The sequence below is a fragment of the Zophobas morio genome, unplaced genomic scaffold (genome assembly GCF_036711695.1).
Source record: "Zophobas morio isolate AGI-343-1 ecotype UQ-CSIRO unplaced genomic scaffold, CSIRO_AGI_Zmor_V1 ptg000100l, whole genome shotgun sequence".
Classification (NCBI taxonomy): Eukaryota; Metazoa; Arthropoda; class Insecta; order Coleoptera; family Tenebrionidae; genus Zophobas; species Zophobas morio.
The window spans coordinates 89,796-161,884 of record NW_026972205.1 but is presented as its reverse complement, the minus strand read 5'-3'; the positions used below and the strand labels follow the sequence as shown (position 1 = coordinate 161,884).

Here is a 72,089-nt window from a genome sequence, read left to right as displayed (position 1 = left end):
ATAAGTAATGTTAACTGTAGTTACCAGATATCTGATTAATATATATACATGCTTCGGAATATTTTATTTTTATTAGTTAATTATGCAAAGTGTTTTTCAGTTGATTTTACAAAATGGCATGTTAAATCGAAAATTAACGTTTGTGACAGGGCAACAGCAAAAAACATTTAAAAACATACATATCGAGTATTATATAGCTCTATTTTATATTTATTATTTATGTTTGTGTTGCAAGTAAATAGTATATTCATAAACAAAAGATGCTGAGTCTTAAAAAAAGAAATTTCTTCCCTGTCTTAAATCTTGCACAACCGAGATGACGCCAATAGTGAGTTGCTCTTAATTTTTTTTTTCATATTATATTTCCTGTAATTATATTTATTTATAATTTTATTTTTATATGTCCATAACGACCTGCGCTTTATAAAACAGAACAAAAGACTTAATGCACATAGTTTATGATCAGAATTAAAAAATGTTCGATCTAACAGGTAATACGAATTAAGACTAGTAATGAGACATTATTTTTTAACCTCTGCCTATGCGTCACTGCCAAAAAGGAACAATTATACATATACAGAATTTTGAAATGAGCTCGAAAAAAAAATGATATATTTCATTATTTTATTAATTCTAATGCAAAATATGTTGATCGGCAACAAAAGCAACAAAAAGAAAAAAATCGAAATTAAAAAACTAATCTATTTCAAGGTCAGCGATATCGTTCTTAAATAAAAATGAATTAAATAATTTCTTCACTTTCATCGTAAGGAAAATAAATAATACTTTGAATACGAAACAATAATTGATCATCGAGTTTTGTGTATTGACTTTCGCACTCAGTTTAGATTTTTCCAATGTAATCTTGGGCTCTAAAATAAACTGGTAATGTATAATGTATAATTATACTTGAGTATTTTCGTGGTTGATCTTTAAATTATTATTTATTCAAAAAATTCACTTAATTTCATATCCAATATGTAGCTAACTGAAAACTGATAATAAAGCAGCAGATATGACGAAATAGTGTAGACTTTTTTTAATGTCGGTAATAGAGTGTATGTATAATAACTAGAGAGCGGAAAATATGCAGCAAAATTTTGGGAAATATGATCATATGACATGCACCAAATTTATGCAAATATGCAATAACTTTCTTAATATATGCAGAGATATGCAATTGCATATGCTCCAAAAATAAAAAAAAGCGTAATAACCGAACTAAATTTATTTACAAATTGCAAAAACACCTCACCTTTTATTACAAAAAATACATAAATCACATTGCAAAGTGTTTAATTAGATCTCACTGACAAATAAATGACATTTTTTAAGATAATATTCTTATACTCAAAAATAAATATTTGTAAACAGAACGAATTAAAAAATAGTAGTAATCGACTATTTAATTACTATTTTGGTAACAATTTATTTTTAAATATTTTTCGAAATATTCTAACAAAAATTTTTCCGGTGATTCTAAAGTATGTATTTGTAAATAGAAAAACTGCGTACTGCGTCCACAGATGTAAAAATACTTATCGGATTAGAGCAGTCACAACAAAACACAGTTCCTTCTTGAAGAATAAGTTCAGGAAAAGGTTTAATTCATAAATTAATTTGAGTTATCTACACATTGACACACATCTCTATCGCTTTAAATACTTAAATGCAAACTCACGATGAAAAATAATAGGATAACGTCCCTTCGACCATCATAAAACACCATTAATACAACGAACAAAAATATTGAAATGAACGGTATTTCCAAAAGTAATTAGGACCCGAATTTACCTGGAAGGATGGCTTAACACCCGGTGGTTCCTCGAAACTACTATAAAACCCAAACCTTTCCCAGTTATTTGAAGCTCAGGACAATATTTGCAATATTATTAATGAAATTTCGTTTTTATAGAAAAATGCCGATCGAATGGCATTTTTTTTTTCAAAGTAGCACAAAAATTGATAAAAATGCAAAATATGGACCCGTTACGTGAAATATGCAGCAGAAGGTAAATATATGCAAATATGCAATTTTTTTATAGCTGTTACTTAGTTTATATCGTGGATTTCAAGCCGATTGACTCAGTCCGATCCGATTGAAACTAATGGTATAAACGCCGCAGATCGAATGTTGAAGCGGATTGACTATCAAAATTCGATCCGACAAACTAGTCGGATCGAATCGAACCGATCGGATCTAAGACGGATTCAAATGCTTGAAGATGCGATGTAAACGGGCTTGAACTTTTATAGGTTTATTATTTATGTTGACCACTTCACAGATAAAAAAAAAAATAATGTTACACTATTATCTTTCTCCAAACGTCAAACTCAAACCAATTTCAAACTACAAATCAGTAGATCGAACGGACTGTTTTCCGTAATATAAACGCCCGTAGATTAAAGTGAGTTTGACAATTTCGATCGTCTCGAAATTCGATCGGATCGAAATCTACGATATAAACAAACTATGTATTCATTTTTAATTAGCATGATTCGTTCACATATTAAATATCAAGACTTATATGCACAAAATAACGGATATGCAAATTTCGTAAAATCCGCTCTCTAATAATAATCAATACATCGGGTATGTTTCTGTTGTTGTCTTCGTTGGACACCACTGTATTTACAGTATCTAAGCAGGTATACGTTTCCGCCCCTAAAATCCCACGTGCGGCATCCTTTGCCCACGTAAATACAGTACCTGGAATGAAAACAGAAACAGAAATAGTTTTACAACACCTTATCAAAATTTAAAAAAACCACTATGGTATTATTTGAAATTTATTGTTAAAGATTATATGGTCAATTAGATGTGGGTCGTCGTATTCTTTAAAAAGTGACCTTCGTCAGTGAGTTCGTAATGCTTAATTAATAATTATATTCAGAGCGAAAAATACAACGGCTTTATTAAAAATATACCAGAGACAAGTTTTTTTCATTGTAATAATTTCTAAGAATTATTTCTGTAAACTTGTTCACTTGAAATGTTATTTTGTAAGTACCTACTTGGCAAATTATAAATAGAACATCTGTAAGGTGACCAGATTTCAAAAGTCCGAAATCGGAACATTAGTTTCCATTTCCATCGTAATTTGATATATAACTGCTTTGAAAATTTTTAGTTGTAATATACTAACAGTACTGACATATGCTGACATTTAAAACAGTGCTGACAACCATACCGATACAAGTTTTGTTCCCAATTTTTCACAAAATAAAATTACTATTCATGAAAATTAGTGATTTATCCGAGGATTTATTTTTATTCTTATCAGATTTATATAGAAATCGGAACATTCACGGAACGAATGTTTTAATCGGAACATTTATTAGACGAAATTTGAAATAGGAATTATTAGAGTATTGAAATCGATACAGTTCCCATCACATCGGCAAGTCTGGTCACCTTAAACATCTGGGGTAATATAGGGAAGACCCAACGACACAAACAAAGCCATAAAAATTCTTTGCCCATTGTCCCTGAAACGAGACAAGGTTTTGAAGAGTTCATTCGTCGAATTTTGATTTTATAAAGACGTTTATAAAGCGATGATAGGTAGCAAAAAAACTAGAGAGTGGTTAATTTTGATTTTATTAAATTTATTTTATCTAATGAAAAAATAACGCTCAACTTCTGCATTTACTATCCACCAGATGTTTGGGGGGTGCAGTCGGACCTTTGTTGGTTTGGTTTGTCTATGAGTCGGACGATCTCTTTTTTCCGCATTTATGGTTATTGCACTTCACACTCACAGTGAAGCTGTCGAATTCCATTTAGCCATTTCGTTTACAACCACCGAACCTTTCTCGTGAATCCGTAACTCACTTAATTTTTAATGCAGTTTTGTGAAATTGTGCCATTCAGCGTGGGTTGAATTTACACTAGGTAAGTTAATATAATTCTAATGAAGTAATCATTTTAATTTTTACATGCTTCTGTTGTTTTTGATAACTGTACGTAAATAACAACAACAGTTTTTTCAGACAAACTGGAAATACCACCATTAATCACTGAAGATACTCCCGCTGATTTTGAAGAACTTACGGTGATTGTTTTTGAGAGTGAGGCGCTTTGCCATAACATGTTGCAAAGGTATGTTACTGCAATTTTTTATGAACTAGGTGCTAATGAACATAATTTTACTCTAGACTTGAAACAAATACAAAAAATATGTGCGAAATAAAAGAAATTCTAAAGGAAACGAGTGAACAAATCTCCAATATGAAAACGTCATCAAATGTGACAAATCAAAGTAATAGAAGATATGCCGCCAAGACCACAAGTAACCAAATTTTGAGGAATTAGAAGATTATCTCTGCCTACTACAACAAGCAGGTTTCTTTGTAAGTTAAAAAAATACAATTAGTCCAGTCAAATTAGCGATCAACCTCGGAATGAGAGATAATAAGCTGAATTTTCGTATATACCTTCATTTTAGCGTTCTAAAAGTTGTCTCAAAAGTCTCATAAAATCTCGTGTCTGCGTCGTAAATTATTCAAGGTCAAAGGTCAAGAAAAACATTATTTTGCGATTATCTCGGTTTCTATTGCTCTAATGATGTTAACACCTATTATCATAATTGTAGAGCACAAAATTTGGGACAAATTTTATTTGAAACATTTTTTGATACACTTAATTGTTTTTGAGATAGAGGGCAGTGGGCGCGCAGCGTTCATCAATACATACTGTAATGCAATCAACCGTGAATATCTGTGAATACTACCTTGAATTTTGAAAAATTTGTATTATTTATCAGTTAATACATTGCATTTAATAACATTTTGCATATTTTCAATACATTTATTTAATGATACTTACCTACTTTGTGTAATTAAAAACTCTTTAAATGACATTTATTGTAGGTATATCTTAGGTTAGATTATTGTATATCTTAAAGTTATATTAATTTTTTCAAAGTAAATTTTAAGGAAGTAAAACGAGTTAATATATTTTAATTTTATCTTTATTCAGCAGCTGTACATTTCTTACGATTGAAATTGAATTGCAGTGAAAATCTATAAATTTTTAATAATTTAAAGAACAAAAGTATCAATTTTCTTCTTCTTTACCGTCATCTTCTGGACGTTCGGGAATTTCTGTTTCATCTTCGTCATCTTCGGTGCCCTGAATTGTTGTTTCCAGACCTTCCAGTTATAATCATGATAGAAAAATAAGTATTTAAAAACTTACACATTTTAAAGATATAAATAAATTGAGATATACAATAAATATTTCATTAAATGAGTTTTTAATTACACAAAGTAGGTAAGTATTAGTCTATGAATATATTGAAAATATGTAAAATGTTATTAAATACAATGTATTAATTGATTAATAATACAAATTATTCAAAATTCAAGGTAGTATTCACAGATATTCACGGTTGATTGCATTACAGTACGTATGGACGAGCGCTGCGCGCTCACTGTCCTCTATCTCAAAAACGATTGAGCGCATGAAAAAATATTTCAAATCAAATTTGTTCCAAATTTTGTGCTCTACAATTATGATAATAATTGTTAACATCATTGGAGCAATAGAAACTGAGATAATTGCAAAAAACTGTTTATCTTGACCTTTGACCTTGAATAACTTACGACGCAGACACGAGATTTTATGAGACTTTTGAGACAACTTTTAGAACGCCAAAATTAAGGCGTATACAAAAATTCAGCTTATTGTCTCTCATTCCGAGGTTGATCCCTTTTTTATGCTAAAATGACTGGACTAAATATATTTATATGTACTTACATATAACATAATTTTCGATATTATATACAGGTAGATGCCTGTAATACTATAACACTTTTTAGTCACCTACTAAACATGACACATTTCGCTTAACACGTTACATACATAGTGGGTTGCAGAAAAGTCTTATAGTGAAGCACCCTGTATGTTATACATACGCGGTGACTTCCAAATAGATTCGGAAAAAAAAACCTTTAATTGTCACACGGATTCAAAGTAATTAAATTGCTGCTCCAGTTTCGAGAAACAAATACGGAACATCTTGTTAAATGTAAATCATGCGGCAATGATTTATTCAGTTTCCATTGTGACTAAATTTTTTCTTTATTTTTGCTGTGTGTTGCTTAGATGAAAACAAATGGCACTGAATGATATTTTTTCCCCTGAATTAGGACTAGATAAAAGAAATTACTTAAAATTTTCTCTACTTCGTGATGTTGTGGTTTTATTTTCCGAACTTATTTCAGAGTCACTCGATATATACACATAAAAATATTTTCTTCTTTTCTTATTTCAGGAACTGCTATCGTCCCAGACAGGTGGTAATGGGAAAAAGAACAATGTGGGGGGTATATTAAAAAAAAAAAAAAAATTCAGTGAATTTGCTGTAGCTTGTTTGTTCGGTAGGAAAATTCCAAAGTGGCTGGGACAAAAACAATGAATATTATGAAAGGTATTTTTTTTTTGCAATAAATATAATTATTACAATTTTTATTTTTGAAGAAATTACAATGAAAACCCATTCCGCAATAGAAAAAGAAGTAGAACAACGCTGCTCAGAGTGGCTAGGGCATTCTAGTCAACGCCTGAAGAAAGAAAAAACAACGACAGTTTATAGTTTCTGTGTCTTTTTTTAAGTGTAAATTATATTGTATTATTTTCGAATTAGGAAATCATATATATATTTATTTATTTATATTATGAATTTATATTAATTTTTATATTTTATTACTTATTACATATTATATTTTTTCAAACATTGAATAAAATAATAATTTACTGTAAGCTCTAAATTTTACTCTCCATATCCATATCCCTAAATGGTAACTAGATTTTCTGAAATGCCTATTCATATCGCATAGATCATGTTAATAAAATATACTGAGAGTCATATGTTTACGATGTTGCGATATATACGTAACGTCTCTGTCCATTTAATACGTTATATTGGCGTTTAAAATAAAACGTAACAGATACATCAAAATGTAGAGAATCTAGCGACATACTAACACAACGTTATGATGATGTACCAGCGAGCACGTCTCTAGTCTGAAACAGTGTGGATGTCACCAGTATGTTACAAGCATGGGTCACTGTTGATTACATTACATAGCACAGGGAAAGCAAATGTACGCAGTTTGGGATGTAACAGCTAACAAGATCGTAGACAGAGTTAAGTGGCATTAACATCGTTACGACGTAACTGTGTTTACTGGGTTGTATGAATTTATCAACCGTTTTAAACAGAAAATTAGCATTTTACAAGAACCAATTTCCTAGTGTGTTCTTTCAAATTCATTTGATGTTAATGAGGTCACAGAAGTAAAAATTGCGGCTCCGAAAATTAATATCCACAACACAGTGCCATTTTAGCATTTATGGTGCGTAATTCAGAAGTACTGTGTATTTGATTTTCGTCAATTGAAGTTCAAAATGTAAATGTGACAAATAAGTACATTGTTAAAACTATAGATACAGTCATGAACAGAAACTGACAAATTTTAAATTTACATTAATTTTACACTGATGTTCAATTTAGTCAACTTTATCATGCAGAAGTACATCAGTATATGTGATTTACGTCAACTAACAGTTCAGAATGTAAATTTGGCATGTATATCGTATAAAAATTGTGTATACAGTTTGGCGTCATGAATCGAAATTCGCAAATTTTCAATGTATGTTATCATTTAATAAAAATTTTAAAGTATTGATAAATTTAGTAAAATTCATAATTCAGAAGTGACAGTTCAAAATGTAAATTTGATAAATGTATTCTCAAAATTGTAGATACAGTTTGGCATCATGAATTGAAAATGCCAAATCTTCAATACAGGTTATGTGTGCAAAATAAATTTAAAAATACTAGAGGAGTATCAATTTTTTTCAAATTCGTGATTTGGAAGTAATGTGTATGTGACTTCCGTCAATTGACAATTAAAAATATAAATATGTCTAATATATTCTGAAAATTGGAGATAGAGGTATTTGGTATTATTTTTGGCGCCATGAATCGTAATTAATAAATATCAAATTAATTTATTACCAATTTCTTTGTTTTTTTTTTGTTTCAATTTTCACAGAATCCTCTCTAAACATTGAGGTTTTAAGGATACCTACTATGAATATCATTATTTTCTTAGTTAGGACTGTGATTCTTTCACACAGGTTTAGCTGAAAAAAATGTTAAAGGATTAAAATATTTAGGTAAATCATCAAAGCGAAAATTTGAATGTTTACATAATCATCTCAAAATGCATAAGCTACAGTTTGCCTTCATGGATCGAAACTGCCAAATTTTTAATTTGTTCTAATATTTTAAAAAAATAATTAGAAGGACTGATAATTTTGTTAAATCTGGGATTTGGAGGTACCTACATATTATACAACTGCCTTTTTTAACGATGGCCTTAGGGATTTACGTGCTAAAAACTTTGGTTTATGTTAATTAGTTTTCTAGTAAAATTTGGCAGAATCTTAGACAAGTAATTTATAAATCAGCTTAGTACATTTCATTACATACAGCAAAATAATTACGAAATTTCAGCAAAAATGAATGCATTAAATTCGCCACAAATTCACGAAGTAGTTTCTTCACGTATGTAACTAAACTAATTAATGTTCTTTTTTTGTTATAATTCTGTAATTATTTTGTTCTGTACACTAAAATGAACTGAAGTCGATTTATAAAATACTAGTTCAACATTCAGCAAAATTTCACTTGAAAATTACGGCTACAAAACTTACTTAACACGACCCACAATTTTTTTTAATACAAATCACTGTAGTCTGCTTTAAAAAAGGCACTGTACATGTGATTTCAACAAACTGACTACTTACTGAAAATTTTGCGCAAATATCAGATATTCCTAAAATTGTAAAGACAGTTGTTGGGCATCACGTATCGAAACGAAGAGTACGAATCTTTTCATTTAACTGATTTATTTTTTTGTAAAAATTGAGCCTACCAATTGAGAAACCAGTGATATTTTATAATTTTGCCGGATCGTGCCAAATTGTTAAAAATTTAACTTCATCTTTTAAATATCTACTTATAATTGTTTTTTCCATTTTTTACTCACAATTCGTTTTTAAAGCCAACCTAATGATTCTCTATTAAGAATTATACCTAATAGATGAATTGATAATACTGCAAGGTTGTAGTTGATTTCAATTTCGCTCGTTTTTATGACGCATGCACTATGCAATAATATGCATTTCTCTGTCTAAATTCCGCTGTTTTGTGTCGCAATAACACCTTCGTTTCCCGCGTAAAATATTATTTGGACTACAATACGGTGGCTAAGTTCGTGGTCCATTATTGGGTTTATACTCTGTTTATAGTGTGCTGTTTAATTAATTTGTTACAAGATTGTGTGATTCGTGACGGCATCGGCAGTTTCTTCAAGTAAGTTGATTTCATTTAGTGTCGGTACTGATAGAGAATTTACGATATCCTAACCAAAACAAAACAAAAGCCGCCTAATTTTGCTTTTGCAGTAAAATCACAGGTCGTTCACAAGTACATATATGGCAATTTTGATTAAATGAAACTCTTGTCCTTAAAATACTTTTTTCTGCTTTATTTCTTATTCTGCTCATCCGGTATCCAGTGGCGTGGTTAATTTCAGAACGCATTAATTTTTATATATTTTTTAATTAGTAATTTTTTAACGGTTCACTGTACTAATGCTTCGTGATATGTTATCTTACGTAAATATACAGGGTGATTTTTTTGAACCTGAAACTTTCAAATATCTAGAAAAATAAACACTCCAAAAAAATGTCCATAATCAAAATTTAATTATGCCCCGGGGGAAATACATTAGTGGTAAATTTAGCCCCCCGCTTCCTCTCCTTATAGGTGGGGGAGGGGTTTCGAAACTTTAAACAGGGACTGCTGTTTGTTATTGCAGATTCGGAGTCTACGGCAAAAAATACATATGATTTGTTTGAAAAATTTTTTTTTCGATTCGTGGTAGATGGCGCTGAATCGACGAAATTCAAACTTTCTCGATTTCTGCCACTGAGAACCTATGCATACGATTTTGCAATACATTGGCACTAAAAAATACAACATTTTATGGAAATACTCGAAATTCGTCTTCAAAAAAGTTGTACCTTTACCCGTAGATTTCGATTCTGTAATAAAAACTGGTAGTTCCTATTTAACATTTTTTTGTAGAGTACTTATTTTCCGAAATATTTGAAACTTTCAGGTTAAAAAATTACTCTGTATAGTAAACGTCTTCTTATTAGTACGGTATTTTAAGATTTATTTGTGAATGTATGGTACTTCATAAAAAGTCTAAATCTATTTAATAACCTTTCCAAATAGATCATTTAAATATTTGTCCAGTTTGATTACATTTTAAATGTATTGTTGAAAATGAATGTTTATTAATAATTTTAATTCTCCTTTTTAGCCGTGGTATTATGTGTATAAGGTTTGCCCTTATTCGTTACTCCAATGGGGTATTCGATGTATGCGACGAAAAAATTATTAAGAAAAACCAGAGAAGAATAGAGAGAGGATCAAGTAAAGCATTTTACAATGTTAAGGTTATATGTATTGATGGTAAGTATGAAAATCGAATTTACGTAACCACCTATAGTTAAAAATTTAAATTAAAGTAACGTTTCTATCTTTGACTTTCAAGCAATAATACTTAATTTATTCAACTGGTCTAGTGCAATGATTGCAGGGTTATAAAAGTTACCTAGTGTTAAGTCTTATATTCTTGATGCATTACATCCGTATCCTGATATATATAAATAGGGCTGTATTTTCATGAGTGACAGTGGTTGTGAGCTTCGATCCCGAGTAGGTAAAAAGGCAAGGACGTATTATTTCAAACTGAGTAAAATTTCAAGCAGAAAAATTTTCATGATAACGAAATGACTTTATTAATTATAAACACGTCGCTACATGTTTAAATAAAAATTAATTAAACATAAAATTATTATAACAACGCCCAGTATAATTTCATTATATATTATTATTACTTGTGCTTATAAACTTGCAAAAATAAAAATCTGCACAAATGAATATTTTTTTAACTGTTGCTGTCAGAACTATTTACAGAATTACTGTCACTTATTTCGCTGTCAGAATCGCTGCTTCCGGTATTTGCAGTGATAATAACATTTTATTGTTGTTTTTTTTTAATGGATTTCTCCACCTTTTAAACGTGCAGCATACACACCTGATGTGTTTCATAACGAGAAGGGAAAACCGTTTCGTACAATTTTAAATTTAATGTGAAATTTTAGATATATGATCCATCTAACCCTTTGAGAGTACGGAATGCCTAGCTGCTGCTGATATATTAGAAGACTTGAAACAACAACTAAATAAAGAAAAAAAACTACTAATTGGTAAGAACGAAATAATTTTATTTCTCCAGCCTGAACTAGTGAAGTAATGAAATAGGGTCCATTTGACAAATGACTGCTTTTATGTTTTCTCGACGTTTCATGACCTCTGAGGCATAAAAAAGGTCCCACGTTTCCGTCTGTCTGTCGTCTTCGTCGATTTTTATTAGACTCGTCGAGCCATATTATAGGTACACGTTGAAATTATTTTTCGCATTTTTGACTTTATTTTTGAATCCACATGCTTGCCACGTAGACATAGCGTAATCGTATTAGGTATTTAATGTATAATGTGGGTGTGATTTTAAAAATATGCAATTTTTAGAAATAATGTGTCTTTATGTAAAAATTACTCTTTTAATTTAAGTAGGGCATGCTGATATTTCAAGCAATAGAACAAAAAATAATGTGGAATATCTATCTAGCACACAGGCTCAAAGTGGATTACATTCACTTTTTTTAAACAGGTTATCATCACTTTTAAACAAAAGCGATGTTTGACTGAAAACATTTCATTAGTTAATGAAAGTGGCAACACAGAATTATTTATAAAAATTAGTATAAAAAAAACACTAACAAATTTTCTTTTGAAAAGTAGTACATACTAATGTTTTGTGCTCAATTTTGCTTATTAAAAATATTTGTACCCCTAATTCTAACACTTCAACGATCTTAGTGTATAATATGTTTAATTGTGTGCGCAGTCATTTGGAATGGAGATAATCTTCGCGTTGTAAAAATTATTCTTTACTATTTCATTCTCTGTGATTCCAAATAAAATAAAGCCCTTTACCAACGGTCGAAGATTATTTTGCCACAACTTCACTCGCCCGTGAAGTACTGTCGAACAAATACGGCTTCTTCAAAATTTAATTTGCAAATTTTATTTCTTTATGATAACCGCTATAAATTAAATCTAAAATATGTGTGAACTGTTACAGTACAGGTAAAGGAGCATATTGTGCGTGTGTTTTAAGTGAGTTTGTCCATCACAAAATGTTTGTGATAACGTCATCAACGTTTTAGGAAACATACGTATATCAATTTGAATAGGTGCAATCTAATATTAATAATAACGGTGCTGTATACTCAAATTTTCGAGAACATAAAGTGAGTCGTTCTTACTGTGATCAATAAAATAAATTCCCTCATTTATAAATTTTTTTAAGCCAGCGTTTATAAGTAATTCTAAAAGCTATTAATGCATTGCTAAATCACAAAAATAGAGGCATAGGATATTGCGCATTTTAGATAAGATTTATTTGACAAAATTTTGAAATGTCATCAATTTTTTGGGAGGGGGTAAATGGATAAGTTTAATATTGATTACCGATTTATATTGCTTCCGATAAACGTAATACGTTTGTAACATTTTAGATCGTACGGTTTTGCAGTTTCAAAGTTCAATTACAAAATGTTATAAGATTTTGTTTGTGGAGGAGTATGTTATTTTATAAATTTTAAAGATGACGTAATCCTATTGTTGGTGGAGATGATTAGACAAATTTTGGTTAGCGCTGTACCCTCTACATCATAAATTAACTATGTGCTAAGAATATTATGTTAAACGTGATATTTTTAACAAACATACAAAATTTGACAACAATCGGTCTAGTAGTTTCGGACATTTTCTATCTCATAAAACTCTTCATAGAAGACAGACAGGCAGACGGAAACGTGGACCACTCGTACTCAGGTGTCATGAAACGTCGAGAAAAGTTCAAAGTAACAAGTCGATCAATGGAGGCAATTAATGCACTAAATAATACAATGTAAAATATGTTTGTCATTATTGTTTTATTTCAGTATCCGAACGTCTAGCAACAAAAAATTATGGAACAAACTCACGCTATTCGTGCAAGCAGAAGTTTTGCATTTTTTGCAAAACTCTCAAAACTAATTTAGCACGTCATTTTGAAATTTGTCACTCAGAAGAGGCAGAAGTAAGAAAATTCTTAAGTTTCAATAAAGGTTAGTTATCAAGTTAGTTGGAATGTGTAATTAAGTAAGTTTAAATTGCAGGTAGTCCTGAACGTTGCGAAATTATAGCAAATCTACGAAAAAGTGGCAATTATAATTACAACAAGAGCAATAAAGAGAATCCCATTCTTATCAGACGAGTGCAAAAAGGTTCACTAGACTCTTTACCATGCCCTAATTGCAAAGGGTTTTATTCACAGATAACACTATCTCGTCATTATGCCTACTGCTGCAAAGATCTGAAAGATAAAAATGCTAGTAGATCTGTTTTAAGAGCTGCTCGTGCCATGGTTAGTAAAATTCATCCGGCGGCATGTTTGCAACTAAAAGAGAAAATTTTGCCGCCAATGAAACAGAATATAATATTGGATACTGTCAAAAAAGATATGCTGTTAATTTTGATTGGCAATTATTTAGTCCCCAAATATAGAGAACACCAGGAGTATATGATACGGAACAAATTGAGGTTTCTAGCGACATATTTTTTAACTGTGAAAAAAATTGATAATAGCATTGACGAATTTCATAAGTTGTTCTACCCTCAACATTTTGATTTGGCACTTGAAGCAGTAAAACAGATGGGAGAAATTGATAATAATTCATCAGTGTACAGTAAATCAACATCCGCATTGACCATAACACATTATCTAAAAATTTGTTGTAATATTTTGCAAAGTCATTATATTCGAGGAGGAGACGATGGAAACGAAAAAGCTGTTAAAAGATTTTTTAAACTCCTGAAAACAGAAGTTCCTGGTAAAATAAATAAACCAGCCCATAGAGATCTGTGTGAAATGAAAAGAAAAAAAATGATGACGAAAAGAAGTATCATTCCAACGACAAAAAATGTTGAAAATTTTAAAATTTACATTTTAAAAAATGCAGCAAAAACTTACAAGACTCATGACTGAAGAATTTTCTTTTACACACTGGAAGACTTTAGCGGAACTCACACTGATGTGTATCAGTGTTTATAATAGAAAACGAGCTGGTGAAGCCCAAAGAATACTTGTGGAGGATTTTCGAAATATACAGACTTTGCGTGATACAGTACTCCCAGAACTGCTCAACAATTTAGGTGACAATAGAATAAAGAAGTTGATTGCACATACAAATTAATGATCAGAGGAAAACTTCACAGAACGGTGGCAGTTATAATTCCCCATTATATAAAGAAATATTTAACATTTATTAATGACTATAGAAGTCAGGCTGGAGTATCGGACGATAACCCTTATATCTTTGGCTTGCCGGGGAAAATGGTAGGACAGCGATACAGAACTTTAGAAACGTGTCGAATAATTAGAAAGTATACAGCTATGGCAAAATTACAAAATCCATGTTCTATAAGAACAACCCTTCTACGAAAACAGTTTGCAACAAAGACCTCAACAATGAACCTTCAGGATCATCAAAAAGAAACCGTCGTTAATTTTATGGGTCATCAACGAAATATACACGACGAGTATTACAGGCAGCAGATAGTTGTAGGTGATTTAATGATAAAGAAAATCTTAGATCAAGAAAGCCAAATGACCATGGACGAAATTTGTGAAAGAAATGAAGACAAAACTATTGATCCAGGTATTTTTGGAAAAGAAATAGGCATTTTGTTATAACACTTATGTTTTTTTTTTTTTTAGATATAGAACGACCTCTTGTCACAAATTGTTCTGTTAGGACTTGCACTGAAGGTAATCACTTAATACTAAATTCACAAAATATTGCTAAGTTTTTTAATAAAGAACTTAGGAGAGAACTTTTTAATTCCTGAGCATACGCTGGGGTTCATTCTGATGGCTGATTTTATTTTCTCGATGTTTTATTTTTGTTCAAGACGAAAAAGTTTCTGGCTCGTTTCTGGCTGTCTATCAGCGACTTTATTAGGTAAGTGATCTCCAAAACTACCAGAAAGATTGTTGTGTAGATGATATTTTAGCAACCAAACTTTATTCTTTTATTCCCACCAACAATTTGAAGACATTCACATTTTTGGGAAAAAATCACTATTGTGTAACAATATAACTTTAAAGCTGCAATTCCTAATGCTTCTGAAATCTTGCAAAGATTGTAAAATTATCATAGCCAAGATAAGTTGTTAATCAAAATGTATCTGCTTATCCCCTTTCAAAGAATTGATGACGTACTTTCATAATTTTGACAAATAAATCCTATCTCAAACATGCAAAATATTATGAATCTATACTTTCACAGGCTCTTGTAAAAATTATGAATGCCTTGGTAAACTACTTACAAGTGTAGTGATATCTGACAAGAACGCACGTGTTATATGTGCTGTCTGCGATTCGGCCGAAGACGACACTAAGGCCTTAATTACGTGCTCTGTGTGTACCAAAAGCTTCCACCCCCGCTGCGTTAATGTGAATCTACGAGGTTTCCATAAGAAGAAGAACTGGATATGTAACACCGCTGTTTGCCGTGAAACCTCCGAAGATTCCGAGGATATGGAATTCAAAAGTGACATTTTCCTGGACGCAGATGACAAAGTAGTAGATTATAAACTTTTCCATTACATTTTGAAACAGAAAGATGAGTTAATCCTCGAATTAAGAGGTGTTATCAAATTAATGAAGAGTCACATTGACCTACTACACTATAAAAACCCTGAAAACACCGACAAGAAGGTCGGTAAGAAACCTGATAACGATATCGCCAACAGCGCTGAAGGCGAACCATCAAGAGAGACAGCAGCTATGGTCGACACGATTGAACACATAAAAACGAGAAGCGACACTACAATCAAAACAAACTCGAAATTGCCAAAATCGACCTTAAACAACACAAAAAAGGACGCTAAACATCATCAGACCCAAGATACGTGAACGACTTCCCGGAAATGATCTGTGAACTACTTGAAAACAAACACGAAGAAAACCACGCCAGATTCAAAGTAACCATTAATTTTGAAAACCTCGAAAAAATTAACAAACCGGAATATTGGCCAAGCGGAGTTTTAATATCAAGATATTTTCACCCAAGGAAGCCACCGCAGCACCACAAATGACCTCGATAACAAGTGAGAGGAAACGTAGCAAATTGTCCCAGGAACGTTTAACAACTGACAATTGGTTGAATATTTTCTACATTAACATTCAGTCATTGAGATGTTAAATTAACGCAATAGAATTATTTTTTCTAGACAACCCTTTTGACATTATCTGTTTTAGCGAACACTGGCTGAAGATGGAGCAAATGGAGATTCTAACAATACTCAAATATAAGGTCGCTGGTAGTTTTTGCCGTAGCAACGGATATGGAGGATGCGCGATATTGGTAAATACTAGCATAAGATACTCGGTTGTAAATTTAACATCGGTTTGTAAAGAAAGAGTTTTGGAAGCAGCCGGAATATACTTAGTCGGCAAGGGGGTTTATATCATTACCATTTACCGACCGACAAAATGTAATTTTGAAGAATTTTTATACTTATTTAACAACCTTCTTTTAAAGTTGGGCGATAAGGACGCAATAATAATAGGCGATTTTAATATTACGTTTAATTCACCAGATCATAAGGTAATGACTTTCCTAGATCTTATTCACAGTTACCAAATGAGAGTTCTAGTTAAGGAAAACACGAGAAAGCTAAACTGCATTGACAACATTATAACTAATATAAATACACCATACAGAACTAAAATTATTGAGACTAGACTAGTATTTAAAGTCTCTGGACAAAGTAAACTACCTCAAAAAGAAAAATATAGAACACGTACTCAAAAGCTCGCCCAACTTACCTGGGGACGCGTGGAAAATAAGTAATACCAGCAGAAATAGTAATAAAAATAATAATTGTTCTGAGGTACTCAATGCGGAGGATTTTAATAGCCACTTTGTTAATGTTGTTCATGACTTAAAAGTAAAAATGGCGAATGACCCGGAAATTCTAGCGGACCTAGCTGACACACAAACAAATAAACATTGCCCTACAAAGTTCACTTTTAAAGAAATAAGTTTTAATGAACTTAGAGATGCAGTAACTAAAATAAAAAACAAAAATAGTAGGGACTTGGATGAACTTAACATTATCATGGTTAAATATATAATAAACTTAATAATTTCGCCGTTGACAAAACTAATAAATCTGAGTATAAAGCATGCATTTTTTCCACAATGTTTAAAATATTCCAAACTACTCCCAGTTCATAAAAAAAACAGTGGGGACAGCTACAGTAATTACCGCCCAATTTCAATAATCCTAACATTATCAAAAATTTTAGAAAAACTTTTACACAAACAACTAACGGAATTTGCCTATAGCAAGGATTTGTTATGTTCTTCACAATTTGGGTTTAGGGCTAAGAGATCGACAACTTTGGCGATTCAGGAATTGATAACGTATATATCTGAAGGATTTGAAGAAAAAATGTATATTGGGGTCGCGTTTTGGGATTTGTCTAGGGCATTCGATTATGTGGACCATAATTTACTGCTCAGCAAATTAATAGAAATTGGAATTACGGATCAATCTCTCACACTACTAGAAAGTTATCTATTAGATCGTTATCAAGTCACAGTATATAATTCCGCCACATCTACTCCTTGCAAGATCGCGTACGGCGTGCCTCAAGGCTCCATTTTGGGACCCTTACTTTTCCTAATATACGTAAATAATTTACCGGCAGATGTAGATGTTAAAATGATCCTATACGCGGATGATACAACTCTGCTATTAAAAGATGACGAACCAAATAAACTAGTAGACAGGCTTAACTCAGCACAAACAAATGTGGCGGATTGGTTTCTGAAAAACGGTCTCTTCTTAAACAAAGACAAAACGGCCTCAATGATCTTCTCAACAAAAACAATAACTTCAGAGAATCTTGAAAATATAAAATTCCTTGGAGTAATAGTGGATTCAAAGTTATCCTGGGACGCTCACGTTGATGCTGTTTGCCGTAAGCTCAATAAAACAATATATTTACTACGCAAGATCGGCAGACAAGTCCCAATAACTATTACTAAATTAGTTTACTATAGCCTTTTCGAAAGTCACTATGCTTATGCCATCCTAGCATGGGGACACACAGCGCATCTTTGTAGAATATTTAAGTTACAAAGAAAAGCGGTCAGAATAATACTGAACTTGAACTATCAAGCGGATGTGAGACATTTTTTTCCTGAACTAAACATACTCACGGTACCGGCATCATATGTCTACCAGTGTCTAATACATACAAAAAAATGTTTAGACAACTATACAAAAATTAGTGATAGACATCTATATAACACTCGGAGTGGTAATGGTATATACCTCATTATCTCAGAATATATAAAAGCCGCAATTCAATTAATTACTACGGCCCTAAATACTTTAACAGCTTACCTTGCAATATCGCAGCACTTCCGGAGCCACAGTTTAGGAACACTGTGAGACAAAAATTGTTAGAATCTCCACTTTACGACCTAAATATGAGATCTATAAGCCAGGTTTTTAATTAATTCTACTGATGTACAATATACTAAGGTGTAATTGTTTTGTATACGATATATGTGTATTTATGTTCTTTTATTTTGACCTTACTTAATGTCTGTGTACATTTTTAAAGTATAATAAATATTATTTTATTATTATTATTAATATTATTACAAGTATAGACTCAATATTTCGACGTTCGCAAGATTTTAGAGAATTTGGTTACAAACAATTTTGTGTTTTTTTTTTTCTAAAAATTTGGGTTTCTAAGGTTAAAAAACAATGCGGATCCAGAAAGTATACATTTAGGAGTATGTTACTTTATAAAATTTGAATAACACCTACTATACACAGTTTTAAGGGTGACGTCATCACATGGTTGGTGGCGATAATTAGATTGGTTGGCATTCCAGCATGTTTCGGAGATCATCTGTTATAATAAAAGTCGATACAGTCATGAAACGTTGAGAACACATTAAAGTAGCCATTCGTCCCATGACATGAATGATTGCGATGATTGACAAATTTTAAATTATATATTTTTAGTTGGGAATTTAACTCCTCCGCCAAGTACCAGTCAGGAACCAGTTTTTACGACTCCAAAAAGTAAAATAAAAGTTAGAAAATTTAATTATTGTAAGTATTAGTTTCATACTAAATTGAAAAGTCTTTTCTGCAGACACTTAACGAATATTGGCACCAGAAAGCGTTATGTAACAATTTTTATAACATTATAAACTTTATAATTTAACGTTTCATACGAATATATGTATTTAAACCTTTTAAAAACATTATGATGGTTCAGAAAATATTAAACAATTGATTTTACCAGGATTTTAGTTATTCCGTAAAAGGACATTGACAACATATATTCCGTAATAAATCCGATTCACTTGTAGAAATTAACTTTTAAAATTTTAGTTTCTGTATTCCTAACAGATTGCAATAATTATTCACGTAATTTTTTAAGAAAAAAAATTTGTTAAATCATAGTTCCGCTAGTTTAGGCTAATAAGACTAATAAGCTGCCTATATTTTGAATCTTAACATTTTAGCTCCATCATCCGAACCATACAGCGGTGGAAGTAGTGATGAGTGGGACCCCGGAAATGTTTCCCACATTCAAAAAACCCTTGGTCCAAGTAAGTATACAGTAATACTTATATCCTAAAAATCAGAAACTTTAATTTCTAGTGACTACAAAACGCCGTGTGTGGTTGACACCAAAAAAGTCGACAGCAAAAGTTCTGTTTAAAAACTGCATAGAAAAATTAACAGTACCTAGTCTGGCAGAATGTTCAGAAGCTATTGCTCACTCAAAAACTCTGCAAACCCGAACGGCGCAGCAAGTAAGGCAGTGGGTGCAACACTATATTAAAACCAATTACTTGAAATGTAGGTATAATGATTTTATTTATTAAAACATTTCAAATCTGAGGAAAAAATTCTAGGTGATACTGCAAAAATTCGACGTCCCTGGAGTACACCAGAAAAGCAGCTTGTTCGTAAAGCTTTTGGCACCTACATTGCGGAAAAATTGTATCCATCAGGATTTGAAATAAGCGAATTAATTAAAAAACATCCCATCCTCAGAAGGCGCTCCACAGCTTCTATAAAAAGTTTTCTGCAACATGAAAGATCAAAAATGTAATCATTGTGTTTGCTTTTATATGTACCCGTAATAAATAATTATAAATAAAGATAATAACCTAATTCAAATTCTGTTTTATGTTTTATTAGAAATAAAGTGAAAATAATGTCTTTAATTTGAAACTAAATTTTCTTAAAGTGCTATATTAGAATGCTGTACCACGAAGTACATACATAAATGAATTCAATCCCATTTCCCCCTAAGTTAGGCACCCAGTAAAACACGATCGTAGCGAATTTCCGGTGCATACAGTTTGGCTTCACGTAAGAGTGCACATAATACTTGAGGTCAAACTGTTTGTTAGACATACATATATGTATGCACGGTATGTTGTTACCTCCGAAGTATATACTAATAGCAGGGCTATGAAAGTCTCAGCTGACTCCATAAGAAATACATGGGGAGCTTACGGAACGACATAAAGAGGTCACTGGCGTCACTAAAGGTGCTCCGACCTTGAAGAACATAGTTTCTTTTTCATTTTAAGGTTTTCGGTGAACGTTTTGTCTGGTTTTGTCAACAAGAAATGTCATATTATTTACGGAATCATACGGGATGTTGGGTTATGGGGTTAAAAACAAACGTAAAATTTATTGTAACAAAGTAATAGATACTTACGACGTAGTCTTGCGATACATGTAAAAAATACTAGAAAATTCCAGGCTAAAGAGGTCAACAAACTGCAGGTTAAACGAAATAGTTTAATTTTCGATGTGTGCGTGTTTGAGCGGTCCAAGATTTATTTTTAAATTTTAGTGTGTAAAAAATTCTAACTCTAATAAAAACTGAGACGAGGTAATCAAGAGGAAAGTCTTTGCAGGGGTGGTGGAATGGTATTTTTGTATGGTTCGTTTTTTAGCCGCAAACCAGTTAACGAATACAGTGCATAAATTGGGAAAAACTCACAAAATGTATTACCCACTACCGGAGTATAAACTGCAAAATGTGCAGGTGGCATCATTAAATCGCCAAAAATCACATCTTCATTGAAAACTTTAAAATGTCACAATTAAAACAGGATGTACCACTTCGTAAGAATGTGCAAAGTTCTCACAAACTTCGCAGAAGTGGTGATGTAAGAATTTTCGTATTAATGAATATCCACAAACATACCATAAACAGTTGTGTTCTTTCAAGGTGAGTTTCCGGTAACTCACATCACTTAATGATTGTTGAAGAGACCGGAATACAGGGAAGATGTGTTGTGGAAGTTTATTTAAAAGAACACCTTGGCAAATTTTTCATTTCAAATAAAATAGTGTTTCACAGTTGGTTCTTGCACTTGTATCGAAATAATCTGTAGTAAATAGTTTCTGAAACGTTCTTTGGAATTCTATTGGTGTGGGATTTATACAATTCCCAAATTGACGCCTCACAGAGCCAAAGAAATATGTCAAACAATACTGATTTAGTTGCAGCAACCTTTTAGTGAAAATTGTAAACAAATTGTATTCTGTGAAAACTATTAAAAATAATAAGCAAAATGTTTATGTTCCTGAAGTTGTTTTTTATTTTTTTGTGAGTGATTTAAAAATATTAAGAGTGAATTAAAAATTTTGCAATTCACTTGTGGATAACAACTTATTTGTCAAACTTGTTAAGGTTTTAATAAACGCAGTTTAAAACGTCAAAATTGAATAAAAATGTTTTGCTTGAATATATTAATAATTTATAGAAAAGAAAAAAATGACCAATGTCACTAGTACATGCCAACCATTTTTATTTTTGTGTACAATTATTAGTATTATATGAATCACATACGAATGCTACGAAATATTTGAATCTTCGTGTTTCCCGGGAACGGGCTCCCAAGGTCACACCCGTTCCGCAAATATTGCTGAAGTTTCGTTACTGATCTACTGTGCTAATAGTACGTTGTCACCTCATCTACAACGTTCTGACCTCCGGTTTCGGAGGTAGAAACGTTTTGCCTTGTAAATAATTTATTAATCATCCAGCGGGCGCTAGGAGCTTGATTTTCAATTTTCGTCTGGAGGTCATAACGTGCATCCCATAGTCGCAACTTTTTATTTTAGTTTAGCTGTAGACCGTTGGCGCTGGCGTCGCTTACCTTTATACACTGCTAGTATGTTGTTACCTCCGGCATATAAACTGTACGTTCTGACCTCTGAAACTTGGCAACATCGCCGTCATACATATGTCCAACGCATGGTAGAAGGAAACATGGTATCGACTGTTACGTCCAAAGGAATCAAATTAGCGCCAAATTTAAAATACATTAATTTGCAATCACCCCGAAGACTAGACAACGTGTTGGAAAACTGTAGCCTGCAGTTTCTATCTTGTTTGATCTCATCAGTACAGCACATTCCATCAAGTTGTCTAGCATTCATTGTGTTTCGTTTATGTGCTTAAGATTTTAAACTTGCTAATTTCACTCCACTCTTTCTTGTTAATATTTATGCTCCTTGCCTAAGAATGACATTAATTTACAAATTTAAACTTTTTTTCATATCCAAAAATAAAAAAAATATTTTTTACTTCTAAATTACTTACTGATAACAAATCCAAAAATGGATACTAATCCTTATCACGTCAGGTTTTTTCAAAAATACAAAATAATGAACTTTGCTTTTACCTTCACGTTAGGTTAAATTGATTCATGTTAACACTGTGGCATAAAACATGTCTTCGAAATCGTGCAAAGTAAGTGCAAATCAGTTTTGTTACGTTTGTGGTAAAATTATAGTACCTAAAGCGGGAAGACCTGTTCAAATATGCTTAAAAAGAAGGTATCAAGGATTTTGGGACGAAAATGTGTTACTGTTGGTCTATTATAAGGAAAACTGACAGTACTGCCAATAAAAGAAACGCTAGTGTTAATCATTTTTAATTTTCAGTCATAATGTTTATAATATATACTAGGTGTTGCTTTTATTTGATACAACCCCTGTAACTACTTTATTTTTAAAGATAAACCTGTATTTCTTTGAGCAAATTTATATCCTTTTAAAAGATCTTTGTGAGACCAAGCCCACATTTTTATTATCACGTCCCGTAGAGAAATCAAAAGCAACCAATTATTCTAAAATCAATACTTGAAAAATTTTAAATAAAATATTGATGACAATCTAGTAGCTTGAAAAATTGATACTCATGTTATTTATTGACGTAGATGATCTTGTAAAATGAAACAAATTTGCTAAAAGAACTATATGTTCATATATATTTAAAAACAAAAAAATAACAAGAGTTGTATAAAAGAAGAGAAATACGGGATATGTTTATATAAATATCTCAAAAACCTGACGTGATGGATTTTTTCTGCTTTCAGATTTGATTTTCCTGAACCCAAATCCTTCAGATTCAACTATTTTTGTCTTTGGATATAAAACCTTGTAAACTAGTGTAATTGGAGTTTTCACTCTGTTGAGGCATTGTATCAGTAATAATAAGATTAGCAACCATCTAACCAGCTTTAAATTGAAACATTTATTTGTGATTATACAGTTGTTGCAGTCGTATGTAATATGGGATCGCAGAATTTAGGTTTTTGTGTAACCACTAACCAACATTAGTGCAGAGTGCACATTCTTCTCCAAAATATTGACCAGTACCAATTTACTGTTACTTTATTTGTCGAAATTACTATTGGTTCTGAAAAGAGCCGATTTGATGCCAGTTTATAGTAACCACACAAGATTTTCGATATATGGCCCTCCATTCTGGACACAGTCCGAGCCCTTCTTTTTTCTTATTCTTTTTTTATGTAGGACATTCCAAGCTCGATTTCCTCCTTTAGCCCTGATTATTGTATTTAAAATTTCAGCATCTTCGAATTCTTTCACTTACGTCATTAGGTGTTTATAAAAGTTCTATGTGTTGAACATTCTGTCACTAATGGTGTTTGAATCGTCTCAAAATCGTTTTGAAATTAGAATTCGAGTAGCTATTGTTGCTTACATCGTCTTCAAATTCGAATTTAAGTTGCTACTGTTGCTAAAAGCAACGTTTTGTGATGACGTCATTTTTACAAATACACGTATATCAACTTGGATTGATGCAGTGTAAAATACTAAAAATAACAGTATTGTATTCCCAAAATTTTCTGGGAAAATGGAGTGAGTCGTTCCTGATTTAATCAATAAAATAAATTTGACACATTCATTAATTTTTTGAGTCCCCTGTTTTAGAAAATCTAAAAAATATGAGTCCAATGATCGACCACAAATAAGAACATATTTGCACATTTTGGGTGGAATTTCTTCTACAAAATTTTGAGATGTCGTCATCAGTTTTTTGGGGGACCTAAACAGATATATTTTGATCAACAATTTACCATGCTTCAATAACTTGAAAACGGCTGCAAGATTTCAAAATATTCAGTTTTGCTATTCTTGATTTATTCAATAAAATAAATTGACTGATTCATTAATTTTTTGGAGTCACCCTCTATAAGCAAAGCTAAAAAATATGAATGCAGTGATAAATTACAATTATAGATTGATCATTTTAGATAGGATTTATTCAGCAAAATTTTGAGATGACGTCATAAATTTTTTGGAGTTGATGAACAGTAAGTAAGCCTAAAAAATATGAATGGAATTGTGTGTATCGGTGGGGATTTTAATAAGAAATAGGGACGGTCACGGTTTTCAGATTTTTATTAGATGCTTACGGGTTGAGAGCTCGAGGAAGAAAAAGGAATGGTGTTTAAAAATTGTCGACACGTAGGTTCGGTTTTGGAGAGGTGGAAGAACTTAAAGAAAGCGTTTAGAAAATTCTAGAAACTGAAAGAGAAAGTTGGACAATAGGGCAGGTAGACGAAAGATAGGATAAGAGGAAGGATAGGATTTGTACAGAAATTTATATAAATATCACATGTATTCAGGTATATTACGTGTTTTTGGAGCAACTGTTGTTCCCAAATATAGACTCATCATATTTTGGATTTTTCCGAAAGGATTTATTCGGCAACATTTTGAGCTGACGTCATCAATCTTTTGGAGGGGATAAGTAAATAATTTTGATTAAAAATTTATCATGATTATCATAACTTTATAACGTCTGCAAGATTTCAAAGCATTCCGGTTTGCAGATTCAAAATTAAATTGCAAAATGTTGCTTTATAATTTTGATTCTTTTCCCAAAAATCTGGACGTTTCGATAAAAACTCAACACGGCTTCATAAACTACATGTTATTTTATACAATTTAAAACCCATTTACTATGTACAATTGTGAAATGATATCATCACGTTATTGGTGAGGATGATTAGGCAAATTTCGGTTAGCGTTATACCATCTACATGACGTTCCTAATATAAATACAAAATTTGACAACAATTGTCCCAGTACTTTCGGAGATTATCTGTCTAATAAAAATTTGGAACGGCAGCCAAACGGACAGCCAGACACACGGAAACAGGAGACCTATTTCTTCCTACTGTAGGGGTCATGAAAGCTCGAAAAAACGTAAAAGTAGAGAGTCGGTCGACGGACTCGATTACAATTACAATTACAAAAATTATAAGACGTTTCTGTCAGTAATAGCGTTCGAAACATGTCAAAATCGCCTTAGAATTAGAATTCAGGTTGGTTTACAGCCTGCGAGTGATGAAATGTGAGTTTTTAGCAACAGTAGCATACAGTTTGAAAAGTCTAGTCTTAAATTCCAGGACTTCGAATTACTTTCACTTATAATACAGTCACAAGTATAGTAATCGAGTCTATATAGCAACTTGCTACTTGCATGTTTTCTTGACGTTTCATGACGTCTAGAGTACGAAAAATTTGGTCTCCCGGTTCCGTCTCTCTGACGCCTGACTCTCCAACGTCTGTGTCAATTTTTATTAGACTGATAATCTTCGAAATTACCGCACCAATTGTTATCAAATTTTATACTTATGTTAAGAATATCGTGTATATTGCAAAACGCTGACCAAAAGTTGATTAATCATCCCCCCACCAATGGGATGATCCAAAATTTACAATAGTATTTTTTTAATTTTATAAAATACGATATTCCTGCACTTGTGATGTATGAATTCGTACTGCGTTTTCACGCTGAACATCAAGATTTTTGGAAAAAAAAAAATTAAAATTGTATATTTTACAATGTAAGTTTTAACTTGCAACACACAATTGTTATATAATTTTGATTTTTCTTCCATAAATCTGCTCGTTTCGGGTAAAAACTCAACACGGATTCATAAACTGTACGTGTAGGACTATATTATTTTACACAGTTTAAACCTATTTCTCCTCCGTGACGATTTTTGTTAGACAGATAATCGTCTAACAAAAATCGTCACGGACGGCCGACAGACACACACACCGAAACGGGAGATCCATTTTTTCGTACTCTATGGGTTATAAAATGTCGAGAAAACGTATAAGTAGAGACTCAGCCGACGGACCCGTTTACAATACGTCCTTACGTTTGGAAAGTAAAAAGTAAAATTCGCAAAATCAAATAATTTTCAAAAAAGCTGGAGTTGATTGTACTTCAGAGGCGAGGAAAGTTCTGTCGAAATAACCTTCGATCGACTTTTTTATGCATATCTAGGATGATGTCTTGCTATTCCTATAAAAAAAATGGAATCATTTTGCAATTTTTACCAAAAATATCCAAAAAATTCAGCAATATAATTAAACACTTTCTTTGAATGATCGCACGAAATCAAGATATCTAATTTGGTGTGAAATAGCTATATACGTAAAAGAGGATAGCTTGTGTATAAACTTGACAACGCTGTTGGAGGTAACAACAAACTACGAGTACCCACTCATATACGGATATGGAGGTAAGAACGCCTCTTTTGTATATCTTATACAGGGTCATTATAAAATATTGTAGTCGAAGAAGGCCATGATTTTGGTGACATTTTGTGCCGCCTTTTTCAGTTTTGTGGAAAGGATTACACTAATATTGGAATTTTTATTTTTAGCGCCACATTAGTTGACATTAGCACCAGTGTTGCCACTTCTACCGAATTTTCGGTAGATCTACCGATTTTGGGCTCTGTCTACCGAAAAGTCTACGATATTTCAAGAATTTATTTTTAATGTATTTATAAATTTTCAATAATTTTTTTTATATAATTTTATTTCTTAATATTTTTTTCAGTATAGATTTAGTTCTGCGGATTTGTTTAGTTCCCTCTATTACGCACCAGCGTAACCACTATACATTTTTACAGATAGCGCCAAATATCTATTCTTTTTAAGCGCGTTATAATTAAAAGGGGATTTTTTTTTAATTAGTTAGACAAAATTCAGTATATCCCCGAAACAGTTCAGCACCTGAGGCAATAATTAAGGGGAATATTATAGTTTCATTGTGTTTTTATTTTTAACAAAATGTTCCTACTACCTTTAGCATGCTTACTCATAGATATATTTTTTTAAATGATCTATGTTAATATTTGTTTTTTATTTGTTTCTTTTTAATAACAAAATATTTCTACCTTCTTCATATATGATAAAAAAAAAACGTACCTATTATTTATGTGTAATACCTTTTCTATCACAAAAAACCGATCTACCGAAAAAATGCCGAAATTTACCGAAAATTATCCAAGAAATCTACCGATAGTAAGTAAAACGGCGTGGCAACGCTGATTAGCACAGACATTATTAATTCTGTCAGATGTCAATAATTTTTTCGTTTGTACTGGTACGTTTTCCCTCACTTTGTGCGTTAATTGACTTGTCTTGTTTTCATTTTTGCTGTCTTCCCCATTGTTAGAACTTTAATAAGTGTCTCAAAAAACAGTTTTTATCAAAACTACAGATCATTGTGGAATAATCTCAGGTAATGAACAGAGAGGAATAACTATGGTTAGTGTTACAAATGATTTTTTTAGTTCTTTGGCGCAATCATCATGCCTATTACCGTAATGGGGTGTTAAATGAGGATGGGGATGGAGTGTACTCTGTGGAGGCGTCTAAAAACGAGTATCTAGTGAAATGTTCTGTTGTCATTGATGAAGAATCTTTGAAGACGCTATATGGCGAATTATGGCCAGATTTAACGACACTGGTAGCATTTCTAAGTGAAAACCGACGGGGAGACCTCAAGTTAGTGAAGACGTTGTTGAAGATTTAAGGATGAGAATGGAACAAAGTCCGAATAAAGCTTTGTCAAAAATCTTTACTGTCCGGAGTACCATACAGCCCATGTCAGAAAATCGTAAAAGAGAAGTTACATATGCATCCATACAAGATTTTGTTGGTTCAGGAGCTGCAACCAGCTGATTTTCCTTGCCGCGTTGGGTATTGTAGTTGGTTTCAAGCTGATATGGACGATAACGGGATTCTCGATTTGTCGTTCTTTTCTGATGAAGCCTGGTTTCATCTGTTAGGCTATTATGTCAACTGACAGAACTTCAGAATTTGGTGTATAGAAAATACTCACGCTTTTGAAGAAACACCATCACACGCAATGAAGGTTGGTGTGTGGTTAGCTGTTTCCAGACGACGATTCATAGGCCTGATACTTTTTCAAGTAAATGAATGTGATCAATAAACAAAATTAGATGTAGAAAGTGTATGTAGGTACTGCAATAAAGTTTTTTATTTTCAGTAACTTTCATTTTTCTTTCGGTGTTAGTTGCATTTTCTTAATTTAAAACTTACTTCAACTTACTGTTTAGTAATAATTGTAATTTTACTATTAGGAAAGTTAAAAATCTTTATTAAACATTCTGTTGTTTCAAGAGATCTCATAATCATCTACAGAACTCTTAACACTATGCTCCTGAAATTTTATTGGTTTTTTCATCTTTTTTGTTATAGAAATTTTGAAAAATCTTGATATTAGGATGGCCATGTGGGCGTGTTTTGGGTAGAACCTCTTTGACATTCCTGTTATACAGATCTGGCATGTTTCAGATATCTAGAAACTGCAAAGCTGAAGGTAATGTTTGGACATAGCAGTTTTCACCTATTATAGGGATGAAGATCAAGGCTTTCAGTTGTGTTTTTTCAAGAGAAAAGCACCGGTCACAAACCATGTCTGCACCAATATTTTGACGATTCCTTACAATTTACAAACAGAACTTTCGCGGGATCACAACTTTGGCAAAATTATTTACTGCAAAAACTCATTAGGTACTCATAGTGTTCGTTAACTGTTATAAGACTTGCTCTGCCATTGTCCATTACGTGATTTTTCACAATTTTTACCTTCAGGGTACCTATAAAAATGTAATTTTTTAAATAATTACCGTGTTCATTGGTTTCGACAAACTTAACCTCACTTTTTGGATTTCATTATTTGAAAAATTATTGCTTCTTTGCAAAACAGACCAGATGATTTATTCTGTTCAACTCCAATCGACTTTCCAAGGTGTAATTCATGACAAAGCCCTTAAACGTTTTTCATAGGTGAGTTGACTACAGTATTTTATAATGACCCTGTATAAATCAGAAATAAATTTTCCAATTTGTTATTTTTTCTTTCAACTGATTGTTTCCTAGCAGTATAGACATTCAATAAACGCAACACCTTAAGTTTCGAAAACTTAATGCACAAAAAACAAACATAACCTGGAATTTAGTTACTTTTCAAGTTAATCCTTGATTGAAAAATAATCATAGTTACAATGGCACCCGTTACCAAAGCAACGACACCATTATAAAAACAAAAAATCAACACACCTTGTTTGTCAATGTTCCGAAAGTCACATTTCTTCCGTCAATTTTTTTTGTTGCTGTTACTAAGAATCAGATAATGGACCCTGAAGAAAGAAATTTGAGCTTCAACGAAACCACCAAAAAGTGGCATTGGTCTCCACCTAAGACAATAGAATACCACAGGCGTGACCACCGGGAGACGCTAGACCTGCTGAAAAAACTAATTCAGTGCCCGGGTAAGTAGCACATGCGCAGAAATATTTTACAGTTACACACGGGTTTTTCAAGCGTGAAAACGGCACTACCATTTACTAATTTGTATTTGTTCAACTTGAACTACTTGCTTAGACCTCCAAGTGGAACACATTGCTCCCCTACGACCCATGCCCAAACCCTTACCCCTAGCCCTCAACTCCCTAAAAACCGAGTCTGCTGTCGAATCCATGTTCCCGTTCGGCAGCACCCTGGACCCCAAACCCCCCAAATTCGAACTCATGGAAACCTACCTCACCCCCAACAAAAACAACAAAAAGTGGGTAAAAGCCAAACTTATCCACGTCGGCGAAGACGTCGTCCACCTCGCCGACAACCAAACCTTCAACGACATAATAACCACCAAAAAAAACATAGCCTACCCTGAACCGCCCACCCGAGTCCTAGAGGTTGGCAGCCGTGTCGTGGCTTTGAAAAAACAACTATCGACCACCGGCGAACTGTCACGAGGACGACGCAAGCACGAAAAGGGCGTGGTTATGGAATTTCCAACCAACCAGAACCTACAAAGGTCTGTCAAAGTAACGACTCGGCGCGTGTAATGTCGCGATTGGTTGTAGATATTTGGTGGTTTTCGACGACGGCGACTGGGCTTACGTGAAGCCGGATGAAGTGTGGCTTCTGTGTTATCAAAGTCCGAGGGCTTGGGACGACGTACCTGAGGAAAATAAGCACATCGTGAGGTACTTTTTACACGGGTTATATCAAGCAATAACGGACTTCGAAAAGGGTGATTTGGTCGTGTACGAAATGAGACCCAATGGTAAGTTACGTGGTATGACTAACACGTTTTTTTATGACACTTTTCAGAATACCAACATGGCGTCGTTATAAAAGTTGACGTTTCTATCTTGTACGTGTGGTTTTCTAAATATTGTAAGTGTGTGACACTTTATAAAGGTCTTGCAAGTTTTAGAGGTTGTTGACAGTTTGTTCTATTTTTAATAAATAATTTATTTTATTTGTGTTATTACGATTAAAATTAGTACATCGCCAGGAGACACTCTGTTATCACCACAGTAGATCAGTAACGAAACTTCAGCAATATTTGCGGAACGGGTACACAAAAATAAAAATGGGTGGCATGTACTAGTGACATTGGCCACTTTTTTCTTTCTTATAAATTATTAATATATTCAAGCAAAACATTTTTATTCAATTTTGACGTTTTAAACTGCGTTTATTAAATCCTTAACAAGTCTGACAAATAAGTTGTTATCCACAAGTGAATTGCAAAATTTTTATTTCACTCTTAATATTTTTAAATCACTCACAAAAAAATAAAAAACAACCTCAGGAACATGAATATTTTGCTTATTATTTTTAATAGTTTTCACAGAATACAATTTATTTACAATTTTCACTAAAAGGTTGCTGCAACTAAATCAGTATTGTTTGACATATGTATTTGTTTGGCTCTGTGAGACGTCAATTTGGGAATTGTATAAATCCCACACCAATATAATTCCAAAGTGTGTTTCGGAAACTATTTACTACAGATTATTTCGATACGAGTGCAAGAACCAACTGTGAAACACTATTTTATTTGAAATGAAAAATTTGCAAAGGTGTTCTTTTAAACAAACTTCCACAACACATCTCCCCTGTATTCCAGCCTCTTCAACAATCATTAAGTGATGTGAGTTACCGGAAACTCACCTTGAAAGAACACAACTGTTTATGGTATGTTTGTGGATACTCATTAATATGAAAATTCTTACACCACCACTTCTGCGAAGTTTGTTGTGAACTTTGCACATTCTTACGAAGTGGTACATACAGGTATATATGTATATAATCCCGGAACTTTGGCACGGTCGGCACACTATGGCAACACTGTAGTAGATCAAACGCATAAATTAGTCAGTTTCGCACATAAGGAAAATACGGCATAGTTCAGCCCCTCGACGATAGATGGCCAAACAAAATTTAATTATATTTAAAAGGCACTTTGGCATTCTTATACGTAACACAAAAGGATTTGTGTTACGTATAAGAATATTCTAAGTACGTCACCCCTAGAATTACTTTTTTAAAAAATAAAACATTTCGACACAATTGTTTGTATCTGGAAATTCAAAGTGGTTTTAGATGTTCCAATAGCCCAAGTCAAGCGGAAATTGAAACCTTTAACAAATAGAAAATACTAGGGAAGTAAAGGCATTATTTGTTGTCTTTATTTCGCATTTTGCTAACAGTGACCGGGACTAAAGTGTGTGCCAAACTACCTGTTGTATGCGTTCGGTACGCATTTAACAGGGAGTTTCGCATGACATTTATTTTCCCCCAAAATTTTAAATCAAAAAGGAAGTGATTTTTAAGAACAAAACACTCTATGTTACTCATAAGAATATTCTAAGCACGCTGATTATACTGTATTTGCTTAAAAAACTAGGAATTTCTATGGGATAGATTGTATCTGGGTGTGCTAATGGTTTTCGATGTTCCAATAGCCCAATTCAAGCGGGAATTAATATTACCTACAAGATATTCCTAATTTAAATACAAAATTTGACAACAATCGGTGGCTCGTAGATTATCTGTATCATAATTCATAAAAATCCGGGACCGCAGACAGATGTACAGACAGACGGCCAGACAGACAGAAACGGGACACCTTCGTACTGTAGGTGTCACGGAAGGTAGAGAAAACGTAAAAGTAGAGAAAACCGCTTTTTTTAGATTTACAGTTTTGTGGAAAAATACAAATCATGCGAAACTGCCTGTTAAATACGTACCGCATGCATGCAACAGGCATTTTGGCACAAACTTATTTACCTGACAGTGTCAGCAAAATGCGAAAATTATGACAATTAATGACGTTTTTAGTTTCCAAGTATGCCACTCTTGCTGAAATTTTAAATTTTCGCTTGAATTGGTCCATTACACCATTAAAAACCTCTAATTAGTTTGTCCAATAAATACGTAAATCCCTGGCAATTTAAGCAAAATGCTAAAGTAGTGAAACTTAATTTTGTTTTTACTTCCCTAATCACTTCTGTTTGCTAAAGATGTCAATTTCCGCCTGAGTGGGTCTGTTAGGACATCAGCACCCACTTAACATGTCCAGACACAATTCATAAAGTGGAAATATACTTTTTTTTTTAAACACATACTGCAGACTACTTACATTTAACTTGCTCAGAATATTCTTATGCGTAATATGAAGCCTTTTGTTGTTAAAAATCCCTTTTTTTGATGATGAAATATTATAGGAAAAAAAAACATGCGAAACTGCATGTTAAATACGTACCGTATGCATGCAACAGGCAGTTTAGCACCAAAGATACCTGTCAACGTCATCAAAATACGAAAATTATTCCAATTAATTACACCCTAACTTCCCTAGTATCTCCTGTTTGTTTAAGATGTAAATTACAGTTTGTATTAGGCTATTGAAACATTAATAAACCGATTATTACGTTCAAATACATTACTTACTGCAGAAGTTGCTTGTTTTCGAAAAAATTCAGTAAGTACTGCATTATGCGTACTGTACGCAAGCAGCAACAGTTTGACACACACGCTAAAATTTATCAAAATGTCATAGTCAGCAAAATGAGAAAATTATGACAATTAATGACGTTTTTAATTTCTAAGGGTGGGTTTTTCCATCTCTAGTTAACTTACGGTTTAACCTAACTCACAGTTAACTAGGCCTGCAGTGTTTTTCCATTTTCGTTAACTAACAGTTTAAAGTTAACTTCTAATTTCATTTAACCAGAACTCAAAGTATCAGTTAACTAATAGTTTCATATTTTGACGTTTGATTTTATAAAACAGTCATCAGTAAAATGATGGATTTCATCGATATTAACGTTTATAGCGACGATGAGGAGGTGCCTGTACGAAAACAAAGAATTTTAAGGGAACGTATAAACCATTTTGAAAAATGGGATAGAAAAGAATTTGTCGAAGTTTGTATAAATGAATAAAGACCAGCGAACAGTAAGATAAATATATTGCTAGTGACAAGTGTTAGATAAATAAGAATAATAAGAATGGAATAGTATATGACCGTGCGGTCGAGATAGTTGAATGTTAGTTACGAATTGAGAATTGAGAATTGAATGTGTACGAATGAGTTAAGAATTAAGAATGAATGCTACCCTGTGTTTCAAGGTGGGGGTGGCTCTGGCTCCCACCCTTACGGGTGGGGAGGGTTGAAACAGGTCCCCGCCAGAGGCTCTAACAGAATTCTTACAAAGATAAACGTTTGCAACTTTTTTTTTAAATTGGCGTATTTGCATTTTAAAATTTGGACCCCTTTAAATTGCCCCCAACAGTGGAATTGAATTCATCTGCAATGGTACGACAGGAATTTGCCTTCTGCTCCCATGTTACCTGGCCACTTTTTTTGCATTCAATTATATTTCTATTTTTATGAACCAATTGCCTCAAAATCCTTTCCTCTTCTTTCGTAAAGTTAGAACACCGCTTTGTTTTCTCTGTGTTACTCATTTTTGTACAAAATAATCACACCAGAAGAATTTGAATGACATTTATCACAATAAACAACAGATTTGTGAAACGTTGCCATAGATACCAAATATAAATCATAGTTAACTGTTAGTTTTCTAACCAGATTTACAAATTTGTTGGAAAAACGCATTCAAAATTAACTGCTAGTTAACTTGGAGTTAAAGTTAACTAAAAGTTACGAAACCAGAGGTTAACTACATTTTGGAAAAACCCACCCTAAGTATATCACTTTTGCTGAAATTTTAAGTTTTCGCTTGAATTGGACTTTTACACCATTAAAAACCTCTAATTAGTTTGTCCAATAAATACGTAAATCCCTGGCAACTTAAGCAAAATGCGAAAGTAATGAAACTTAATTTTGTTTTTACTTCCCTAATCACTTCTGTTTGCTAAAGATGTCAATTTCCGACTGAGTGGGTTTGTTAGGACATCAGCACCCACTTAACATGTCCAGACACAATTCATAATGTAGAAATATACTATTTTTTTAATAACAAAACATATACAGCATAATACTTACACTTAGCTTGCTCAAAATATTCTTCCGCGTAATATAAAGTCTTTTGTTGTTAAAAATTCCTTTTTTTAACGATGAAATATTTTAGGAAAAAATAAAAATCATGCGAAACTGCCTGTTAAATGCGTACCGTATGCATGCAACAGGCAGTTTGGCACCCAAGATAACTGTCAAGGTCATCAAAATACGAAAATTATTACAATTAATTTTACCCTTACTTCCCTAGTATCTCCTGTTTGTTTAAGATGTAAATTACAGTTTGTATTAGGCTATTGAAACATTAATAAACAGATTATTACGTTCAAATACATTACTTACTGCAGAAGTTGCTTGTTTTCGAAAAAATTAAGTAAGTACTGCAGTATGCGTATGGTACGCAAGCGGCAACAGTTTGACACACACGTTAAAATCTATCAAAATATCATGGTCAGCAAAATGCGAAAATTATGACAATAAATGACGTTTTTAATTTCTAAGTATATCACTTTTGCTGAAATTTTCTGTTTTCGTTTGAATTGGACCCTTACACCATTAAAAACCTCTAATTAGTTTGTCCAATAAATACGTAAATCCCTGGCAACTTAAGCAAAATGCGAAAGTGGTGAAACTTAATTTTGTTTTTACTTCCCAAACCACTTCTGTTTGCTAAAGATGTCAATTTCCGACTGAGTAGGTCTGTTAGGACATCAGCACCCACTTAACATGTCCAGACACAATTCATAATGTAGAAATATTCTTTTTTTTTAATAACAAAACATAGACTGCATAACACTTACACTTAGCTTGCTCAGAATATTCTCACGCGTAATATAAAATCTTTTGTTGTTAAAAATCCCTTTTTTTAAAGATGAATTATTTTAGGAAAATATAAAAATCATGCGAAACTGCCTGTTAAATACGTACCGTATGCATGCAACAGGCAGTTTGGCACCCAAAATACCTGTCAAGGTCATCAAAATACGAAAATAATTACAATTAATTACACCCTTACTTCCCTAGTATCTCCTGTTTGTTTAAGATGTAAACTCCAGTTTTTATTAGGCTTTTGAAACATTAATAAACCGATTATTTCGTTCAGATACATTATTTACTGCAGAAGTTGCTTGTTTTCGAAAAAATTAAGTAAGTACTGCATATTGCGTACTGCACGCAAGCAGCAATATTCTAACCATTTTTGACACACACGTTAAAATCTATCAAAATATCATAGTCAGCAAAATGCGAAAATTATGACAATTAATGACGTTTTTAGATTCCAAGTATGTCACTCTTGCTGAAATTTTAAATTTTCGTTTGAATTGGACAATTACACCATTAAAAACCTCTAATTAATTTGTCCTATAAATACGTAAATCCCTAGCAACTTAAGCAAAATGCTGAAGTAGTGAAACTTAATTTTGTTTTTACTTCCCTAATCACTTCTGTTTGCTAAAGATGTCAATTTCCGACTGAGTAGGTCTGTTAGGACATCAGCACCCACTTAACATATCCAGACACAATTCATAATGTAGAAATATACTTTATTTTTAATAACAAAACATATACTGCATATTACTTACACTTAGCTTGCTCAGAATATTCTTACGCGTAATATAAACTCTTTTGTTGTTAAAAATCCCTTTTTTTAGAGATGAAATATTTTAGGAAAAAATGAAAATCATGCGAAACTGCCTGTTAAATGCGTACCGTATGCATGCAACAGGCAGTTTGGCACCAAAGATACCTGTCAAGGTCATCAAAATACGAAAATTATTACAATTAATTACACCTTTACTTCCCTAGTATCTCCTGTTTGTTTAAGATGTAAATTACAGTTTGTATTAGGCTATTGAAATATTAATAAACCGATTATTACGTTCAAATACATTACTTACTGCAGAAGTTGCTTGTTTTCGAAAAAATTAAGTAAGTACTGCATTATGCGTACGTACGCAAGCAGCAACAGTTTGACACAGACGCTAAAATTTATCAAAATGTCACAGTCAGCAAAATTTTTTTTTATTTTATTTTATTTTATTCAAATGAGAAAATTATGACAATTAATGACGTTTTTAATTTCTAAGTAAATCACTTTTGCTGAAATTTTAAGTTTTCGCTTGAATTGGACTTTTACACCATTAAAAACCTCTAATTAGTTTGTCCAATAAATCCGTAAATCCCTGGCAACTTAAGCAAATTGAGAAAGTAGTGAAACTCAAGTTTGTTTTTACTTCCCTAACCACTTCTGTTTGCTAAAGATGTCAATTTCCGACTGAGTGGTTCTGTTAGGACATCAGCATCCATTTAAGATGTCCAGACACAATTCATAATGCAGAAATATTCTTTTTTTTTTAATAAAAAAACATATACTGCAAAATACTTACACTTAGTTTGCTCAGAATATTCTTACGCGTAATATAGAGTCTTTTGTTGTTAAAAATCCCTTTTTTTAACGATGAAATATTTTAGGAAAAAATAAAAATCATGCGAAACTGCCTGTTAAATGCGTACCGCATGCATGCAATAGGCAGTTTGGCACCCAAGATACCTGTCAAGGTCATTAAAATGCGAAAATTATTACAAGTAATTACACCCTTACTTCCCTAGTATCTCCTGTTTGTTTAAGATGTAAACTCCAGTTTGTATTAGGTTATTGAAACATTAATAAATCGATTTTTACGTTCAGATACATTATTTACTGCAGAAGTTGCTTGTTTTCGAAGAAATTAAGTAAGTACTGCATTATGCGTACTGTACGCAAGCAGCAACAATTTGACACACACGCTCAAATTTATCAAAATGTCACAGTCAGCAAAATGAGAAAATTTTGACAATTAATGACGTTTTTAATTTCTAAGTATATCACTTTTGCTGAAATTTTAAGTTTTCGCTTGAATTGGACTTTTACACCATTAAAAACCTCTAATTAGTTTGTCCAAGAAATACGTAAATCCCTGGCAACTTAAGCAAAATGCGAAAGTAGTGAAACTTAATTTTGTTTTTAATTCCCTAACCACTTCTGTTTGCTAAAGATGTCAATTTCCGACTGAGTGGGTCTGTTAGGACATCAGCACCCACTTAACATGTCCAGACACAATTCATAATGTAGAACTATACTTTTTTTTAAATAACAAAACATATACTGCATAATACTTACATTTAGCTTGCTCAGAATATTCTTACGCGTAATATAAAGTCTTTTGTTGTTAAAAATTCCTTTTTTTAACGATGAAATATTTTAGGAAAAAATAAAAATCATGCGAAACTGCCTGTTAAATGCGTACCGTATGCATGTAACAGGCAGTTTGGCACCAAAAATACCTGTCAAGGTCGGTCATCAAAATACGAAAATTATTACAATCAATTACACCCTTACTTCCCTAGTATCTTCTGTTTGTTTAAGATGTAAATTGCAGTTTGTATTAGGCTTTTGAAACATTAATAAACCGATTATTAGGTTCAGATACATTATTTACTGCAGAAGTTGCTTTTTTTCGAAAAAATTAAGTAAGTACTGCATTATGCGTACTGTACGCAAGTAACAACAATTTGACACACACGCTCAAATTTATCAAAATGTCACAGTCAGCAAAATGAGAAAATTTTGACAATTAATGACGTTTTTAATTTCTAAGTATATCACTTTTGCTGAAATTTTAAGTTTTCGCTTGAATTGGACTTTTACACCATTAAAAACCTCTAATTAGTTTGTCCAAGAAATACGTAAATCCCTGGCAACTTAAGCAAAATGCGAAAGTAGTGAAACTTAATTTTGTTTTTAATTCCCTAACCACTTCTGTTTGCTAAAGATGTCAATTTCCGACTGAGTAGGTCTGTTAGGACATCAGCATCCATTTAACATGTCCAGACACAATTCATAATGCAGAAATTTCCTTTTTTTTATAAAAAAACATATACAGCATAATACTTACACTTAGTTTGCTCAGAATATTCTTACGAGTAATATAAAGTCCTTTGTTGTTAAAAATCCCTTTTTTTAGAGATAAAATATTTTAGGAAAAAATAAAAATCATGCGAAACTGCCTGTTAAATGCGTACCGTATGCATGCAACAGGCAGTTTAGCACCAAAGATACCTGTCAAGGTCGGTCATCAAAATACGAAAATTATTACGATCAATTACACCCTTACTTCCCTAGTATCTTCTGTTTGTTTAAGATGTAAATTGCAGTTTGTATTAGGCTTTTGAAACATTAATAAACCGATTATTACGTTCAGATACATTATTTACTGCAGAAGTTGCTTGTTTTCGAAAAAATTAAGTAAGTACTGCATTATGCGTACTGTACGCAAGCAGCAACAGTTTGACACACACGCTAAAATTTATAAAATGTCATAGTCAGCAAAATGAGAAAATTTTGACAATTAATGACGTTTTTAAATTCTAGGTATATCACTTTTGCTGAAATTTTAAGTTTTCGCTTGAATTGGACCATTACACCATTAAAAACCTCTAAATAGTTTGCCCAATAAATACGTAAATCCATGGCAACTTAAGCTAAATACGAAAGTGGCGAAACTTAATTTTGTTTTTACTTCCTTAACCACTTCTGTTTGCTAAAGATGTGAATTTCCGACTGAGTATGTCTGTTAGGACATCAGCACCCACTTAACATGTCCAGACACAATTCATAATGTAGAAATATACTTTTTTTTAAATAACAAAACATATACTGCATAATACTTACACTTAGCTTGCTCAGAATATTCTTACGGGTAATATAAAGTCTTTTGTTGTTAAAATCCCTTTTTTTAGAGATGAAATATTTTAGGAAAAAATAAAAATCATGCGAATCTGCCTGTTAAATGCGTACCGTATGCATGCAACAGGCAGTTTGGCACCAAAGATACCTCTCAAGGTCATCAAAATACGAAAATTATTACAATTAATTACACCCTTCATTCCCTAGTATCTCCTGTTTGTTTAAGATGTAAATTGCAGTTTGTATTAGGCTTTTGAAACATTAATAAACCGATTATTACGTTCAGATACATTATTTACTGCAGAAGTTGCTTGTTTTCGAAAAAATTAAGTAAGTACTGCATTATGCGTACTGTACGCAAGCAGCAACAGTTTGACACACACGCTAAAATTTATAAAATGTCATAGTCAGCAAAATGAGAAAATTTTGACAATTAATGACATAGTCAGCAAAATGAGAAAATTTTGACAATTAATGACGTTTTTAATTTCTAAGTATATCACTTTTGCTGAAATTTTAAGTTTTCGCTTGAATTGGACCATCCCACCATTAAAAACCTCTAATTAGTTTGTCCAATAAATACGTAAATCCATGGCAACTTAAGCTAAATGCGAAAGTGGCGAAACTTAATTTTGTTTTTACTACCTTAACCACTTCTCTTTGCTAATGATGTGAATTTCCGACTAAGTAGGTCTGTTAGGACATCAGCACCCACTTAACATGTCCAGACACAATTCATAAAGTAGAAATATATTTTTTTTTAATAACAAAACATATACTGCATAATACTTACACTTAACTTGCTCAGAATATTCTTACGCGTAATATAGGGTCTTTGTTGTCAAAAATCCCTCTTTTTAACCATGAAATATTTTAGGAAAAAATAAAAATCATGCGAAACTGCCTGTTAAATGCGTGCCGTATGCATGCAACAGGCAGTTTGGCACCCAAGATACCTGTCAAGGTCATAAAAATACGAAAATTATTAGAATTAATTACACCCTTACTTCCCTAGTATCTCCTGTTTGTTTAAAATGTAAATTACAGTTTGTATTAGGCTATTGAAACATTAATAAACCGATTATTACGTTCAAATACATTATTTACTGCAGAAGAGTTGCTTGTTTTCCAAAAAATTAAGTATGTACTGCATAATGCGTACTGTACGCAAGCGGCAACAGTTTGACACACACGTTAAAATTTATCAAAATGTCATAGTGTGCAAAATGAGAAAATTATGACAATTAATGACGTTTTTAATTTCTAAGTATATCACTTTTGCTGAAATTTTAAGTTTTCGCTTGAATTGGACCATTACACCATTAAAAACCTCTAATTAGTTTGTCCAATAAATACGTAAATCCATGGCAACTTAAAACTAAATGCGAAAGTAGCGAAACTTAATTTTGTTTTTACTTCCTTAACCACTTCTGTTTGCTAATGATGTGAATTTCCGACTGAGTAGGTCTGTTAGGACATCAGCACCCACCTAACATGTCCAGACACAATTCATAATGTAGAAATATACTTTTTTTTAAATAACAAAACATATACTGCATAATATTTACACTTAGCGTGCTCAGAAGTTTTTGTTGTTAAAACTCCCTTTTTTTAGAGATGAAATATTTTAGGAAAAAATAAAAATCATGCGAAACTGCCTGTTAAATGCGTACCGTATGCATGCAACAGGCAGTTTGGCACCAAAGATACCTCTCAAGGTCATCAAAATACGAAAATTATTACAATTAATTACACCCTTCCTTCCCTAGTATCTCCTGTTTGTTTAAGATGTAAATTGCAGTATGTATTAGGCTTTTGAAATATTAATAAACCGATTATTACGTTCAGATACATTATTTACTGCAGAAGTTGCTTCTTTTCGAAAAAATTAAGTAAGTACTGCATTATGCGTACTGTACGCAAGCAGCAACAATTTGACACGCACGCTCAAATTTATCAAAATGTCACAGTCAGCAAAATGAGAAAATTTTGACAATTAATGACGTTTTTAATTTCTAAGTATATCACTTTTGCTGAAATTTTAAGTTTTCGCTTGAATTGGACTTTTACACTATTAAAAACCTCTAATTAGTTAGTCCAAGAAATACGTAAATCCCTGGCAACTTAAGCAAAATGCGAAAGTAGTGAAACTTAATTTTGTTTTTAATTACCTAACCACTTCTGTTTGCTAAAGATGTCAATTTCCGACTGAGTGGGTCTGTTAGGACATCAGCATCCATTTAACATGTCCATACACAATTCATAATGCAGAAATATTCTTTTTTTTTTAATAACAAAACATATCCAGCATAATACTTACACTTAGCTTGCTCAGAATATTCTTACGCGTAATATAAAGTCTTTTGTTGTTAAAAATCCCTTTTTTTAACGATGAAATATTTTAGGAAAAAATAAAAATCATGCGAAACTGCCTGTTAAATGCGTACCGTATGCATGTAACAGGCAGTTTGGCACCAAAGATACCTGTCAAGGTCGGTCATCAAAATACGAAAATTATTACAATCAATTACACCCTTACTTCCCTAGTATCTCCTGTTTGTTTAAGATGTAAATTGCAGTTTGTATTAGGTTATTGAAACATTAATAAACCGATTTTTACGTTCAGATACATTATTTACTGCAAAACTTGCTTGTTTTCGAAAAAATTTAGTAAGTACTGCATAATGCGTACTGTACGCAAGCAGCAACAGTTTGACACACACGTTAAAATCAACCAAATGTCCTAGTCAGCAAAATGCGAAAATTATAACAATTAATGACGTTTTTAATTTCTAAGTGTATCACATTTGCGGAAATTTTCAATTTTCGCTTGAATTGGACCATTACACCATTAAAAATCTCCAATTAGTTTGTCCAATAAATACGTAAATCCCTGGCAACTTAAGCAAAATGCGAAAGTAGGGAAACTTAATTTTGTTTTTACTTCCCTAACCACTTCTGTTTGCTAAAGATGTCAATTTCCGACTGAGTAGGTCTGTTAGGACATCAGCATCCATTTAACATGTCCAGACACAATTCATAAAGCAGAAATTTTCTTTTTTTTTTATAAAAAAAACATATACAGCATAATACTTACACTTAGTTTGCTCAGAATATTCTTACGAGTAACATAAAGTCTTTTGTTGTTAAAAATCCCTTTTTTTAGAGATGACATATTTTAGGAAAAAATAAAAATTATGCGAAACTGCCTGTTAAATGCGTACCGTATGCATGCAACAGGCAGTTTGGCACCAAAAATAGCTGTCAAGGTCGGTCATCAAAATACGAAAATTATTACAATCAATTACACCCTTACTTCCCTAGTATCTCCTGTTTGTTTAAGATGTAAATTGCAGTTTGTATTAGGCTTTTGAAACATTAATAAACCGATTATTACGTTCAGTTACATTATTTACTGCAGAAGAGTTGCTAGTTTTCGAAAAAATTAAGTATGTACTGCATAATGCGTACTGTACGCAAGCGGCAACAGTTTGACACACACGTTAAAATTTATCAAAATATCAAAGTCAGCAAAATGAGAAAATTATGACAATTAATGACGTTTTTAATTTCCAAGTATATGACTTTTGCTGAAATTTTAAGTTTTCGCTTGAATTGGACCATTGCACAATTAAAAACCTCTAAATAGTTTGTCCAATAAATACGTAAATCCATGGCAACTTAAGCTAAATGCGAAAGTAGTGAAACTTAATTTTGTTTTTACTTCCTTAACCACTTCTGTTTGCTAATGATGTGAATTTCCGACTGAGTAGGTCTGTTAGGACATCAGCACCCACTTAACATGTCCAGACACAATTCATAATGTAGAAATATACTTTTTTTTAAATAACAAAACATATACTGCATAATACTTACACTTAGCTTGCTCAGAATATTCTTACGCGTAATATAAAGTCTTTTGTTGTTAAAATCCCTTTTTTTAGAGATGAAATATTTTAGGAAAAAATAAAAATCATGCGAAACTGCCTGTTAAATGCGTACCGTATGCATGCAACAGGCAGTTTGGCACCAAAGATACCTGTCAAGGTCATCAAAATACGAAAATTATTACAATTAATTACACCCTTACTTCCCTAGTATCTCCTGTTTGTTTAAAATGTAAATTACAGTTTGTATTAGGCTATTGAAACATTAATAAACCGATTATTACGGTCAAATACATTATTTACTGCAGAAGAGTTGCTTGTTTTCGAAAAAATTAAGTATGTACTGCATAATGCGTACTGTACGCAAGCGGCAACAGTTTGACACACACGTTAAAATTTATCAAAATGTCATAGTGTGCAAAATGAGAAAATTATGACAATTAATGACGTTTTTAATTTCTAAGTATATCACTTTTGCTGAAATTTTAAGTTTTCGCTTGAATTGGACCATTACACCATTAAAAACCTCTAATTAGTTTGTCCAATAAATACGTAAATCCATGGCAACTTAAAACTAAATGCGAAAGTAGTGAAACTTAATTTTGTTTTTACTTCCTTAACCACCTCTGTTTGCTAATGATGTGAATTTCCGACTGAGTAGGTCTGTTAGGACATCAGCACCCACCTAACATGTCCAGACACAATTCATAATGTAGAAATATACTTTTTTTTAAATAACAAAACATATACTGCATAATACTTACACTTAGCTTGCTCAGAAGTTTTTGTTGTTAAAACTCCCTTTTTTTAGAGATGAAATATTTTAGTAAAAAATAAAAATCATGCGAAACTGCCTGTTAAATGCGTACCGTATGCATGCAACAGGCAGTTTAGCACCAAAGATACCTCTCAAGGTCATCAAAATACAAAAATTATTACAATTAATTACACCCTTCATTCCCTAGTATCTCCTGTTTGTTTAAGATGTAAATTGCAGTTTGTATTAGGCTTTTGAAACTGTTAGAATAAGTATTTTTCAGTGGCGGCTCGTGACTGTCTGATGTGGTGAGGCGATGATAGAAGTTTGACAATAATATTATCAATAATAAAATTAATTAAATTAATGTGATTAATGCATATTACTTGGTTTTAGTAGTTAGTAATGATAGAAGTCTTGCCTGAATACCGTTCATTTCCCAGTCAGTAGTGGGTCCTAATAATAGTAATAATAATAATAATATTAACACCCATAACACATTTAATCAACAATGTTTTTACAAGTCAAAATTTTGTTTAAACTAGCACTTTCTTGGAGGGATTCAGCAATAGTTGTGTTCCTTTCTAAATCTTTTAAGCCCATGAAATTTTTAATGTGTACTTTGGAACTTTTATGTAACTTTGCACTTCGAATGAAATTCTTTAAATCGTTATATCCCGGAGACGTCGTCCATGTGTTTTTTACATTGCCTAAGAGTAGACACGGGCAACAATATAGACTTTCAGCATAAATATTACGGCTACGGCAGAGCCGTTTATGTTTCGTACCAGGCTGGTTTAAAAGACCTGGAGTACTGATGACATTGTCGCTTATCAATGGAAGTTAACGGTTTTGACTGTTCGATATTTAGCAAAATTTACCGACGTTCTAACTCGGTTCGTCGTGAAAACGGCGTTTCAAGAAGCAACATGACAATATCGTACTCGGGATTCATTTTTCACTCACCTGTACCCTGTACCTATGAAAGAGACAAAAACACGAAACACCAACTCCTGGACTTTTATTCACGTTTATGCTAATTACCCACGCACCCTGCACCCCTTCCATTCTGTAAAATAAATTGGAAAATGGTTTAATGGGTCCGCCGAAATTGGCCGAGAAGCGTCGAAGATATCGCCTCAGTTCCGAGCGAATTCATGTATAGGAGTATAGCAGCTGAGTCATGGAAATCCGTGTCTGTGATTGGGCTTCATTGGCTCTAGTGAACCGACGCTCTGGCCGCTTCAGTTAAAGAATTCGGGGCATAAATCGTACAGTATTCAACGGAAAATGTCCGCAGAAAGTGTAAAAAATAAAAAATAATCTACAGATTTACCAATTCAACATATTTTTGTAACTAAAAATGCATTGAAAGCTCTTTTATAATTATAAATTAAGTCAATCTGTTCTTAAGATATATGCTGTGAGGCGCCGCCTCACTTGCCTCATATGACGAGCCGCCACTGGTATTTTTATTTGTGAATTTAAAGTTTGCTTGTTTTTGTTGGGAGACGAATGACGTCAGACGCTGCAAAGCGGATGCAGGTGTCTCGCTCCCTACTCTTTGTTTTATGTCGTTGGAATGTAGTCGAAGTAAGTCTCTGATTGTCGTCGCAAGAAGACGTTTCAATAAAGCTAGACAAGTTTATTCTCCTCAATTAGTTTTGGCCAATTCCAATGTATTCACAGTAGTATTCACAGAAACATTAATAAACCGATTATTACGTTCAGATACATTATTTACTGCAGAAGTTGCTTGTTTTCGAAAAAATTAAGTATGTACTTCATAATGCGTACTGTACGCAAGCGGCAACAGTTTGACACACACGTTAAAATTTATCAAAATGTCATAGTCAGCAAAATGAGAAAATTATGGCAATTAATGAAGTTGTTAATTCCTAAGTATATCATTTTTGCTGAAATTTTTTGTTTTCGTTTGAATTGGACCATTACACCATTAAAAACCTCTAATTAGTTTGTCCAATAAATACGTAAATCCATGGCAACTTAAGCTAAATGCGAAAGTGGCGAAACTTAATTTTGTTTTTACTACCTTAACCACTTCTCTTTGCTAATGATGTGAATTTCCGACTGAGTAGGTCTGTTAGGACATCAGCACCCACTTAACATGTCCAGACACAATTCATAATGTAGAAATATACTTTTTTTTAAATAACAAAACATATACTGCATAATACTTACACTTAGCTTGCTCAGAATATTCTTACGCGTAATATAAAGAAGGAAGTGTCTCCCTCGTTTCGCAAGCTTCACTCTGAAAACACTTGGGGGCGACTGTGGTGACCGAATTTAAATCAAACTTTTCGCGCTGAATTAATTGACAACGGCGCGAAATCACATTTGAATAATTTTAATTTGAAAAAAAAAAGAGTTCAATCACAAAAAGGAAATCCTTAAACATAGGCAACCAAATATGCATGGATGGTCTAATGCACGTAGCGCTTAGGAGTTAGTTTGCATGATCTTTGAGTAGGTGGCAGCACGTAGCGCTAGGGTAATTTCAGTTAGAGGGTTGGTAGAAAAACCGCATGGTAGATTCATTACGAATGTGGCTGTGTGTGTGTGACCACGTGGTAAGCGCTAGGTTTAAATTAGTTGGTTTGGTAGTTAATAAAACGGGAGGAAGCCTTTGTTTAACGACGATCAAACGTATTTTTCATAATGATGCAGTTGTCCCCAACCCGCGCGGTAAATTCTTGCGCCCTTTTAATCGAAAATTGCAGACTTCCGGTCGGACGCGAACACGTGTTGTGAATCTGTTTCTTTGTTTGTAAATTCACCAATCAAGTCAGTTTTCTTAATACTCAGCTAGAGCAAACACAATTTAACAATCAGGATTATTTAAATTAACCATTTGCTAGAAGATTTCATGAAATTCACTTAGTCAGGAAAAACACCTTATGTTTAATTACGAATAGGTCTCTGGATGCATATACGTCAGTGTTACATTATAACACTTCTAAATTCTTCACACAAGATTGCTAATAGTTCATTTACGGCAGTTAAACAAGTTCATTATACTGCGGACTGGCGGGGGGTTATGATATTTTCTCCCCTCAGGTGGTTATCATCGTTATCACGATTAATTCATCGGGGCATGTTTCGCAACGCCAGATTGATTAATTAATTAAGGCATGCCCCCAACGCTACAGAAAATTCACGTTACCGAGACGCTTTTTCCTCGCAACGATTTGGGATTTACATCACCGAGACGCTTTTTCCCTCGGAGCGATGATTGGATATTTTTGTGTTTGTTTGTTTATGTGTTTTGTTGGGGTAACCAGTTCGTAGTATTTTAAACTCTCAAAGTAAATTATTTCTGAAGTAACCAATCACTTAATGATATAATTTGGCATAATGTAAACTCTTTGTTTGAACTGTTGATAAAGTGTGGCAAATATTAATCTCCTGTAAATTATGTTAACTCTGCAATTTTTCACATCATACTATATTTCTTAATCTCACAATCTTAACCCCAGTAATTTTATTTGTTGTATAAATTTAATTGAACGTAAATTTCATGTTCTACAGTTTTAACCTCACATAATGTTTCCATTTGTACAAGTTTATTTCACACCAGATCTTTCGTCTCATAAATCCTTGCTAAGTTTTGTTTTGTAAATACTTTGTTGATGAATGTTTTCTATCATATAAATTATTTGATGTCCAACTTTAATCCCACATAAGAATTATTTGTTGTTTAAGATTTCACAAGATTGTATGGCGAATTTAAATGTTGTTTATTGCTCTTTGAAACTTTAACACTTGTTCAGTTGTTGTTAACATCAGAGTTATAAGAGATTGAATGTTTTAAAATGGAATTGAGGTTAAATGACACAGAAAACGTGGCAGAAGCGAGGTTTGGTTCCTAGTCGAGCTGGCGAGATTTATCGCGCCACCTGTACAAGTCCACAGGTTTGGATAGATTCAGGGGGCGGCCGCCGACGTTGTGAATTTCTCGATTTGGCCCAATAGTCGAGATCTTTGCGGGTTGGACGACCGTAATGGCCTAGTTCCGCAGGGCAAAGTTCGTCATGGGATATGCGTGTGGGGTAGGCTTTGCGATAGATAGAATCATCGTCGCGGAGGGAGAACAGTTCCAGACCGGTAGCTCAGACTCCGCTTATGCTACAACGCTCCAGGGGTACTTTTCTTGTGCTCCTGTTAACTGCCGTAACAAAAAAAAAAGGGAAAGGGAGATCGGCCGCCACACGCCTGTAATAACTTGTGTATTTGCATCCAGTTACTTGATTCAGTTTTTGCTTTGTTTTATTAAATTTGTGATATTCAAATATTTGCATTGATTCCAAACAGATGTACAGAATTTCCGTTTGTTCGTTTTTCGTGTGTGTATGTCTGTCAATTCGCGAGTGTTTTTCTTTCACATATCTTAAGGGGTTTGAAATGTGATAAAATGTCGTCCGGGAATAAAACCAAGGGGGTTTTTGCGCTGAGGGGTAAATCTTCGCAGCGTATTTCCCCCTGTGAGGGTGGTGCCGTTTCCCCCCCTCCAAAACAATTTTTGTCTATTATTTCTTGCGCTCTCGACAGTGTATGCACTTGTATGAAAGAACGTCTTCCCGCCATTTTTCAAAAACAAAAAAAAAAAAAAAAACACAACGTAGGTTCCTATTTGTTAGACGATCATAGCCAAGGCCAAACTTTGAATTTTTAAATTTTTTGCGGGCCTTTCAAACTGTTTTCAAGGTCAAATCTCAAGGCGGGAAGTTTGGGTTATCACAGTGTCATCATCACATTGTTGGTGGGGATGACTAGACAAAGTTTGGTTAGCGTTTTACCATCAACATGATATTCCTAATATAAGTACAAAATTTCACTCACAATAATCGGTCCAGTACTTTCGGAGATTATCTGTCTAACAAAAATCGTCACGGACGGCCGACAGACACACACACCGAAACGGGAGATCCATTTTTTCGTACTCTATGGGTTATAAAATATCGAGAAAACGTATAAGTAGAGACTCAGCCGACGGACCCGTTTACAATACGTCCTTACGTTTGGAAAGTAAAAAGTAAAATTCGCAAAATCAAATAATTTTCAAAAAAGCTGGAGTTGATTGTACTTCAGAGGCGAGGAAAGTTCTGTCGAAATAACCTTCGATCGACTTTTTTATGCATTTCTAGGATGATGTCTTGCTATTCCTATAAAAAAAATGGAATCATTTTGCAATTTTTACCAAAAATATCCAAAAAATTCAGCAATATAATTAAACACTTTCTTTGAATGATCGCACGAAATCAAGATATCTAATTTGGTGTGAAATAGCTATATACGTAAAAGAGGATAGCTTGTGTATAAACTTGACAACGCTGTTGGAGGTAACAACAAACTACGAGTACCCACTCATATACGGATATGGAGGTAAGAACGCCTCTTTTGTATATCTTATACAGGGTCATTATAAAATATTGTAGTCGAAGAAGGCCATGATTTTGGTGACATTTTGTGCCGCCTTTTTCAGTTTTGTGGAAAGGATTACACTAATATTGGAATTTTTATTTTTAGCGCCACATTAGTTGACATTAGCACCAGTGTTGCCACTTCTACCGAATTTTCGGTAGATCTACCGATTTTGGGCTCTGTCTACCGAAAAGTCTACGATAATTCAAGAATTTATTTTTAATGTATTTATAAATTTTCAATAATTTTTTTTATATAATTTTATTTCTTAATATTTTTTTCAGTATAGATTTAGTTCTGCGGATTTGTTTAGTTCCCTCTATTACGCACCAGCGTAACCACTATACATTTTTACAGATAGCGCCAAATATCTATTCTTTTTAAGCGCGTTATAATTAAAAGGGGATTTTTTTTTAATTAGTTAGACAAAATTCAGTATATCCCCGAAACAGTTCAGCACCTGAGGCAATAATTAAGGGGAATATTATAGTTTCATTGTGTTTTTATTTTTAACAAAATGTTCCTACTACCTTTAGCATGCTTACTCATAGATATATTTTTTTAAATGATCTATGTTAATATTTGTTTTTTATTTGTTTCTTTTTAATAACAAAATATTTCTACCTTCTTCATATATGATAAAAAAAAAAACGTACCTATTATTTATGTGTAATACCTTTTCTATCACAAAAAACCGATCTACCGAAAAAATGCCGAAATTTACCGAAAATTATCCAAGAAATCTACCGATAGTAAGTAAAACGGCGTGGCAACGCTGATTAGCACAGACATTATTAATTCTGTCAGATGTCAATAATTTTTTCGTTTGTACTGGTACGTTTTCCCTCACTTTGTGCGTTAATTGACTTGTCTTGTTTTCATTTTTGCTGTCTTCCCCATTGTTAGAACTTTAATAAGTGTCTCAAAAAACAGTTTTTATCAAAACTACAGATCATTGTGGAATAATCTCAGGTAATGAACAGAGAGGAATAACTATGGTTAGTGTTACAAATGATTTTTTTAGTTCTTTGGCGCAATCATCATGCCTATTACCGTAATGGGGTGTTAAATGAGGATGGGGATGGAGTGTACTCTGTGGAGGCGTCTAAAAACGAGTATCTAGTGAAATGTTCTGTTGTCATTGATGAAGAATCTTTGAAGACGCTATATGGCGAATTATGGCCAGATTTAACGACACTGGTAGCATTTCTAAGTGAAAACCGACGGGGAGACCTCAAGTTAGTGAAGACGTTGTTGAAGATTTAAGGATGAGAATGGAACAAAGTCCGAATAAAGCTTTGTCAAAAATCTTTACTGTCCGGAGTACCATACAGCCCATGTCAGAAAATCGTAAAAGAGAAGTTACATATGCATCCATACAAGATTTTGTTGGTTCAGGAGCTGCAACCAGCTGATTTTCCTTGCCGCGTTGGCTATTGTAGTTGGTTTCAAGCTGATATGGACGATAACGGGATTCTCGATTTGTCGTTCTTTTCTGATGAAGCCTGGTTTCATCTGTTAGGCTATTATGTCAACTGACAGAACTTCAGAATTTGGTGTATAGAAAATACTCACGCTTTTGAAGAAACACCATCACACGCAATGAAGGTTGGTGTGTGGTTAGCTGTTTCCAGACGACGATTCATAGGCCTGATACTTTTTCAAGTAAATGAATGTGATCAATAAACAAAATTAGATGTAGAAAGTGTATGTAGGTACTGCAATAAAGTTTTTTATTTTCAGTAACTTTCATTTTTCTTTCGGTGTTAGTTGCATTTTCTTAATTTAAAACTTACTTCAACTTACTGTTTAGTAATAATTGTAATTTTACTATTAGGAAAGTTAAAAATCTTTATTAAACATTCTGTTGTTTCAAGAGATCTCATAATCATCTACAGAACTCTTAACACTATGCTCCTGAAATTTTATTGGTTTTTTCATCTTTTTTGTTATAGAAATTTTGAAAAATCTTGATATTAGGATGGCCATGTGGGCGTGTTTTGGGTAGAACCTCTTTGACATTCCTGTTATGCAGATCTGGCATGTTTCAGATATCTAGAAACTGCAAAGCTGAAGGTAATGTTTGGACATAGCAGTTTTCACCTATTGTAGGGATGAAGATCAAGGCTTTCAGTTGTGTTTTTTCAAGAGAAAAGCACCGGTCACAAACCATGTCTGCACCAATATTTTGACGATTCCTTACAATTTACAAACAGAACTTTCGCGGGATCACAACTTTGGCAAAATTATTTACTGCAAAAACTCATTAGGTACTCATAGTGTTCGTTAACTGTTATAAGACTTGCTCTGCCATTGTCCATTACGTGATTTTTCACAATTTTTACCTTCAGGGTACCTATAAAAATGTAATTTTTTAAATAATTACCGTGTTCATTGGTTTCGACAAACTTAACCTCACTTTTTGGATTTCATTATTTGAAAAATTATTGCTTCTTTGCAAAACAGACCAGATGATTTATTCTGTTCAACTCCAATCGACTTTCCAAGGTGTAATTCATGACAAAGCCCTTAAACGTTTTTCATAGGTGAGTTGACTACAGTATTTTATAATGACCCTGTATAAATCAGAAATAAATTTTCCAATTTGTTATTTTTTCCTTCAACTGATTGTTTCCTAGCAGTATAGACATTCAATAAACGCAACACCTTAAGTTTCGAAAACTTAATGCACAAAAAACAAACATAACCTGGAATTTAGTTACTTTTCAAGTTAATCCTTGATTGAAAAATAATCATAGTTACAATGGCACCCGTTACCAAAGCAACGACACCATTATAAAAACAAAAAATCAACACACCTTGTTTGTCAATGTTCCGAAAGTCACATTTCTTCCGTCAATTTTTTTTGTTGCTGTTACTAAGAATCAGATAATGGACCCTGAAGAAAGAAATTTGAGCTTCAACGAAACCACCAAAAAGTGGCATTGGTCTCCACCTAAGACAATAGAATACCACAGGCGTGACCACCGGGAGACGCTAGACCTGCTGAAAAAACTAATTCAGTGCCCGGGTAAGTAGCACATGCGCAGAAATATTTTACAGTTACACACGGGTTTTTCAAGCGTGAAAACGGCACTACCATTTACTAATTTGTATTTGTTCAACTTGAACTACTTGCTTAGACCTCCAAGTGGAACACATTGCTCCCCTACGACCCATGCCCAAACCCTTACCCCTAGCCCTCAACTCCCTAAAAACCGAGTCTGCTGTCGAATCCATGTTCCCGTTCGGCAGCACCCTGGACCCCAAACCCCCCAAATTCGAACTCATGGAAACCTACCTCACCCCCAACAAAAACAACAAAAAGTGGGTAAAAGCCAAACTTATCCACGTCGGCGAAGACGTCGTCCACCTCGCCGACAACCAAACCTTCAACGACATAATAACCACCAAAAAAAACATAGCCTACCCTGAACCGCCCACCCGAGTCCTAGAGGTTGGCAGCCGTGTCGTGGCTTTGAAAAAACAACTATCGACCACCGGCGAACTGTCACGAGGACGACGCAAGCACGAAAAGGGCGTGGTTATGGAATTTCCAACCAACCAGAACCTACAAAGGTCTGTCAAAGTAACGACTCGGCGCGTGTAATGTCGCGATTGGTTGTAGATATTTGGTGGTTTTCGACGACGGCGACTGGGCTTACGTGAAGCCGGATGAAGTGTGGCTTCTGTGTTATCAAAGTCCGAGGGCTTGGGACGACGTACCTGAGGAAAATAAGCACATCGTGAGGTACTTTTTACACGGGTTATATCAAGCAATAACGGACTTCGAAAAGGGTGATTTGGTCGTGTACGAAATGAGACCCAATGGTAAGTTACGTGGTATGACTAACACGTTTTTTTATGACACTTTTCAGAATACCAACATGGCGTCGTTATAAAAGTTGACGTTTCTATCTTGTACGTGTGGTTTTCTAAATATTGTAAGTGTGTGACACTTTATAAAGGTCTTGCAAGTTTTAGAGGTTGTTGACAGTTTGTTCTATTTTTAATAAATAATTTATTTTATTTGTGTTATTACGATTAAAATTAGTACATCGCCAGGAGACACTCTGTTATCACCACAGTAGATCAGTAACGAAACTTCAGCAATATTTGCGGAACGGGTACACAAAAATAAAAATGGGTGGCATGTACTAGTGACATTGGCCACTTTTTTCTTTCTTATAAATTATTAATATATTCAAGCAAAACATTTTTATTCAATTTTGACGTTTTAAACTGCGTTTATTAAATCCTTAACAAGTCTGACAAATAAGTTGTTATCCACAAGTGAATTGCAAAATTTTTATTTCACTCTTAATATTTTTAAATCACTCACAAAAAAATAAAAAACAACCTCAGGAACATAAATATTTTGCTTATTATTTTTAATAGTTTTCACAGAATACAATTTATTTACAATTTTCACTAAAAGGTTGCTGCAACTAAATCAGTATTGTTTGACATATGTATTTGTTTGGCTCTGTGAGACGTCAATTTGGGAATTGTATAAATCCCACATCAATATAATTCCAAAGTGTGTTTCGGAAACTATTTACTACAGATTATTTCGATACGAGTGCAAGAACCAACTGTGAAACACTATTTTATTTGAAATGAAAAATTTGCTAAGGTGTTCTTTTAAACAAACTTCCACAACACATCTCCCCTGTATTCCAGCCTCTTCAACAATCATTAAGTGATGTGAGTTACCGGAAACTCACCTTGAAAGAACACAACTGTTTATGGTATGTTTGTGGATACTCATTAATATGAAAATTCTTACACCACCACTTCTGCGAAGTTTGTTGTGAACTTTGCACATTCTTACGAAGTGGTACATACAGGTATATATGTATATAATCCCGGAACTTTGGCACGGTCGGCACACTATGGCAACACTGTAGTAGATCAAACGCATAAATTAGTCAGTTTCGCACATAAGGAAAATACGGCATAGTTCAGCCCCTCGACGATAGATGGCCAAACAAAATTTAATTATATTTAAAAGGTACTTTGGCATTTATATTTAAAATGTTATAATTAATAAAGTTTGCGGTAAGTTTCAACAAAATTGTAAATCCAAAAAACAAAAGGATTTGTGTTACGTATAAGAATATTCTAAGTACGTCACCCCTAGAATTACTTTTTTAAAAAATAAAACATTTCGACACAATTGTTTGTATCTGGAAATTCAAAGTGGTTTTAGATGTTCCAATAGCCCAAGTCAAGCGGAAATTGAAACCTTTAACAAATAGAAAATACTAGGGAAGTAAAGGCATTATTTGTTGTCTTTATTTCGCATTTTGCTAACAGTGACCGGGACTAAAGTGTGTGCCAAACTACCTGTTGTATGCGTTCGGTACGCATTTAACAGGGAGTTTCGCATGACATTTATTTTCCCCCAAAATTTTAAATCAAAAAGGAAGTGATTTTTAAGAACAAAACACTCTATGTTACTCATAAGAATATTCTAAGCACGCTGATTATACTGTATTTGCTTAAAAAACTAGGAATTTCTATGGGATAGATTGTATCTGGGTGTGCTAATGGTTTTCGATGTTCCAATAGCCCAATTCAAGCGGGAATTAATATTACCTACAAGATATTCCTAATATAAATACAAAATTTGACAACAATCGGTGGCTCGTAGATTATCTGTATCATAATTCATAAAAATCCGGGACCGCAGACAGATGTACAGACAGACGGCCAGACAGACAGAAACGGGACACCTTCGTACTGGAGGTGTCACGGAAGGTAGAGAAAACGTAAAAGTAGAGAAAACCGCTTTTTTTAGATTTACAGTTTTGTGGAAAAATACAAATCATGCGAAACTGCCTGTTAAATACGTACCGTATGCATGCAACAGGCATTTTGGCACAAACTTATTTACCTGACAGTGTCAGCAAAATGCGAAAATTATGACAATTAATGACGTTTTTAGTTTCCAAGTATGCCACTCTTGCTGAAATTTTAAATTTTCGCTTGAATTGGTCCATTACACCATTAAAAACCTCTAATTAGTTTGTCCAATAAATACGTAAATCCCTGGCAATTTAAGCAAAATGCTAAAGTAGTGAAACTAAATTTTGTTTTTACTTCCCTAATCACTTCTGTTTGCTAAAGATGTCAATTTCCGCCTGAGTGGGTCTGTTAGGACATCAGCACCCACTTAACATGTCCAGACACAATTCATAAAGTGGAAATATACTTTTTACTTCCCGAGCGTAAGCAAAGGAAGTATTGTAATCGAGTCCGTCGGCCGACTCGCTACTTTTACGTTTTCTCGATCTTTCATGACCCCTAGAAGACGAAGAAATAGGTCTCCCATTTCCGTCTGTCTGTCCGTCTGTCCGTCTGTCCGTCTGTCCGTCTGTCCGTCTGTCCGTCTGTTGTCACGGATTTTTATTAGACAGATAATCTCCGAAAGTACTCGACCGATTGTTGTGAAATTTTGTACTTATATTAAGAATATCATGTAGATGGTAAAACGCTAACCAAAATTTGTCGAATCATCCCCACCACTAAAGCGATGACGTCACTTCAAAATTGTACATAGTAAATGGGTTTTCAATTGTATAAAATAACATAGTCCTACACATGTAGTTTACAACTCTGAATCGACTTTTCACCCGAAACGTCCAGATTTTTGGAAAAAAAATCAAAATTATAAAACAACATTTTGAAATTTAATTTTTAATCTGCTAACCAGAATGCTTTGAAATGTTGCAGATGTTTTAAGGCTATAAAGAGCATCATAAATCTTTAGTCAAAAAATATTTGCTTATCCCCTCCAAAAACTTGATGACGTCAGCTCAAAAGTTTGTGGAATAAATCATATCTAAAATGTACAAAATATGATGAGTCTGTACTTGTGAACTATCACTCCATTAATATTTTTTGGATTTGCATATACAGGGTGACTCAAAAAAATTAATGAATGCGTAAATTTATTTTATTGATTTAATCAGGAACTACAAAACCGAATGCTTTGAAATCTTGCAGATGTTTTAAGGTTATAAAGAGCATAATAAATTTTTAGTCAAAATATATTTGGTTATCTTCTACAAAAAACTGATGACGTCAGCTCAAAAGTTTTCCGAATAAATCGCATCTAAAATGTACAAAATATGATGAGTCTGTACTTGTGATTTATCATTCCATTCATATTTTTGGATTTGCATATGCAGGGTGACTGAAAAAAATTAATGAAGGCGTGAATTTATTTTATCGATTTAATCAGGAATTACAAAACCGAATGCTTTGAAATCTTGGGAATATTTTAAAGTTATTATAAGCATGGTAAACTTTTGTTCAAAATGTATTTGTTCATCCCTCCTAAAAAAATTGATGACGTCACCCTTAAATTTTCCTGAATAAATCCTATCTAAAATGCAAAAAATATGATGAGTTTGTACTTGTGATTTATCATTCCATTCATATTTTTTAGATTTTCTTAAGAGGTGGTTCAAAAAAATTAATGAAGTCAATTTATTTTATTGATTAAATTAAAGGCAACACTTATTATTAGTATTACACCCCAACCAACCCAATTTGGTAGACACAAAATTTGTTAAAGGAAAAACTCGGTTGAAACATAAGGGTAGCACGCTTATTTACATCGACTTTAACGTTACAGATCTGCATTTGTTTTATGCGGTCACTTGGTTCCGCGAATGCGAAATAGACATGTTTATAATCAACCAATTGTGAATTTCACCGTCAAGAATTAAAATAAAACCCAATGTTTTATATAATAAGCGGAAGTCGAAGCAATAAAACCGACGGTCGTTTTGTTTACAGTTTCTGTGTTTGGCTCTCACGTATGCTGTTACGCCTGTCATCTTAAATTAACAATGTTTATACATACACGATTTTTAGTTGCCTCTGATACGTAGGTATACGTGAGTAAATTGTTTCGTTATTTTATTGATTATTACAAATCAATATTCAAACGACCCAATTCATTTTCCCGAAAATTTGAGAATATAATAATTTTATTCTTAGTATTGCACTACATCTATCCCAACTGATATACGTGTCCTTGCAAAAATGTTGATGACGTCATCGCAATTTTTTTTTAAATTCCCACTACAAAAATGTAATGAGAAAAAAAACACAATAGGCATGCAGTCGTCAAGTTTCCGACAGCGAGGGAAGTACTGTCTAAACTCTTTAGACCAATTTTTTTTTTAAACACATACTGCAGACTACTTACATTTAACTTGCTCAGAATATTCTTATGCGTAATATGAAGCCTTTTGTTGTTAAAAATCCCTTTTTACTTCCCGAACGTAAGCAAAGGAAGTATTGTAATCGAGTCCGTCGGCCGACTCTCTACTTTTACGTTTTCTCGATCTTTCATGACCCCTAGAAGACGAAGAAATAGGTCTCCCATTTCCGTCTGTCTGTCCGTCTGTCCGTCCGTCTGTCCGTCCGTCTGTCCGTCCGTCTGTCCGTCCGTCTGTCCGTCCGTCTGTCCGTCTGCCGTCCCGGATTTTTATTAGACAGATAATCTCCGAAAGTACTCGACCGATTGTTGTGAAATTTTGTACTTATATTAAGAATATCATGTAGATGGTAAAACGCTAACCAAAATTTGTCTAATCATCCCCACCACTAATGCGATGACGTCACTTCAAAATTGTACATAGTAAATGGGTTTTCAATTGTATAAAATAACATAGTCCTAACATGTAGTTTACAACTCCGAATCGACTTTTCACCCGAAACGTCCAGATTTTTGGAAAAAAAATCAAAATTATAAAACAACATTTTGAAATTTAATTTTTAATCTGCTAACCAGAATGCTTTGAAATGTTGCAGATGTTTTAAGGCTATAAAGAGCATCATAAATCTTTAGTCAAAAAATATTTGCTTATCCCCTCCAAAAACTTGATGACGTCAGCTCAAAAGTTTGTGGAATAAATCATATCTAAAATGTACAAAATATGATGAGTCTGTACTTGTGATCTATCACTCCATTCATATTTTTTGGATTTGCATATACAGGGTGATTCAAAAAAATTAATGAATGCGTAAATTTATTTTACTGATTGACTCAGAAACTACAAAACCGAATGCTTTGAAATCTTGCAGATGTTTTAAGGTTATAAAGAGCATAATAAATGTTTAGTCAAAATATATTTGCTTACCCCCTCCAAAAAATTGATGACGTCAGCTCGAAAGTTTGCCGAACAAATCCTATCTAAACTGTAAAAATATGATGAGTCTGTACTTGTAATTTATCACTCCATTCATATTTTTTGGATTTGCATATACAGGGTGACTAAAAAAAATAATGAATGCGTAAATATATTTCATTGATTTAATCCGAATGCTCTGAAATCTTGCAGATGTTTTAAGGTCATAAAGACCATAATAAATGTTTAGTCAAAAAATATTTGCTTATCCCCTCCAAAAATTTGATGACGTCAGCTCGAAAGTTTGCCGAATAAATCATATCTAAAATGTACAAAATATGATCAGTCTGTATTTGTGATCTATCACTCCATTCATATTTTTTGGGTTTGCATATACAGGGTGATTCAAAAAAATTAATGAAAGCGTAAAAAAAACACGATAGGCATGCAGTCGTCAAGTTTCCGACAGCGAGGGAAGTACTGTCTAAACTCTTCAGACCAATTTTTTTGATGATGAAATATTATAGGAAAAAAAAACATGCGAAACTGCATGTTAAATACGTACCGTATGCATGCAACAGGCAGTTTAGCACCAAAGATACCTGTCAACGTCATCAAAATACGAAAATTATTCCAATTAATTACACCCTAACTTCCCTAGTATCTCCTGTTTGTTTAAGATGTAAATTACAGTTTGTATTAGGCTATTGAAACATTAATAAACCGATTATTACGTTCAAATACATTACTTACTGCAGAAGTTGCTTGTTTTCGAAAAAATTAAGTAAGTACTGCATTATGCGTACTGTACGCAAGCAGCAACAATTTGACACGCACGCTCAAATTTATCAAAATGTCACAGTCAGCAAAATGAGAAAATTTTGACAATTAATGACGTTTTTAATTTCTAAGTATATCACTTTTGCTGAAATTTTAAGTTTTCGCTTGAATTGGACTTTTACACCATTAAAAACCTCTAATTAGTTAGTCCAAGAAATACGTAAATCCCTGGCAACTTAAGCAAAATGCGAAAGTAGTGAAACTTAATTTTGTTTTTAATTCCCTAACCACTTCTGTTTGCTAAAGATGTCAATTTCCGACTGAGTGGGTCTGTTAGGACATCAGCATCCATTTAACATGTCCATACACAATTCATAATGCAGAAATATTCTTTTTTTTTTAATAACAAAACATATCCAGCATAATACTTACACTTAGCTTGCTCAGAATATTCTTACGCGTAATATAAAGTCTTTTGTTGTTAAAAATCCCTTTTTTTAACGATGAAATATTTTAGGAAAAAATAAAAATCATGCGAAACTGCCTGTTAAATGCGTACCGTATGCATGTAACAGGCAGTTTGGCACCAAAGATACCTGTCAAGGTCGGTCATCAAAATACGAAAATTATTACAATCAATTACACCCTTACTTCCCTAGTATCTCCTGTTTGTTTAAGATGTAAATTGCAGTTTGTATTAGGTTATTGAAACATTAATAAACCGATTTTTACGTTCAGATACATTATTTACTGCAAAACTTGCTTGTTTTCGAAAAAATTTAGTAAGTACTGCATAATGCGTACTGTACGCAAGCAGCAACAGTTTGACACACACGTTAAAATCAACCAAATGTCCTAGTCAGCAAAATGCGAAAATTATAACAATTAATGACGTTTTTAATTTCTAAGTGTATCACATTTGCGGAAATTTTCAATTTTCGCTTGAATTGGAGTATTACACCATTAAAAATCTCCAATTAGTTTGTCCAATAAATACGTAAATCCCTGGCAACTTAAGCAAAATGCGAAAGTAGGGAAACTTAATTTTGTTTTTACTTCCCTAACCACTTCTGTTTGCTAAAGATGTCAATTTCCGACTGAGTAGGTCTGTTAGGACATCAGCATCCATTTAACATGTCCAGACACAATTCATAAAGCAGAAATTTTCTTTTTTTTTTATAAAAAAAACATATACAGCATAATACTTACACTTAGTTTGCTCAGAATATTCTTACGAGTAACATAAAGTCTTTTGTTGTTAAAAATCCCTTTTTTAGAGATGACATATTTTAGGAAAAAATAAAAATTATGCGAAACTGCCGGTTAAATGCGTACCGTATGCATGCAACAGGCAGTTTGGCACCAAAAATACCTGTCAAGGTCGGTCATCAAAATACGAAAATTATTACAATCAATTACACCCTTACTTCCCTAGTATCTCCTGTTTGTTTAAGATGTAAATTGCAGTTTGTATTAGGCTTTTGAAACATTAATAAACCGATTATTACGTTCAGTTACATTATTTACTGCAGAAGAGTTGCTAGTTTTCGAAAAAATTAAGTATGTACTGCATAATGCGTACTGTACGCAAGCGGCAACAGTTTGACACACACGTTAAAATTTATCAAAATATCAAAGTCAGCAAAATGAGAAAATTATGACAATTAATGACGTTTTTAATTTCCAAGTATATGACTTTTGCTGAAATTTTAAGTTTTCGCTTGAATTGGACCATTGCACCATTAAAAACCTCTAAATAGTTTGTCCAATAAATACGTAAATCCATGGCAACTTAAGCTAAATGCGAAAGTGGTGAAACTTAATTTTGTTTTTACTTCCTTAACCACTTCTGTTTGCTAATGATGTGAATTTCCGACTGAGTAGGTCTGTTAGGACATCAGCACCCACTTAACATGTCCAGACACAATTCATAATGTAGAAATATACTTTTTTTTAAATAACAAAACATATACTGCATAATACTTACACTTAGCTTGCTCAGAAGTTTTTGTTGTTAAAACTCCCTTTTTTTAGAGATGAAATATTTTAGTAAAAAATAAAAATCATGCGAAACTGCCTGTTAAATGCGTACCGTATGCATGCAACAGGCAGTTTAGCACCAAAGATACCTCTCAAGGTCATCAAAATACAAAAATTATTACAATTAATTACACCCTTCATTCCCTAGTATCTCCTGTTTGTTTAAGATGTAAATTGCAGTTTGTATTAGGCTTTTGAAACTGTTAGAATAAGTATTTTTATTTGTGAACTTAAAGTTTGCTTGTTTTTGTTGGGAGACGAATGACGTCAGACGCTGCAAAGCGGATGCAGGTGTCTCGCTCCCTACTCTTTGTTTTATGTCGTTGGAATGTAGTCGAAGTAAGTCTCTGATTGTCGTCGCAAGAAGACGTTTCAATAAAGCTAGACAAGTTTATTCTCCTCAATTAGTTTTGGCCAATTCCAATGTATTCACAGTAGTATTCACAGAAACATTAATAAACCGATTATTACGTTCAGATACATTATTTACTGCAGAAGTTGCTTGTTTTCGAAAAAATTAAGTATGTACTTCATAATGCGTACTGTACGCAAGCGGCAACAGTTTGACACACACGTTAAAATTTATCAAAATGTCATAGTCAGCAAAATGAGAAAATTATGGCAATTAATGAAGTTGTTAATTCCTAAGTATATCATTTTTGCTGAAATTTTTTGTTTTCGTTTGAATTGGACCATTACACCATTAAAAACCTCTAATTAGTTTGTCCAATAAATACGTAAATCCATGGCAACTTAAGCTAAATGCGCAAGTGGCGAAACTTAATTTTGTTTTTACTACCTTAACCACTTCTCTTTGCTAATGATGTGAATTTCCGACTGAGTAGGTCTGTTAGGACATCAGCACCCACTTAACATGTCCAGACACAATTCATAATGTAGAAATATACTTTTTTTTAAATAACAAAACATATACTGCATAATACTTACACTTAGCTTGCTCAGAATATTCTTACGCGTAATATAAAGTCTTTTGTTGTTAAAATCCCTTTTTTTAGAGATGAAATATTTTAGGAAAAAATAAAAATCATGCGAAACTGCCTGTTAAATGCGTACCGTATGCATGCAACAGGCAGTTTGGCACCAAAGATACCTGTCAAGGTCATCAAAATACGAAAATTATTACAATTAATTACACCCTTACTTCCCTAGTATCTCCTGTTTGTTTAAGATGTAAATTGCAGTTTGTATTAGGTTATTGAAACATTAATAAACCGATTTTTGCGTTCAGATACATTATTTACTGCAAAACTTGCTTGTTTTCGAAAAAATTTAGTAAGTACTGCATAATGCGTACTGTACGCAAGCAGCAACAGTTTGACACACACGTTAAAATCAACCAAATGTCCTAGTCAGCAAAATGCGAAAATTATAACAATTAATGACGTTTTTAATTTCTAAGTATATCACTTTTGCTGAAATTTTCAATTTTCGCTTGAATTGGACCATTACACCATTAAAAATCTCCAATTAGTTTGTCCAATAAATACGTAAATCCATGGCAACTTAAGCTAAATGCGAAAGTGGCGAAACTTAATTTTGTTTTTACTACCTTAACCACTTCTCTTTGCTAATGATGTGAATTTCCAACTGAGTAGGTCTGTTAGGACATCAGCACCCACTTAACATGTCCAGACACAATTCATAATGTAGAAATATACTTTTTTTTAAATAACAAAACATATACTGCATAATACTTACACTTAGTTTGCTCAGAATATTCTTACGCGTAATATAAAGTCTTTTGTTGTTAAAAATACCTTTTTTTAACGATGAAATATTTTAGGAAAAAATAAAAATCATGCGAAACTGCCTGTTAAATGCGTACCGTATGCATGCAACAGGCAGTTTGGCACCAAAGATACCTGTCAAGGTCGGTCATCAAAATACGAAAATTATTACAATCAATTACACCCTTACTTCCCTAGTATTCCTGTTTGTTTAAGATGTAAATTGCGGTTTGTATTAGGCTATTGAAACATTAAAAAACCGATTTTTACGTTCAGATACATTATTTACTGCAGAACTTGCTTGTTTTCGAAAAAATTAAGTAAGTACTGCATAATGCGTGCTGTACGCAAGCAGCAACAGTTTGACACACACGTTAAAATTTATCAAAATGTCACAGTCAGCGAAATGAGAAAATTATGACAATTAATGACGTTTTTAATTTCTAAGTATATCATTTTTGCTGAAATTTTAAATTTTCGCTTAAATTGGACCATTACACCATAAAAAATCTCTAGATGTCAATTTCCGACTGAGTTGGTCTGTTGGAACATCAGCAACCACTTAACATGTCCAAACACAATTTATAATGTGATGTTTTTTTTTTAATAAAAAAAATATATATACTGTACGTATAATACTTACACTTACCTTGCTCCGAATATTCTTACGCGTAATATAAAGTCTTTTGTTGTTAAAAATATTTTTTTTAATGATTAAATATTTTAGGAAAAAATAAAAATCATGCGAAACTGCCTGTTAATTGCGTACCGTACACATGCACCAGGCAGTTTGGCACACAAGAAAATAGCTGTCAGTCACCAAAATACGAAAATTTAAACAGTTAATAATGCCTTTGGTTCCCAGTACTAGAATTGTTTGTTAAAAATTTGAATTACTGCTTGAATTGGTCGCCGAACTTTGGCATTATTCACTATTTTCCGATTTTGCTTATGATAAATATTCTCATATTGCCATCTACCTGTGGAAAGAAGAAATTCTGCTTTCAATTAATGATTTTCTGTTGCATGTTTGTCGATCCTATACCATGTTGCCAAATCACGTGCAGAACTGCCGACCGGGTGCGGTGGTAGTTTGGCACCAGTGCGAAAGTGCACAAAATATGCCAAACTGACTGAAATTTACTCGAAAAATGTGCGGAAAAGCCCACTTTATGAACATATCAATGTATATATATATATAGTTGTTATACCGCTTACACAGTCCCGACTCGCTATATCTAGTAAACGTTACCAGACCTTTTGAGACGTTACCAGACCCGGGTTCGGGTCTGATAACGTTTAACCATGTATATCGCCTTCTTGGGCCCAGTACAATTAAAAATTGAAATAAAAAAGTGGGTCTGGTAAAACTGTTGAACGTCAAATTTTATACAGAAATAGTTCATTCCCCTTTTCTGCAGAGGGCGTCGTGTCGCTTAGCTGTATATAATATCTGCCTGCATAAAATCGTCCACATCGGACCAACGTTACCAGATCCGTAAATCTGCAACACTGCATTCTAGCAGATCAGTTCAGTATTTAAGAAAATCATGAGTACTTTTCTTATTCTACTTGTATCTGACTGCTTGCATGAAGTAAAAATATGTTATTTGAATTAATAAAGCATTTTTACAATGAATCGTTTGAGGAATGGCTAGTTTCATGTTTTCTCGATGTTACATAACTCTTATTAGACCTAGAATATGAAAAATTATGTCTTTCATTGCCATTTGTCCGCCGTTCTTGTTAGAGACAATTTCCAAAATTATATACTATACATATTATTTTGAAATTCTAGATACAGTTTAGGATTATCGTGGAGACGGGGGTAAAATGCTAATTAACTAAATACATAATTCAGCCTCATGTTTAATAAAAATAATAAAGATAAGGTTTTTTAGTTTAAATATACCATATGTTCTAAAAAAAAAAAAATTGCCCGGGACCGTAGCTATCTTATTTTTTTGAATAGATCAAATTAAATCATTTTAAATGTTTTGCGATCTTAATTGTAAAACTAATGTTTAATTTTCTTTTTTTTGCCTATGACATTCAACTTTTGTTTTTTAAATGACATCCTAGATATTTTTTTAATTTTTGTGATTTTTTTTTTTTCTGAATACATTGATGTACCATGTTTCGCATTTTGTTAAAAAGTTGTGGTAAAAATTAATTTAATTTTTATAGCAAGGTAACTGTAACTGAAAAATGTACCAAAATTTTTGTTACATAGCAAGTTTAACACTGTTTATAACACTTATTAATGTATAGGAGTTTTAAATTTGAAAATTAAACTTCTCTACGAAAACATTATTAACTCAAAACATTTTATTGCAAATATGATGTATTAAATTATTAATGTTTGAAAATATTATGTACACTATGATACATCAATAAATTTAGAAAAAATCTCTACATGAATCTTAAAAAAATATTCAGGGTGTCTGGTGTCATTTAAAAAACAAAACTTGTATGTCGTAGATAAAAACAAATGAAAGTTAAAAATTACAGTGGACGCCGCTTAATGTGATCACTTTGGGACTTAGACAAATTGATCACACTAACCGACTGATAACAATAAGCGAAAACCACCATCAGAGACAGTAAAACTTGAAACAAACCAAAATCATGAACAAGACAGTGTTCATTATGCTGATAGATGAAGGCACATAAACATTAAAATTTATTTTTATGTTGGTTATCATTCTGAGAAGGGAACTCTTGATTTCCGTTGGTTATTTTAGAAGTTTGTTGAGAAAGGGCTGTTTTTTTTCTAATAAACTGAGATCTAGTCGTTTCGACGTGGTCATTTTTACATAAGTACCACTCAAATTTAAAATAGAAAAAATTCGTTCATTCAAAAGACGAAAACCCACTGATTACTAAAGTCTATCACTGATTGTGCCTGTACAAAGTGAGTACTATAAACTAATGTACCTTTTGCGACCAATGAATGTTCATTAAAACACAATGCTAGTTTCAGTCGTCTCGCTTCTCCAAAAAAAGCAATTCCCGCTTGTATAAAAATTGCGAGATTGATCACAATAAGCGAAATATTGATCACAATAAACGGAAAAACTGTAATGCATTGGTATTGCGTGAGCCCGTTCCAAGCCATTTTGATCACACTAAGCGGTTGATAACATTAACCGTGATCATATTAAGTGGCGTCTACTGTATTTTTTTTTAAATCAGATCGTTGTATTTATATTTAGTAGACGATATATGTATGTAAATTTTTTGAAAAATATATAAAAATTATACAACATTTGACAATTAATTTCAGAAATTAGAAAACGACTCCTCAAAATTTTGCATAATTATGCCTTAGTGCTCATTCACAATGGGCATAAAGTATAAGGATGTCATAAGCATTAATGCATATGAATTTATGTTTAGTGCTCTATGGTTGTATTCGTTCACAATGAGCATAAGTGCTCATTCACAAGAGGCATAAAGCATAAGGATGTCCTAAGCATTATGCTCATTGTAAACGAATAGAAGCATAGAGCACTAAACATATATTCTTAAGCATTAATGCTTATGACATCCTTATGTTTTATGCCCATTGTGAATGAGCACTTACAGTTATAATGAACGTGGTCAGGTCAGGTCACCAAAGCGTTTAACTGAATGTAATTTGCAAAGTGCAAAATTGTATGCTTCTGTAAGTGTAGTTTTTTTTAATCCTCTCTTATTTTCAAATTCGCTATAATGATCTACGTATCCATATTTTACTTAATTTTTATTTGAAGATAGGAACTTGATTATATTCTAAATTAATTGATCCTCACTTAATATTAACTGACAGAGATCATTCTTTTAGCTACATCTAATTTGTACATCTATTGGTAGATTTCGACAACCATCTTTTTAAAGCAACATTTAGTTTTTATTCAATTTTTTTTAATGAATAATATATTTGTCGGCAAATGTTTTATTTATTTCTGTTCGTTAGAATTTCGCATTTAGTTGATTTTTTACTTACTGAGCGTAAGTAAAGGAAGTATTGTAATCAAGTCCATCGGCCGACTCTCTACTTCTACGTTTTCTCGACCTTTCATTACCCCTACAAGACGAAGAAATAGGTCTCTCATTTCCGTTTGTCCGTCTGTCTGCAGCCCCGGATTTTTATTAGGCAGATAATCTCCGAAAGTACGGGGCGATTGTTGTCAAATTTTGTATTTACGAGTAATTAGGAATATCATGTAGATGGTAAAACGCTAACCAAAATTTGTCTAATCGTCCCCACCAACAATGTGATGATGTCACTTTAAAATTGCACATAGTAAATGGGTTTTAAATTGTATGAAATAACATAGTCCTACACATGTAGTTTATGACTTCGTATTGAGTTTTACCCGAAAAGTGCAGAATTTTGGAAAAAAAATCAAAATTATGAAACATCAAAATTTTGCGGTATAAATCCGCATTTTATTCATATTTTTTGAATTTGCATAAACAGGATGACACAAAAAAATTATTGAATGCGTGATTTATTTTATTAATTTAATCAGGAACTGTAAAACCGAATGTTTTAAAATCATGGAGATCTTTAAGATTATCATAAACATGGTAAATCTTTGATCAGAATGTATTTGCTCATCCACCCTAAAAAACAATTGATGACATCACCTCAAAATTTTGCTAAATAAATCCTATCTTAAATATGCAAAATATGATGACTTATACTTGTGATTTATCACTGCATTAATATTTTTTAGATTTGGTTATACAGCTGTCTCAAAAAAATTAATGACTGAAATTTAGTATTTTCTTAAAATTCAAAAAATAACGCTTGACAAACAGGTATCAAATTCCCGCAAGGGTGTCCAAAATGCGAGGATAGCAGTTTTTTGTTCCATAGCTACCTATCTTTTAATAATTTTTGAATTATTTTCGCAATAATTTATCGGTTTGGCTAACCAGACGTATTTCGGGGATGAATTTTTGCATATAGTATTTATTTGTCATGTTTAATCAAGTGATGCAAATTAATTAAACTTAATTATTTGAAAATTAAATTAAGGCATGGAAAATTTACTTTTTCAAGATAATGATTATTCTCACCGGTTCATATTAATACTCACCTATCAAAATACTTACATTTCAAATTTCATAAAAATCCGTTCAAAAATACCTGAGTTATTGCGCCCGAAAATGTTACGTGGGACACCCGGTATACTTAGATGGGAAACAGACAATCTAGAGAAAGATGAAAGTCTTAAAATGTGTCTCAGCAAGTATAAGAATTATTTTGCAGAATTCATATGGTTCAGACAAAATATGTACACAAAAACTAAAATGACACATGGACTTCACATGCACTAATTTCATTGCAGCGTTTGCCACGCTAAGTATTATTAAAGGATCGAGATCCTTCGAGGGCCTGTAAATTTGCAAACGTTTTATGCATTGAGTTTTGACACTAAGATTACCGATAATTCATGAAATTATTTTGTTCTATTTAACAATATAGACAGAGACAAGCTTAAAATTGCAGAAAATTATGGAGCATTTTGTTGTGCTTCTAAAGGTGCCAGCTAGACTTAAAAACATTTTTTGGTGATTCTGTCTCGAAATCATTCATTAATTACGGCTATTTATAAACGATTTATATATTAATGGGTTAATACAGCAATCAGATATACCCCCGCGCACTTGATGTGAAATTTTTTATTTAAATGTTATAAATATCATGAAATTTGGAACTGATTTTTAGCAGTTTCGTGTATGAAATTACAATCACCGGAGAAGTATTGCAACCAACTCGTTTGTTAATAGGCGATTATTAATCGCCCTTATTAACAAGTATTGATTAAATAATTGCTATGGAGCATTGTAACTATTTTGAAGAGGGTCTTTTTATTACTAGTTTAGCGTTCTTAAATTTTTTAATTAATAATTTGAAATATTAAAGTTACTCTTAAAGAATATGCAATTTTAGATCGCTAAATCAATCTTAAAGTTCTTAACACATATTGTACCATTTTGTGGTAAAATTTCGATTTTTTTAGGATGTTAATATTAAAAAATCTTAATTTGTGATTTATGTTATGTGTAAGAAAAGCTTAGATATCATTTAAAAACTTTATGAAATAAACTAGAAAATTTTTGTGCTAACATTTTTTTTACAAATCTGTAAGCCAAAAGTCAAATAAAAATTGTATTAAAAAATCGCAAGTGTAAAATTATGTTATTTTATAAATTTTCTTAAAATTTTAGGTGGGAATAGGTATCCAAATTTTGGTTGAACTAACTCGATAGACAACTAGTAAAAAGAAAATGTTACTAATGTCTATCAAACTTGCATATCTGTTAATAAAAAAATCGCCTTGGCGTTTATTTTATTAATGAGTTATCCGTTTGTCATGGCACTCATGGCGTCAAAAAGACAGGCAGATAAGATATATTTTTGGTTTTCCTTATTTTCTTTTGTCACACTTTTGCATATCCACTGGTTGTAAATCCAACTTTCAAGATACACAAGAAATTTTACAGATCAATACAATGTGAAGCGATTTTCCATAAATTTAATGTGGCAACAATGTCGGGATTGATAACGTCGGTTTACTGTGTTATTTATACTGAAATGGGACTGAGAAAGCTGTTGGACATAGTGGGTCTGGTAACGTTGGATGAATATGGTGTTAACTTTTTTCAAGGAATAATTTTACCCCTCTACTTTTTTTTAAGTTTGTTATTGCAAAAACCATTAAATTTATTATATTATACTCGGAAAAACAGCCGGGCTTGGTAACGTCTGTTTAATATGTTGGGTCTGGTAACGACGGTTGGATACGTATATATATATATATACGTATCCAACCGTCGTTACCAAACTCAACATATTAAACAGACGTTACCAAGCCCGGCTGTTTTTCCGAGTATAATATAATAAATTTAATGGTTTTTGCAATAACAAACTTAAAAAAAAGTAGAGGGGTAAAATTATTCCTTGAAAAAAGTTAACACCATATTCATCCAACGTTACCAGACCCACTATGTCCAACAGCTTTCTCAGTCCCATTTCAGTATAAATAACACAGTAAACCGACGTTATCAATCCCGACATTGTTGCCACATTAAATTTATGGAAAATCGCTTCACATTGTATTGATATACAATATATATATATATATATACGTATCCAACCGTCGTTACCAAACTCAACATATTAAACAGACGTTACCAAGCCCGGCTGTTTTTCCGAGTATAATATAATAAATTTAATGGTTTTTGCAATAACAAACTTAAAAAAAAGTAGAGGGGTAAAATTATTTCTTGAAAAAAGTTAACACCATATTCATCCAACGTTACCAGACCCACTATGTCCAACAGCTTTCTCAGTCCCATTTCAGTATAAATAACACAGTAAACCGACGTTATCAATCCCGACATTGTTGCCACATTAAATTTATGGAAAATCGCTTCACATTGTATTGATCTGTAAAATTTCTTGTGTATCTTGAAAGTTGGATGTACAACCAGTGGATATGCAAAAGTGTCACAAAAGAAAATAAGAAAAACCAAAAATATATCTTATCTGCCTGTCTTTTTGACGCCATGAGTGCCATGACAAACGGATAACCATTAATAAAATTAACGCAAAGGCGATTTTTTTATTAACAGATATGCAAGTTTGATAGACATCAGTAACATTTTCTTTTTACTAGTTGTACATGTCTATCGAGTTAGTTCAACCAAAATTTGGATACCTATTCCCACCTAAAATTTAAAAAAAAATTATAAAATAACATAATTTTACACTTGCGATTTATTAATGCAATTTTTATTTGACCTTAGGCGTACAGATTTGTAAAAAAAATGTTAGCACAAAAATTTTCTAATTTATTTCATAAAGTTTTTAAATGAAATTTAAGCTTTTCTTACACATAACATAAATCACAAATTAAGATTTTTTAATATTACAATCCTAAAAAACTCGAAATTTTAACCACAAAATGGTACAATATGTGTTAGAAACTTTAAAATTAATTTAGAGATCTAAAATTGCATATTTTTTAAGAGTAACTTTAATATTTCAAATTATTAATTGAAAAATTTAAGAACGCGAAACTAGTAATAAGAAGACCCTCTTCAAAAGAGTTACAATGCTCCATAGCAATTATTTAATCAATACTTGTTAATAAGGGCGATTAATAACCGCCTATTAACAAACGAGTTGGTTGCAATACTTTTCCGGTGATTGCAATTTCATACACGAAACTTCTAAAAATCAGTTTCAAATTTCATGATATTTATAACATTTAAATAAAAAATTTC

General features: G+C 32.8%; 3 protein-coding genes and 3 long non-coding RNA genes across 6 annotated transcripts; 5 read left to right on the top strand and 1 right to left on the bottom strand.

Annotated features, from left to right (window-relative positions):
• The first annotated feature begins 14,125 nt into the window (after positions 1–14,125).
• Positions 14,126–20,468, top strand: LOC135144443 (uncharacterized). The gene is made up of 5 exons (XM_064076488.1): positions 14,126–14,920; positions 14,980–15,030; positions 19,829–19,915; positions 19,968–20,168; positions 20,225–20,468. The coding sequence occupies exons 1-5, from the start codon at positions 14,455–14,457 to the stop codon at positions 20,422–20,424; spliced, it is 1,005 nt and encodes a 334-aa protein (XP_063932558.1). The 5' UTR covers positions 14,126–14,454; the 3' UTR covers positions 20,425–20,468.
• Positions 20,469–28,050: 7,582 nt separating this feature from the next.
• Positions 28,051–28,974, top strand: LOC135144445 (uncharacterized). Its single transcript, XR_010283141.1, has 2 exons — positions 28,051–28,200; positions 28,253–28,974. It is a non-coding gene; the product is annotated as an uncharacterized LOC135144445 (long non-coding RNA).
• Positions 28,526–29,249, bottom strand: LOC135144444 (uncharacterized). The gene is made up of 2 exons (XR_010283140.1): positions 28,804–29,249; positions 28,526–28,751 (listed from the first exon to the last, which is right to left on the bottom strand). It is a non-coding gene; the product is annotated as an uncharacterized LOC135144444 (long non-coding RNA).
• Positions 29,250–30,077: 828 nt separating this feature from the next.
• LOC135144446 (histone-lysine N-methyltransferase eggless-like) lies at positions 30,078–31,350 on the top strand. Its single transcript, XM_064076489.1, has 4 exons — positions 30,078–30,259; positions 30,372–30,807; positions 30,857–31,059; positions 31,107–31,350. The coding sequence occupies exons 1-4, from the start codon at positions 30,121–30,123 to the stop codon at positions 31,220–31,222; spliced, it is 894 nt and encodes a 297-aa protein (XP_063932559.1). The 5' UTR covers positions 30,078–30,120; the 3' UTR covers positions 31,223–31,350.
• A 19,558-nt stretch (positions 31,351–50,908) lies between these two features.
• LOC135144450 (uncharacterized) lies at positions 50,909–51,832 on the top strand. The gene is made up of 2 exons (XR_010283143.1): positions 50,909–51,058; positions 51,111–51,832. It is a non-coding gene; the product is annotated as an uncharacterized LOC135144450 (long non-coding RNA).
• Positions 51,833–52,935: 1,103 nt separating this feature from the next.
• On the top strand, positions 52,936–54,208 carry LOC135144448 (histone-lysine N-methyltransferase eggless-like). Its single transcript, XM_064076490.1, has 4 exons — positions 52,936–53,117; positions 53,230–53,665; positions 53,715–53,917; positions 53,965–54,208. The coding sequence occupies exons 1-4, from the start codon at positions 52,979–52,981 to the stop codon at positions 54,078–54,080; spliced, it is 894 nt and encodes a 297-aa protein (XP_063932560.1). The 5' UTR covers positions 52,936–52,978; the 3' UTR covers positions 54,081–54,208.
• The last annotated feature ends 17,881 nt before the right edge of the window (positions 54,209–72,089 follow it).

Excerpts from the sequence above, each read along its gene's own strand:
- LOC135144448 (XM_064076490.1), top strand. The coding sequence starts at position 52,979 with ATGGACCCTGAAGAAAGAAATTTGAGCTTCAACGAAACCACCAAAAAG. Across the intron at positions 53,666-53,714 it reads ACCAACCAGAACCTACAAAG|ATATTTGGTGGTTTTCGACG; the intron begins GTCTGTCAAAGT and ends GATTGGTTGTAG. Across the intron at positions 53,918-53,964 it reads GTACGAAATGAGACCCAATG|AATACCAACATGGCGTCGTT; the intron begins GTAAGTTACGTG and ends GACACTTTTCAG.
- LOC135144443 (XM_064076488.1), top strand. The coding sequence starts at position 14,455 with ATGATCAGAGGAAAACTTCACAGAACGGTGGCAGTTATAATTCCCCAT. Across the intron at positions 14,921-14,979 it reads AGACAAAACTATTGATCCAG|ATATAGAACGACCTCTTGTC; the intron begins GTATTTTTGGAA and ends TTTTTTTTTTAG. Across the intron at positions 19,916-19,967 it reads TCAAAAAACCCTTGGTCCAA|TGACTACAAAACGCCGTGTG; the intron begins GTAAGTATACAG and ends TTTAATTTCTAG.
- LOC135144446 (XM_064076489.1), top strand. The coding sequence starts at position 30,121 with ATGGACCCTGAAGAAAGAAATTTGAGCTTCAACGAAACCACCAAAAAG. Across the intron at positions 30,260-30,371 it reads AAAACTAATTCAGTGCCCGG|ACCTCCAAGTGGAACACATT; the intron begins GTAAGTAGCACA and ends CTACTTGCTTAG. Across the intron at positions 30,808-30,856 it reads ACCAACCAGAACCTACAAAG|ATATTTGGTGGTTTTCGACG; the intron begins GTCTGTCAAAGT and ends GATTGGTTGTAG.